This window comes from Pteronotus mesoamericanus, unplaced genomic scaffold, assembly GCF_021234165.1.
Source record: "Pteronotus mesoamericanus isolate MK-2021 breed Mesoamerican mustached bat unplaced genomic scaffold, CSHL_Meso_final contig_169, whole genome shotgun sequence".
NCBI lineage: Eukaryota > Metazoa > Chordata > Mammalia > Chiroptera > Mormoopidae > Pteronotus > Pteronotus mesoamericanus.
Window position 1 is genome coordinate 25,795,179 of NW_026555068.1, and position 72,089 is coordinate 25,867,267.

The 72,089-nt window shown below is 43.7% G+C and overlaps 1 protein-coding gene across 1 annotated transcript; it reads right to left on the reverse strand.

Moving 5' to 3' along the window:
- Positions 1 to 9,381: 9,381 nt before the first annotated feature.
- Positions 9,382 to 41,945, reverse strand: NEIL3 (nei like DNA glycosylase 3). Its single transcript, XM_054565846.1, has 10 exons — positions 41,796 to 41,945; positions 28,190 to 28,317; positions 23,097 to 23,231; positions 22,626 to 22,839; positions 20,343 to 20,417; positions 18,686 to 18,849; positions 17,493 to 17,662; positions 15,642 to 16,062; positions 10,911 to 11,085; positions 9,382 to 9,564 (listed from the first exon to the last, which is right to left on the reverse strand). The coding sequence occupies exons 1-10, from the start codon at positions 41,943 to 41,945 to the stop codon at positions 9,382 to 9,384; spliced, it is 1,815 nt and encodes a 604-aa protein (XP_054421821.1).
- Between the last annotated feature and the right edge of the window lie 30,144 nt (positions 41,946 to 72,089).

Below are 72,089 nucleotides of genomic sequence, written 5' to 3' on the forward strand. Positions count from 1 at the left end.
CAACAGGGCAGCTGAGGGTGACTGGGAGAACGGTGTGAGGTCCCCAGGTGCCCACCTTGAAGGGACTGAGGCATCATTGTCCTATGTACAATGTTTCCTGTATCTCATCTTCTTCAATAAATGTCTCTATTGTTCATATTACATGGCTGGATACCTTCTGGACAGACCTTGTATGTTTATTTTCATCCATCCTCCCTACCTCCCCGTCTATCCACTTCGCCCTTGGTAGGCCTAGAAACAAAACGAAAACTAACTTCTGTCAAAAACCAAAGAACTTATGCTAAATGAAATTCCACATGAAACAAAATCTTCAATGCAAACATTCAGAAAATACCACCCAGAAGTTTAGCACCATCAGTGAGGACACGTGTATTTGTTGCTGACCCATCTCCTTTACAAGTTTAGTTCCTAGTATTTTACCATAGGTGGCCCTTGACTGAAGGTCAGGTCCCTTCTAACTGTACCCACCCTGGAAGAGGCTGGTCACTGAATTTATCCGCCAACACGCCTGGCAGGACCTACACACTGCACAGTGCATCCATTTCAGTTTTAAGAACTCTTAATTTTAGAATTCTGTTTTTAAAATTAAACTTATATCTCTTAATTCAGTTTCTCTAAATCTCTATGAAATAAACATAATTCTTTCTTTTTCCTATCAGCCCCTCAGATTTCCAAGGGTGATCATCATGTTCTGTCCAGCATGATTTCTTTAGGAAAACACGGGATAGGAAAAAAGGAGACTGCGTTTTTTAATTTAAGGAAGAAGTACGTAAGTACATTTACTCATTCAGGCGCAACTATACACTTACTGTATGTACCGTCGTCAAAACACGTGTCTGAGTACAGCCTCATACGGAAGGGATAAACGGGAAATGTGGAAATCAATCCGAACTAAACATACAAACAGGAGTGATACACGCTCATGGAAGGAACTGTATTGATTTCTGTATTATCCTGTTTCATTCAACTTCCAGATTTACAAGAGAGCTTTGTTCATTGGAAATGTCTTCGCTTTCATAGCTGCTGCTCATAGAACCACGCTGAAGTGAACACTAGGAGTATTCTCAGGAAAAACGCATAGTGGCAACGTGTCAACCCATGTTCAGCTCTGTCCTCTGTGCTTCACGGAGACACCCACACCCGGGCCGAGACAGAGCAGACCAACCTCCCTTCCAGCTTGAAGTCTCCATGTCTGATAAAAAATGGGATACTTGAGCTTATGCAGCTGTTCAACAGCTAATTATCCGCAATCATTTCTGATTACTTAATAGGCCATGGTAGGACGTGTGTTTGCGACAACGTTGAGTTTACACATTAGGCTTTAATGTGCTGATACGGTTAATTGTTGTCTCGCTGCTGCCTGCTAATAGGCCATTCCTGAAAATGAGACCATATCTCAACAGGATTCGCTTGTTTATTTTAAATAAGTAATAACTACCCACTCAGATCCTAGATCCAGTGTTTACCATGTGAAGAATGCACTTTTTCATGCTGGATCATTTCTAATGCATTTCAGTGATTCCAGTTTGGAGAAAACGAGTTATTAAGCTAATGAGTCAATAACAAACTTCAATACTAGATCTAACGTATTCCTGCTCTGTACAGTTTCCTAAATTGCTTTCTGCCATGGAGAGCCAAATAAATCCTTTTTTAAATGCTGAATGAAACAACATAATAATGACAGAAATATATGCATGTTGAAAGCAGGCAAATATTTATTAACATGTAAACCAGGGCACCGAAGCTGGCGGCTGGCGTGACGGGGAGGTTCACATGGTGCGTGGACATGGACTTGTCATAGGGAGACTGTGCAGCTGCTTTGCAGGCCTCGGTTTTATGACAACATTTAGTCCAAAAAGCTGGGGTGTGGTTTTAAAAATTTAGAAGACTACTTTTTTGTTGGCTGTCCACGTATTTGTGTTTCTGTTGGCCAAAAATGGATGCGACGTGTTCTAGTAAATTCCGGGGTGTCCCACCTTTTGGAGTCTCTGGGCCACGCTGGGAGAGGAAGAGTTGTCTTGGGCCACACATTCACTACATCGCAACACGGATTCACACACACACACAAAATCTCACGTTTTAAGGAAACTCACGATGTCCTGCTGGGCCGCAGTCACAGCCGTCCTGGGCTGCATGCGGCCCTCGCGCTGCCGGTGGGACGCCCCTGCTTTGTTCCCTTCATCTTCCCTGTCACCAGCTCTATTTTTCCTCCCATCACTTTTTCATTTCTCCATCGCTTTTAAACGTCCGGTCGTTTTCCTTCCTCACCACTCTTTTAACACATTGCGTACCGCTCACGAGTTTTCTCATTTTTCACGCGCCATCTCTTATGGACGTTAGATGTCAACACACTGTCTTGTCCACATCGAATGAAATGATCTCATGGGTGGAAACCGTGCAGGTCAATCTATGAAAAACTATATAATTGCACGAACCCATAGGCATTGCGGTTACATTGTATTTTGGTCATTCGACCCTGGCGTATGTCTTAGAGATTTCTATACGGTACGCAATGTATTAATAGAGAAGCCAACAGGATTCGAAGAGTCCAAAGTACTTCGACCCCCGAGTCCTTGGCTCTCATCCGTCGGCTCCCGAGAACATCGGGTCCCCGCATTGTGTGCCACGGGCCTCGGTTTGCCTTGGAAGGGAGATGGTTTGACTGGGTGGCGAGCACACAGGCGACATACAGATCTTGTATCATAGGAGTGTACGCGTGACATCTGTATGATCCTATTATCCAATGTCAGCCCAATACATTTAATTAAAAAAGCATTAGAAACAAATTACATAGATTTCAATGGCTGGGACCCTGTGGACTGCTTGGCCCGTCACTCTGGTGACACTATGTGACCCTAAGACCGGCTTCCCAGAAACTCTTTGCCATGTTTCCAGTTATTTAAGGCTGTAATCTTATCCGCAGCCCGAGACACACGGAGAGAATGGGATTAGAGGAGCTGCAATTCATAACGATTTATATACTCCCTGGTGGGAGAGACTATTTCTATCTAGAAGGTAATGCACACCTGCCCTAGTCTGAATCTTTGGATCACTCAGCTCTTCATGAATCAGAGCTTGTAGTAGTTTCTCCTATTTCCTGTCTCCCAAGTTTTGATGTGTCCCTGGAAGCATAAAAGTCACCTCAGCATCTTCTTCCTAATACTTTCTTTCTTAACACTCAGGGCTCTCTGTCCCCCCTACACAACATGAACTTCCTCACACCCCACGCTTTCTTCCTCCTGTTCCCTCCACCCAGCGTCCCTTCTGTCAGCAATGAAATTCAAGCCCTTCTTTAAAGCTGCTGCCATTGCCAGCTGCTCTCTGAACCCTCCCACGGTACTGGTGGTAGGAGAAGTGCCATGAATGATAAAGGTGACAACAGGAGCCCAAGTGTTCTAACGGGACGTGCTAATCCTTTCAATGGAAACACTTGTCCTCAGAACAGCGCCACGAGATGGTCCCGCTGTGATCACCAGCAAACCGACAACGCCGTCACTAACACGGAGCACATGGTGGCCAAAGCTTAATAAAATATCAGGTCCAAGGTCGCATGATCAAGATCAAAGAAAGGGGCGGGGCAGGTCCTTGAACCAGCCCTCTGACTCCAGAATTCAATCTCATTCCAGAATCTGAGTAATTAAACCCTACCCAGACCGTCTCCCTGCACGCGGCAGAGTAGGTGTTCAAAGGCCCTCTGCTGGCGTCATTAACCCAGCACGGGCACCGTGCGCTCTGGCTGGCTCCTTGGCCCGCGGGCTCTTGAAGGCGAGAAAGTGACTTCTTTATTTTTATATGCTCACAACTGGCCCTTCTTAAGAACTCCATCTGCAGCAGCGAAATGGAATCAATTCTTTCTTCACCGATTTTTCTTCCTGTATTTCCCTTGAAATACCCTACAACCCACACCTGCCGTGTGCTGGTGCTCAGACATCTTCACTCAGGCTGTGCCTGCTGCCTCAACTGCCCTCTGCGGATGCGAATCTCCCCCGAGGCGGAACGCAGCTGTGGTCTCCTGCCCTAGTCCCCTCTGCTCGTGACTCAGAAGCAAGTCCCCCTTCCCTGTCACCGGCCACCCTTTGTTAATAGGGTTTTGTGCCTTATCATTTTCTACCTCATTGATGTATTGGCAAGATCTTCATTAAAAATACCTATTGTTGAATTTTTCACACAGCAGGTGCTCAACAGAGATGAAATGAATTAAAAATAAGAAGCTGTTTAAACCAGTTGACTTGGTTTCCTATAAAACGAGGAGGTTCAGGCCCCTGGGTGCTTTGAGGAACAGTTATATTATTTCATCTCTGTATATTGTTAAATATAGTGTTGCAAAGTCAGGTGGAGCTATTTTTATACTTTCTCTCCTTTACAATGAATGCCCACTCTTTGATCTGATTAGTTTGGACTTGTCTATTTGTAAGCAAATTTCTATAAAACTCTAAAATGGAGACTTGAATTTAAATTGGAAATATTTAACAGTTTTTAGACATGGAGCATTTTCTTTCTCTGTTATAATACACCAGCAACATTCTTTTCAATGACATTTAAGTGCATTCATGTTTGAACAGTGGTAACAAGATGAAAAATGTTCAACAGGCTGACATTATATTAAACCTTCATCTATTAAATTCAACGAATGTTTACCAAGTTGCCACTGTGTGCAAGGCACAGCACCTCATAAGATTCTGGGAAGAACAGAAAAGGTTGTACACAATACCTTCCGGAGATGAACATCAGGAAACGCAATAGGACAAGCAACACCGCATGGGCAGACTGTAGTGTGTGCTGTAGTTGTAAAGATACAAAGGAGATAGAGGTTATGCCATCTGTTCCTTCATGTCACACAGTTACTTGCTTGTAATGATGGTCCAGAATACACAACGACAAGAACCACCAGAAAGTACACGAAAATAATGGATTAAGAAATTTATTGGAAGTTAAATAAATAAAGTCAATAGAAAATAATGGAAAGGTAAAATAAATTTATAGAAATTTTAACATTGCATAACTATATATGGTGTGAGATGGGTACTAGTCTTTTGGGGGGTTTGCTCGGTAAATTATATAAATGTCTAACCACTACATTGTATACACCTGAAACTAATAGAATATTGCATGTCAACTGAAATTAAAAAGAAAATTTTTAAAAAGTCAGATGTGACAAATTTTAGAGTACAATTTATCATAGTCTTACAAATATACCACAATTATTTTCATTTGCGTATGTCCGAGGTTTCATGTCAAAGATGCAGTGTGGGTACAGAGACGCCCTGTAACGCACGGACAGGGGAGCGGTGTGAGTGTGGCCTCAGAGCCAGGCAGACCGCTCACACCGCAGGCTGTGGGGCACGGGACCAGGCACATCTCTTACCTGCCCCACGTCAGTCAAGCCAGGTGTCCGCAGCTGGGAAATCAGAAACAACAACAACAACACTGCAAAGCCAATTTCACAGGCGCTCATGGGGATTAATAAAAATACTACATAAAAAGTGTGAGCAGTTGCCACAAAATTAGGGCTCAAGAAACAGTGGCTCTTAAAATCATGACCGCCCTGATCCGACCTTCTATCTCATTCTCAGCTTTCCTTCCCACAATTGAAAGCCTCGCCAGATATTCATGCGATATTGGCTGGACATACCAACAAACAGGTAGATAAACTCTAGAGAGCAGAATACCAGCAGACCACGCAGCATCTTCCAGAATTTCAGCACCACGATGAAGACATGATACCCGGGGCCTGGTGCCACTGCTCTGGGCCAATGACAGTCCCTGCTCCCCTCCGCCTGGTGGCAAAAGGAGACACACAGGCACCGTGGCTCCTGCCCACACCATCCTGCACACGGCGGCCTCAGGGACTGGGCAGCCCAGGAAGCAGCTTTGGTACCAGCTGCAGACAGCACCGGGGGCAGGGGGCGACGAGGAGCCACAGCGAGACCCGGACGAAGCGCACAGGACCCCTGGTCAGGGCTCTGAGGGCTAGCCCGCCCGCGGGACTCGTGCCCGCAGTGTAAGTCCGAACCTACGGCTCGGCCGGGCGGGATGGCAACTGCGAGAGAAAAGGTTTCCATAGGATCTGCTGTCTCCTCACACAGTAACCAAAAGTCCGGCAAATAGTAAAAGATCCCTCATCTTGTCCCAAAGCAGGAAAACCACACAGATGAAAAGACGCTCAACTGACCACAAGACTGAGCTCAATGAGACATTAGAATCATCTGACAGGGAAGTGCTTCCGGAATCAACTCTAGATGCTCTCAAAGCCAATGGGGGGAAAAAAAAAATCTCGAGAAAGAAACAGGACGTATAATAAAGAACCAGGTGTTAATTGTAGGACTGAAAAATACAACCATGGAAATAAAGAAAGAAAAAAAAAACTTGCTGGGTGGTCTCAATAGTAGAGTGAAGATGACAGCGAATGCCGTCTGTGACCTGAAAGGCAGATCAGTAAAACTTACTCAACATGAATGAGAGAGAGGGAGAGGGAGGGAGGGAGGGAGGGAGGGAGAGAGAGAGGGGAAAATGAATAGAGCCTGACTAGAGCCCAGGGGTCTATGGAGCAGTAACAGTCTGATGATTCGACGCTGTATCCCTGAAACGCCGGCAGGTGCAGAGGAACAGTGCAGGACTGAGGAAGTGTCAGAATGGTGGGCGACAAGCTCCCAGATCTGGCAGTAGGCATTGCATTCACATGCTTAACTTTTTACAAGCGCTGTTACGGTGCCCCTTCCACAGAACGTGGAAACGGGCAATCGACCTCGGACCTCTCTGTCCCTGGGCAGTAGTTACCATAGGCACTGTATCTCCGTGCATTGTATTAGACGATGTTAGAATGGTTTTAAACAGCCTCATGTGTTTTAAAGGCGGGGGGCAACAATACTAGTTTCTATTTCTTTAGATCTTTTCCATTTCAGACTTTCTGATTGCTTCTTGAAGACCTGACTTCCCTCACTTCCTGTAACATTTATTCAGGGACCATACTTAACAAGAGCTGCTATAAATCCTTACTTGCGAATGCCAACATCTCTGTCATCTTGGGTCGGCTGGCTGTTTGTCTTCTCTCCGAAACTGGGTCATGTCATTTTGAGCCCACGTTGCGTAATTCGAGGTGACTTCTGCACGCTGCCAATGTCATGCGGTGGAGACCGTATTTGGTATATTCCTCTGCAGAGACGGTGGCTGTTTCTCTGTCAGCAGGCACTTACTTTTGGTGGATTCAAACTGCGAATTGCCTTGGGCGGCAGGACGAATCGGGGTCCAGTTCTTTCATCTGTAGCCTCCCTGTGATTTGTCCGCCCCACCCATGAGTGTGTGGCTCGGGGGTGCGTTGAGGACACAGGCAGGGCTGACACGCAGACCTCGGGGCTCCCCTCTCGGGGCGTCTCCTGCTAGCGGCCGCGGTTGCTCAAACCGCCTGCTGGCTCTTCAGGCCCGAAAGACTGCGGGCTGTCTGCCCCGGTTTTGGCCAGCCCGCTTATGCTGACTTCCTGCCGCCCTCAGGATTCAAACTGTAAGATGCGGGCCATCTCCCCCAGCGGCTCCTTTCTCCCACATCTTGTACTCCTCCCGAATCGGCCTGCTTCTCTTCACTCTCCAGTACTGTTTTTGATTTCATCCAGAATCTAGAGTTGGGTTCAGCCTGAGCTTCCTCCGTAAGGGAAGCAGAAACCTCCTTGAGATTTTGATGTTAAATTTTGTTAAAACTCAAAATTGAGTTTGGAAGAATGCCACTCTTAGGCCATCTATCCTTGCCCTGGATAGGTAGCTCAGCTGGTTAGAGCATTGTCAAGGTTGCAGGTTTGATCCCCGGTCAGGGTACAAACAAGAAGCAACCCGCGAATGCATAAATAAATGTAACAACAAATCAATGTTTCTCTCTCTCCTTTCCTCTCTCTAAAATCAATTAAAAACAAACAAACGAGCAAACAAAAACACTCATCCCTTCTAAGCCAGATCCTATTTTGTCTATCCATCTGGTTCTTTGAGGCTTCTCAGTAAAAGTTTCTTCATATAAACCATGTGTATTTCTTATTAGATAAGCATCTAGGTTTATCATATTGAAATTGAGTGGGCTCATTTGCCTATTATTTCCTTGTAATGACTTTGGCGACTGGAATTCATGGTGGCCCGGCTTGCCATTGGCCTTTCCCCTCCTTGTCACAATTAATGTGCAGTTTCCTTCTGAAAGCACAAGGCAATGTCACCTCCTGTCAGCGAGATCGTCAATGGTCCCGTCTGGTTCCTGGTCTGTCCCGTAGAGTCACTGCCCTGGCGAGCTCTTTGGGTTGAGATCGCCCATCTCAGGCTGGTGCTACCTGTCTCCTCGCTGCAGAGTTCAAACACATGTAGACTGCAAAGCAGGCCCTGTCCTGGCTGGTAACCTCATGCGCTGCGAACTTCTAGGCTGTGTAAGACTGTCCAGGGACAGGAGGAAGGGGGGGGGCGGGTCAAGCCATCCCCCGTATTCTTTGCTTTGCTTTGCTTTTCTTAAACAGGTTGAACCACTGTGAATGGAATTTTCCACAAATATGCAGAAATACCTTAGGACGGAGGCTCTTCTTTTCTCTTGGAAAATAATCATATAGCTACCTGAACCAAATTGGAAAGGAAAAAAAGAGGCAAGTTAAAGCTAGAAATAAAATAGAGCACATTGTTGAGCTTTTGAAACTGACTTCGTTTTAAAAAATAATTAAGACATTAAAATCAAGATCATAAAAATCTAAATCAACTTCACCTCTAAAGATATAGATAATTTCTGTTCTTCAATGTCAGTTGTATATTCTGAGTCACCACAGGTTTCCACAAAAATGCATTTGAAATAAGATAAGTGTTTGGCATGTCTATAGCATGTAATGGGAACTTGATGTTTGTTGAATAAAATAAAGAAAAAGAAAATACTCTTTTCCGTTAAGGAGATCTCATTTCTTAAATCTTTTTAAAGAAAACAAAAAGTACCTTTAATCACATATTATGAGTAGGGGCAATACCTGACAAAATTATTTATTTCGGACAGAATAGCTTATTATTTTATTGTACTGCATAATCCTCTCCTAAAAGAAATAATTTCTTCCTCAAAGAAGTTACAAGAGATCAAGTGCATACTAAAAATATTTTATTGTCATTAATAAATACATTAAACATACATACTAACTGTAATAAACTATACATTTGATAAAACACAAACAGCATTCATCAAAGTTAAAATTAAAAAACCAGCCATAGAATGGAAAGGTGGCATACATTAAAAAAAAAAAAAAACACCATTTTTCAAACACTGCAGTAACTTTACAATGCGCCATAGATATTCTTCAACCTTTATATTACACAAAAAGGGACTAAACATATGTAGTTTCAAGAGATTAAATATCATACATTTTACAGAAGGGGAAAATATTAGCATCCTGGAGTGCTGTTCGTTCCTGGTCCATTTTCTACCCACTGGAAAAAATTGCACTGTTTTTCCTTACCAAGAGGACACGCAAAAAAATTCTTCCCGTTGTTAGGCCCCATCTTCCACACCGTCCTCAGGACGGAGCGCTTGCCGTGCTCGCAGAGCGGGAAGGACAGGTCTGCCCACTGCGGGGACAAACAGAGAGATCGAAGGGTCGAGAGGAAGGTGAGAGCAGCGTGGGGCTGAGCCCGGGCGCCTGTGGTCACTGCCGTCCTATCGTCATTGCTGTGACTATTACTCTGACATCGTGAAACCAATAGAAGCCATTAGCCGTTACGCTTTAAAAAGCTTAGATCCTATAAGAAGTACCCCTCACAATTTTTCTGGAATCACACAGAAAATTGCCATAATTCAGAGCTTCCCTTTATCTGGCTGTGAAGCAAACACCCATGTTCCTGCTATAGATCTGTTTCAGTTAAAACCATTCAGATCAAAGAATTGTCATGATTCTAATACTAAACCTCCTTAGTCTCTTATGAAAAGAACGAATCAAGTACAGAGTCACTTGAACTAATTTAGGAAGATTCTACTGTATTACTCTTATTCTTACTACTTTTGACCTCAAGACAGGTGTGAAGCAGGCTGTGATATTATTAATATTGCTAATAACATTTCTTCCATTGCCTCTACAAAAGCTTCCCCAGAAGGCAATTTGTACAGTAGGATGGAGTCAGTCCTGCGCAGGGGTTAAGATCTGATATTATATCAAATTTTCCCTAGGAAGATATCACATGGAAGACATTTTCTCTCTCGATAAGGCCAACCAGGAAACTGCTCCAGCACCACATCAGGTCCGTATTTTCTTTTTTTTCCAGTTAAGCACCCAATGAAGCAGTTGAGAAGCATGTATCTATACCCATGAGAGCCACACTCTGCATAGCGGGAGGCCCACACTGAGGGACGCAGACAGTGGAAAGGACTAGAAGGACCCGACTCTTGCCTCCATAGCATGTTCATTTTCAGGGGTGTGTGCACAGATCAAAAAGGCGTGAGGAATCGCCTGGGTCCACATCGCTATTGTGCCTTTGCCTTTGTTGGGTCAAGCTCGAGTAGGAGGCGTCACTAAGTTTATTGTAAATTCAAGGCCTGCAAATGATTTTTCACATGTACCTCTATCCAGGGCGTATGCCGAAGGCTTTGCTAACAGCACTGAACTGAGGAAGAGCAAACCCGTCTCTTGATTTAGCCTCCTGGAAAATTTTCTCAATACCTTTCTATCTTTATAAACCAAGGACAACGCTTCTATACTGTGGTTACAAACACGAGACACTCTACTAATACAATAGCCACTATTTGATTAATTTTTTTGAAAAACCTCCTTGAATTTTAACTTAGTTCAACATTCAGTCTTTAGACTGACTGCCAAAAGCGCTACTTAAGGGTAAAGCCAGCAAAGGGCTGCTACTCGCTCCATTCCAGTAAACTAAGTATTCAACTACACCATAGTAAGCTTGATAAATCTTACACTTACTTCAAAAAATCCACACTGCGCTTCTCTAGGCAGAGCACATGCGTAAAACCGCCTGCCCTTGTTCTCGCCGTCCTTCCTCACCACGCGGAGGACGCAGGGGCGCTGGTGTCCACGGCAGCGAGGGCCGCGAGCGGCGCACGCCCAAGCATCGAGCGTCTTGTCGGTCGGAAGTCCGCTGTAACAACAGGTTACAAAGTGTGTGCAGCACAACGGCGCCGAGGCGATCGCGCGCAGCTCCTGCCCCGTGTTAGAACCCTGTCTGTGCAAGGAAGCCCTGCGAAAAGCGGGCCGCGGTGCACTCAGCGTAACCACATGACCCGCGGTCTTAATTCTTGGTTTTTCCCAGGCAAGACTAATTCACCTCTAAAGCGACCTGTGGGCGTAAAGCGCGTCATTTAGATTTGTGGAGCATGAACACACAGCTGAATTATGCATGCAAGATGTCCAGCTTTGTAAGTTTTCCTTTGTGGTCACCGGTTCTTCTCTTACCCGACATCAGTGTGGTCACTTTTATTTCTTCTAAAATATTCTCAAGGCCGGCGGCCCCCTTCCCCCACAAAGTAACTAGACTTACAATCTTCTCTGTTTTCTCATTGTCGGCAAACTCTCAGCGAGGCTCTGATGAGGCTAAAGTCACTCTTTCTACTCTCCACTTGGCAAACAATTTTGCATGCTTTCCTTTGATCGGGTGACTATGATAGTTGCAGTCCTGTTTTATCAAGAAACAGGCAGCCGGGCAGAGCAGAACCTAGTGTGATGTGAAGCAAGTCGGGAAGCTTCCTTCCCCCCAACAATCAGGACCAAGAGCACCTGAAGGTTCTTCCTGCATAGAAGGTCAAGGCCAGCCCCCTGCCCCGCAGCGGTGTGTGTGAACTTACTCTTTGAAAAGGAGCTTCATGATTACTTTTAACCTTTTAAAATATGTTGTGTATTTTTAATAATGCCCTTATAAGAGTCTTTTTAATAAACTAGTTGAAGAGAAAGAGAGCTCACATGAATTAAAACCAGGGGTCCTTCACCTTAATACCCCTACTTTGTACCTTTTTAATGACAAAAAGGTTCATCCTTTCTTATTCTTTAATTACTAAGGAACAAAATATCATTTGTAAACAATTTTCAAAAAGCCCACATGCAAAATGTTTGCTATGTTCTTTTGAAGGCGGCTGTCTGAGACAGCAATTCGTGACACACTTTCTAATCCATTTGCACCATCCTAGAACTCTCCAGGGTCCCCGCAGGTGGAGGCTGAAGGTGGAAAGGAAAGGCCCAGTGTCGTCTGTAGGCTTGTCACCTCTGCATTCCGCTCCATTTCTTCCTTGGCACAAAGTTTAGGAGAAAAACAGCCGCATGCCGTCTTATCTTGTTTCAGAGTGTGGTCCGTGGACTGGAAGCACCAGCATCAGGAGGGAAGCCCTGGGACCCACAGGATTATCAGCCCTGGCAGAGCCGCAATCTCCATGGTAACAACACTCCGGAGTAATTCCCAGGCCCGTCAAGCCGCACTGACCTGAGTTGATGTAGACAAGATACTGATGCCCCCTGTGATCACACGGGCCCCAAAGGTGCTCAGCTCATCTTAATCGTATGATAGGAAACAGTATCCAAAATACTTAAACGTTCTGATTGAGGGCATCTTGGTCCCTCTTTGTGTCAATCATAATTTAAAAATTTCCCAAGCTGTAGCAGAGCATTTACTTAGGTAAGCTCTTATTTAGATAATTAGGCTTATAAATGGTCTAGTAATATAATCGATCAGGGGTGGGCCCATCTTTTCACATAACACATACTTTAGGGTCGTGGGTCTCGTGGCTTGCGGTGTTGCAGCACGACAAGCAGCCACAGTGAACAAGGCAACCCAGGGGCAAAGGATGTGTTCCAATAAAACTTTATTTACAGGAACAGGCGGCATGCTGGCTTCGGCCCTGCAGCTGTCGTTTGCTTGGCGAGAGGTCATTAGAACCCAGGGCAATGCTTGATACACCAGAGATTCTCCATCAATACTTGTTGATTAATAAACAAGTAACATTGAACAGAGATCAGATTAAAACTATTATAAGGAAGAAGGACATTATCAAGCCCAGGTTCGTAATTTCAAAATGGATATTATTTTTTTCAGTGATCAACTTATTATCATGGTTTAACTGGTTTTACAAGGTCCACTTTTTTTTGTCAATGAATCAATCTCATTGGGTATAGATTTTGTAGTGTAGTGGTGTTACAAGAATTAAAACAAAACACCAGAGGTTAAATGACTCATCCTGGATGGACCCAGGTGGCTCTGAAATCCTTGGGGACGGAAAATTCTCAAACGTGACCCAGAGACAGGTACAGTGTCAGCACCTCTCTGGTGATTAGAGGTAGAACATGGGCAAGCAACCCAGGCGGCAGCAGACGTGAGGAAAGCAGGGGCTTCTGTGTCACACGCCTACGTGAGCCTTTGCATCAGTCCAGGAAAAAGTTTCGCCTAAAACACATCTGTTCTTTGAAAAAACGTATTTCTGTGTTTTGCTCTGTATTTACAATAAGCAGAACAAAGACTTCAAACTGCATCTGGCATTTATTCTTTGCTGCTTAAAACCGGGTTTAACCATCTGATTTATAATCCAGTTAGCTGGATAAAATTCAAGTACATCTAAAGATCAGTCCGAAAATATGCCTCATCAACATGTGTTGATGAGATCAGTAATTAAAAGAACAAAAGGCAAATTAATTACCCTGTAATTATTAAAGAAAAACTACGCTGGCTATAAATTCTCTGAGTGGACCACCTGCTCCAATCGTATTATGTTGTGAGCCTCTGCTGGGCATGTTGTCCATAAGATGAACACTGTAGCTGCCAGACAAGGAGAAAAATGAAATAAATGACAGTAATTTGCAATTTATCCCTGGTAAAGTAGCTGGGTGCAGAAGGGCTGCTGGGTAAGCATATTTCATCACTTGACATTTATTTTGCTAGTTGATCTTGACCGATTTTAGAGGCTCGGTCCTGGGCTGCTTGCGCCGACGCAGGCAGGGCTGCAGCTTTCTACGTAACGCCGCGCACTGTGATTCATCAGGTGACCCTATTGCTAATGGCTTGTGGAGAAACTGTGTAAATTTAAGGTCACATTAATTTTTTTTTTTAATCCCTAATTCATTAGTTAAATCGTGTGAGATTTTCTAGAAAACACTAAGGAAATAAAAATATGCCAAGATATTTCATCTGGGTACAGCAAATGCCACAATATGTTAAAATGATCACATCGACTGCTTTCCACTTGAGCTACAGAAGAGAAAAGCCTATTCAAAAATGACTTTCCTATAGGATTGCTCCCGACTCAGACACCCTTATCCAGCTCCTATGCACTTGCATCATGAGACACTAATTAGGGTTAGAATGAGAAGGAGGCATCCTGACTGACCCAGTCAAGGTCTGGTCCCCACGGTTTAGTTCAAATGTCTATCACTTGAGAGTATTATGGGCCAAAGTTAAACCGGTTATTATAAATGATTACAAACAAAAAATTTTTTAAAGATCAGTCAAGGATAAATCATCGGGATTAATTGATAGTGAATTTAGAGTTGGGATGGGAAACTTGCCATAAAAACATCTATTGACCAAAACGGTCTCAGAACTCTGTTACACTTGGAGGATTCTCTGCGACTGTTCTAGGGGTGTACACCAGGTGGTCCCTTCCCTCGCTGCCCAAAGGAAGACTCTCTGCGTCAGCCCCGGCAGAACTCATCGGAGATGCCAGCAACCAGCATTCCCCACCCCCTATAACGCCAGATCCCACCCCCTAACTCTCTGCTCGCTTCCCATTGGCAAGAAGGATGCACAGGAAGAAGACTCTTCGCCTTCACTTCACTTACAAATGCTGAATACACAGCATCCTCTTTCTGAAGGAAAAAACCCTCAACACACAGCTTGGAAAAGAAAATCGTGGAGAGATTCTCTCTGACGTAGGCCGCATCGGGGTGGGACAGCCGAGAGGCCCAGATAAAGGACTAAACAAGGCGGGGAAGGCATGTGGACAGGTAGAGTCACCAACTGCCAATCATCACTAAGGAAGAAGAGATGCCATTTTTATTAAATTTTCTCTATCTTGGTGTCAGCAACTGGGGTCTCTTAGATGAGCTAGTAGTCTTATAACACATATCTGCTTGGGCAGTACTTACTGTCTGGAAGTCCAGCTCTTTCCTTTCAGATACACAGGCTCTTTGGGCCTTTTTGGTTGAAACAAAAAACCCCATCTCACATGGCTACTTGACATACAACCACTTTCTTTAGCAGAAATATCACTATAAGAACCTCAGATCCCTCTCTTTAAAATAGAAGACATTTACTAAACTGTTATAAATGGTAGTCTCCCTTTTACAAAAACCTTCTTTCATTGGACGGAGATTTTTTAAAAAAGAAGGAAAACGCTAACAGTGGTGATTGATAACCGGTAAGACTATGGGCAATTTAAACATTTTTCTTTATACTGTCCCAATATTCTGTATTGAGCATGTATATGGTTCCAGTCAGAAAAGAATTAACTTTTTACGGATGTAGGAGATCCGGTTTCCCGTCCCCTTCCCCTCTCTTACATCACAAGCTGGAGAGCCTAAAAGCTCATGGCAGTAACCATCTTTCGGGGTTTGCTCATAGGACCACCACCAACTCAGCTTCCTCAGCCACGGAGGATGTTTCTGCCTTCTTGACACGTAAGGCAAATGCCTTGAAGACCAGGGGTAGAAACGTCATACCTGTTAGAGAGCCCAGGGCTGACACTTGCGAGACTCGGCGATGAGTACTGGGGTGTTCTCAGTTTTTGACGTGCTGGACGAAATAACTTTGGCTGAGAGCAGCTGGTGGGGGAAGCGGTTACTGTGTGAGGCTGGAGAGCTGTATCGTGGGCTCTCTTCTCAGAACGGGAAGGTGTAGCACCAAAACAAACGGTATTGGGAGCTGAGTTTTGAAGTTCCCCATCTGGTATCTGGTTTTGGCTTTTGTTTCTCTCTAAAGGGCTGGATTTATTGCTGAAATCGGTCAAGATGAGAGTTGTAGTTCCAAACGCAGTTTTCCTGTTGATCTTCACTTCGGTACTTGGTTTTCCAAAGCTATTACAGGGGTACTTCACTAAATGGTTAAAGGCAGGAGAATTTTCTTCCCTCTTGAGCATCGAATCTGGAAGGAAAGAGAAGTCATTCTGCAGTATTCCTATAAACATAATACTGACTATGTGAAACATCTTTTTATTTGATTAAAACATTTTGTTCACTTATTACAGTGAACTAATATACAGAACTAATAACACCAAGTTAGCTCAAGCAGTTCATAATTAATCTTCCGGTTAGGAAAGGAAGCATGAAGTACAAAATTTTTAACAACTGGGACTTAGAGTTGGGTTTAACAAAGATGTATATTGGCTTTGTATTATGTTTGAGCATTTAACCATCATTCGGCTCTCACTTTTGTGACTATAGGGCACAGTGTTAAAGCGGGGACCGAGAGGTGACTTCGCTCAGAGCTTAGACCAGCAGGTAGAGGCTGGCATCCAGGCTGCCGGGGATGTTTCTGGGGACAAGACAAAGCGAAAGGCTTATTAAAAATAAGCCAAGATGAATGGCAAAGATGTAACATTTATTCAAAATGTTTCAATGAAGCATTCCAGGATATTAGAATCTGTACTATAATATGTCCTGGATTACAGTTAAGATAGATGTATATCCTACACAGATTAAAAAAAAACAAACCCCACAACAACAACAAGAAAATAGCGAGATGTGTAAAGGCATTTCAGGATGTTGAAGTGTGGAAACCTAAGACTGTGGTTTTCTGAGGGCTCTCTACTGAAGGATTCTGAAGAGGGAGCAACAGAAACTGGAGGTGCGGTCCCCTCGGCTCTGACCCTCCGTGTCCCGGGGAACGAAACACGATATGACAGCTAATACAACGCGGGGGTCCGTATGTTGAGAACATAACTTTCTCATCTCTAATTGGAGACAGAAATAAGACTCTGAGAGCACAATAGAAGCCACAGACTCAAGATGGTTCTTAATCACAGGTCTCCTTGCAGGTTTCACTCTCTCTAAACATATGAAATTGTGAGCCACAAAGAGTTATTTTGAAGTGTGTCAATGAAATCAGTACAATTGTCTAAGTAAAGATTTTAATAACAACGGGTAGGAAGGATAAAGAAGAGAAAAAAAAAATCAGCCTTTTTCTATTCCACCTGCGAAGATATTCTTACAGAAATCTTCCCTTTCAATTTATGAAACACTTGGGCTGAATAACAAACCCAAAAGTTGCTGAAATCTGCATAAAGCAAAGCTTTATTGAATAATTCATCAGCAACAGTAGAGAACAGATGTGATCATGTCAGTTTTTTGAGATACAAGAGGCACATATTTTTTTAGCACAAGCATGTTTTCCCTCCCTCTCAACAGCATATTAGCATGGTTTACACGCAAAAGCTGGCGATTGCGGTACATCTTACAGAAAGAAAGCATTTCCCTTAGTTGGAAAATAGCGAGACAGAACAAGGAATATACCTGACGTGGTAGAATTAAACCTCTTTGCAAAGGAATGAGTTCTAAGCGCAAACTCAGTCTCACCGGGAGGCCAGGCCGTCAGGCGAGCGTCACACGCGTTGGAAGCGGGCTTGCTGGCCAGCAGGCAGACCGCACAGGCCCAGCTCTGCTCGCGTCCCCCCGCCGCAGGGTCCACCGCACCGGCCCGTGTGCTGGCCGGCCGGCCGGCCGCCGAGTTTCTCCCTGGCAGCTTGCTGGAGAGAATTTTTACAGCAAACCATGACCACTGTTGTCATTGCCTTGTTCTTCCACATTCTTAGTATTTTAGAAACTACTTCGGAACCATGCATATACCCAAATGGTACATGTGTATTCTGGCATACAAGTTGGAACTATCTCAACAAAAGGTTTTCACTTGGGCCCTACTGATGGCTGTTGAAGACAGAAATACCACATTGAAGATTTTATTCAAAGACTTGAGGTGCTGTTATTATTTTAAACCAACTACAAATACCGACTTCATCACTAGGAAGCATGTCTCAAATAACTTTTTAATTAAGCGATACTCTTCCCAAAGCAAAACTACAATATCTTGATTCAGCCAAATTAGGGGAAAGAAAGAGGCACAGGGAAATTTGAGCAGAAGAGTAACGTGAGCAAAGGTTTGCACTTACGTCACACACCTCAGGGGTTTCCCAACAGTGCCTGCGAAGCACCACGTCAGCAACCTGTTCGGTGATTTTGGCCAGGATACGGGCACTCCTGCTCTCTCTCATCAGGTAAAACTGTTTCATGTCGAGTATCTCATGAAGAGATTAGTGAGGAAACAGTAAAGGCAACCCTGACTTGGGGCCACAAATGTAAATCATGAGTCTCTACCTGGAATTCTTCCCTGAGTTTTCATTGTAACACTCAACGCCTTCCTCGGTGAGGCTCTGTGTGATCCTAATGTCCAATACACAGCCCCAGGTCTATGGGCACGTTTTCCCAGTTATTGATATATCCACACCTCCTTATAATCACTTTGTAGATGTGATTAAAGCCAAAGGCTGAATATTACCAGCTGAGCTAGAGATTTTCTACTGAATTCAGAAGTGGTCCAAAAATGACCTTCGGCTCATTCTGGTTCTTTGATGCTAGCCTTTGCTATTTCCTTCCAAGGGTTCAAACACTTCAGTTGTGTCTTCTTATTAATAACCTGACAGCTATTCTCTTGTGCATAGCCATTTAGTCAGCAAGCTGGGGCAACGGGTATACCTTAATATTCGACATCTCACCATATGTCAACGTGTTGTGGATCTTCTTTCTGACAGCGAGGACAGAAGTGTGTCATTCTGTTATTGTCTCCTAAGCGACACACAGTTCTGCCACAGCAGTGACCACAATAAGGACGCTTGTAAACCTTAAAGTGTTTAGAAACAGCAAATCCTGCTTTATGGCACTAAAAAACAAATAAATAACATTGTAATGATTTCTATAAAGCAGGGTTGCTAAAAGCCAGAAAATAAATTCTTGAAAGTAATTTCTGAAAATAATTCTTAAAAAATTTTTGTATATATGTCCATATAATCTTTTCTGTCATCTGAGAAAAAGGTATTGGCAAGATTCAGCAATATTTGTCAAATAAGATTTGTGTGAAATTATTAAGTCATTATTTTATTACTTGTTAGTGTTCAAAATTGTTCTTTGAAAAGCTTTACCCTCTTATCTAAATGGGATATGAGTTCTGTAATTTAAAATGTCTTTCATGCTTCTAAGGTTTTTTTTTTTTAAATTAAGCATAATTATGTAGTTAAAAGAAAAAGACTACATTAGCTTTAAATCTGATTATTTTTAGAACACTGGAGCTGCACTTTGTTTCAACAGCCAACAGAAAATTGAACAAGATTGTCTTCTTTGTTGCCCTGACCAAGGAGAGTGTTTAGTTTTTCATCTTGCAGATTCACTTAACAAAGAAGATGAAAATTCAAAGGCCATCCTAGCAAAGCACATGTTCCATTTTGGTGTAAGCTCTATTTCAAAAGACATTGGATATTCCCTGTCACAGTTTTATTCTGCTCACATACATTTAAAGCTCCTCCAAAAGAATATTCTGGGTTTACATCAGCAGCGTGAACATTTTAAAGCCCAGAAATATGGCTCAGTATAAAGAAGCTTAAAATTACGCAAACTACTTACAATAATGTAAGCAAAGTGTTGAAATGACCAAATTAAGCTGGGCAGAAAATGGGCAGTTGTCTACAATTATCTTTCCTTGGAAGAATAAGTGACCATATATATTACGAAAATAGCCGTAGATACTCAAGGCAGATATGTAAAGCAAGAGGTTCATTAACATGTTGAGGCAACTAATGAAGAATTCCACAATGCCTGCCTTTCTGAACACAGTAAAAAATAAAACTTTTGAACACAGAAACCAGATTGCAGAGAACAAAATTTTGATACTTGGTTTAAAAGATAAAATGTGTTTATTGAACTCTGTATATATGCATATTCATGTATGTGTATATATATAACTTGCAAAATCTATAGTTTAGCAAATATTTCATCCTCAAAACAGTCTTTGTGGTAATCAATATTGTTCCATTTTATAGATGAAGAAACTAAACTTAAAGCTGTCTAAATAATCTCAACCACACAGAACATAGTGGCAAAATCTGAACTGAAGTCCATTTAAAGAAAGTACATCAAGTCAAATGCTAACAGAGTGGCTCCCCAACTTAGCATAAAGATGCTTTAACGTAATAACAGACAGGGTTGGACCGACCCACGGCCTAAATTTCAAGATGTTAATCAGGCCCCGAACGGGGCGCTCCTCGTTATTGCACTTCTATGCTCTCGCCACTAGATGGCTATCCACTGCTTGGACGTTGCTGGTGTAATTGAAAGGGAAACAATTGACATTTTACATAATTGAAAACTAGTTGCTCTTACCCGGTAAAAAAGAACGCTGAAATCCCGTATCATTTTCACGAGGTGATGGATCTGTTCATCTGTTAACTGAGAAACCTTAAAATAGAAAAACGACTGAGGAGAGTTTCCTCATGTGTTCACTAGAGAAAAACAATACCATTTGCAGTTCTAAGAGAACTGTAAACAGATTTAAAATACATACCTATCCTTTAAAATTCCATTTCTCATATCCCTACTGAGTGTCATTAACAGCAGTTTTAGTTTTAGGTGACAGTACTACAAATAAAAAAGTTATTTATACACTTAATTCTAAATTCAAGCATTTATTGACTATCCCTTCTGTAGAAGACATCTTCAAAGTCCCAGCCCTGCCTGTCAGTCGCCTTAAAAAGTTTTGCTGGGTTTGCAAAAATATTAGAGAAAAAGGATAGAAAAGAGAAAGAAGGAAAGCGGAGCAAAATAGGCACAAAAGTAGATGCCCTCCCCCGTCGCTATCGGGATTTAAAAAGACAGAGTTCATTTACACGCATGAACATCCAAGTCCTCATTAACACGCGGAAGGACTCGCAGACCGGCCCCGCCGCCACGCGGCCCCGTGGTGCAACGCCCCGCCGCGCCGCGCGTGTCAGTCTGCCCCTGGGAGAAATTAACGCCCGCGGGGCCCAGGCGGGTTCCCGGGGGACCTCCGAGGACACTCCGCTGATGGCGCACCCTGGTGGTACGACGGACAGGAGGAGTGTCTCTGCAGGTACATGCAGCAGGAACTCATTTGTCAATGACGCTAATATCGAAAGTCATCTCATCCACAAAGTCATTCCAAAAGGATTCTATACATTTTCAATTATTTTCTGAAGTTTAAAACTTTGGTGCTTCTCCCACGCATTTTTTTGTTTTTTTCCCTTACCGTATCTCGTATACTATATTCAGTTATGCCTTGAAATGTTCAACTGCTTGTTCAGTAATTCTATGTGCGATTTTACGGGGCTAATAGCTAAGCTTCAGAAATGTCATTAATTTTTAAGCCCTTACGCATTTTAGGCCAATGAGCTGTTCCTAGATGAACAGTTGGGTGGCTCTACAGATAAAAAGTAAATGATCAGTTTATCATGGATAACACTACTAGTCTAGGTAACAATATTCGGGGGTGTTTTTTTTTCCTCCCAGAAACATTTCCCATAGAGGTCTAGGTGACTTTTAAAAGCCTGTTGTTAAAATTCTGTTTCATTACTCTCATATTACAGAAATGTGACTAGTTTGTTTCAAGTGTCACAAAGCAGAACCTAATATAGAACTATCATTAACTGGTTTCTTTTAAAACTTATTTCCCACTGATGTGGATTTTATGAAAACTGTCCAGGAAATAATTCCACAAAATAAAAAGGTGTTTTTGGATTCATGCAGAAAATAAGACTCAGTAATAGCCACCATTTGGGTCTGGACCCAAGTTGTAATGGACAGACCTTCCCTGGAAATGAAAATATCCCTCCACCTGGCTTAAGGTCTAACCTCTCTGACCTTTCCACAACTTTGTCCTGTTTCTGCAATTTTAATCTCTCACTTTTTACCACTATTTTTCTCTCAGCACATAAATAACCACATCTCTCCAGTTGGAGAACAAGGGGAAAAAAAAAAAACCCAAACAGTTCTTATCCTCACATCTTCCCCTGGAAGTCTAGTATTTTCCCGTCACTCCAGACTAAGCTATTTTCACGAGTACTCCTAATTTCGTGTCCAGTTTTTCACTAATTGCTCATTCCGTTCCCTGACTTCCATTCTTATCATTTCACTGAAACTGCATTTTCTAATACATAGGAATTGGGGGTGGGGGGCGGGGGTGTTGGATGTGAATAGAATATACCAGATACAAAAAGAGAGTTGGGAGCTGAGTTCATTCATACATTCAACAAACATGTCTTTCATGCCAACCCCGTGCCAGACACGGCATCCTACATGCCCGGACACATGGATGAACGGAGACACCGCGTCCTCCTAAGAGACTGCGTTCTCGCAGAGGAGGTAGATTTCTGAACAGTAAATACAGCAAGTAAAGATTAGACAACGTTTAAAAGCGATCCATGGCGTGGGGAAAAGAAAAAGCAAAGCGGGTTAGGGAGGGCAGGGCGTCCGCATTGGGAGGCGGGGAGGCAACAGCGATTTTGGCAGCGGGGTCAGGGCTGGCCTCACAGAGAGACGGGAGAGAGCCAAGACCCCTGAGGCCTGTGCCGGGAGAACAGAGTGAGCTGGGGGGGTCCCTTAGCAGTATTTAAAAATACAGGCACCCCTTAAACAATGCGTGTGACCTACCTGCGCAGCGGGGTGGAGACCGCTGTGGAAGAGGCCTTCGTTTTTGATGATGTTGCCCACGCCGGGCAGCACTCTCTGATCCAGCAACACTTCGCAGAGCATCCGACCCGCCTGCTGTCTCACTTCCCTCGCAGCTCGGGAGCAGCGGAATTTAGGTGAGCACACATCTAATTCCTCCATCATTCGTACCCTCCGTTGGCTCTCGGTTGTGTTTCTGTAGGAAGGGATACAAGACACATTAATCGTACATCTGGTTATGACGTCACAAAGTGCCACTGAGAAGGAGCTTTGATAGAAATGTAACCCCACGACCTATATTATTTGAAGGCTCTCTTAAAATGAGGTTTTATCCATTATAAGCCTTTTTAAAAAAATTTCATTTATCTCCACCTGTGGGACCCCAGACCAAACTATAGCTCCAACTCTTAAAGATTTGTAGCTGACACGCTTTTATTTCATTTTATTTTTCACCTGAGTTCCACCGACGAGTCAAAGAAACAAATCAAATCTTGGGTGAGCTGGACTTCCAACACAGGAGAAACTCCATTTTTATTTTTATACTCAAGCGAATTAATTGTGATGGAGCCTTTCATTCCAAAATGAATCCTGAAACAAAATCAAACCCATTTTTGAGTGGCAGAAAGTATACCATGTATCAAATTTTTGTTCCTTCTCTTCACTTTCTGGATTATAAGCAAACAAATGTTAGTCAGGATAGGCGCTTTGAAAGGGCAAACAATGGTAGCTAACATCATATATTTTGCTGATATGGCTTTGTACATTTATAAAAACTAGAAGATATGACAATCAGTTTTTCAATCCACAAATACAATAAATTCTTAGAGAAAGAATAAGGCCTCAAAAAATAAGCCCAAGAAAACATACCTTTTTCTACTCTTGTCAAATGAAACATCTTTTATTCACACAACAGTCTAGCATCTCTCAAGCTTTTTCTCAGATTCAAAGGCTTGGGATGAGATGAGGCTAAATTTAAATTGACTACAGTTTGTGTTTTTATAAATTCTACAAAGCCACTAACATTCAAAGTTCTTATTTCTAGCCACAATGGATTGGAAATGTTTACCCACTCCAGAATGATATCTACAGTTTAAGACACATAAACTCTTTTCATCCCCTCTGCTTTGGGATGCGTAATAAAATGATGTTTTGCAAAATCTTACACATCAAAAAAAAAAAAAAAAGAAAACTCAAAATGGTATTGTCTTCAATTCTCCTAGTTTTCTTCTACCTTTATATGTATTGCGAAGAGGGGATTTATAAATGTTTATGGTTAACTTGATAGCCACAATGCGGTTATAAAAAATTCATAACCTTTCAGTTTTTATAGGATGGATTAGCATGTCCACTAAAAAAAGAGAAAGAAAAAAATGAAAATGGTTTTATGAGACCTCTGATGAAGATCAAAAATGATTCTTGAGATGAAATACTGTGTTCTGCCTTTCAAATCCTTCTCCTTATGGCTTCGTTGAGTTAATAAATATGGCTCTTTTGGCAGCAAATGTTACTGCTCTGTGCTTCTAATTCCAAAGCACCGTGTTATAGTATAGTACAAGGTTAACCCGTCTAACTTTAAAAATGTGGGTTTTAAACTCTGTGTGCCCCACTATCAATCATAAATGCATTTTACATGCCCACAGTTCTTGACAGGGAAAATGTGTGCCTATAAGTACTCCATAATTTAGTTTATGGAGGTTCGACCCCAGTGAAAAGTGTACAATGGTCATGCCCAGAAGCCAGCATATCTAGAATCTTCTCAGCCCACATGGCTCATACAGTGGATTCTAAATCACTTCCATAATGAAACTGCATCCACATAAAAGCATCTCAAAGGTTAAGACCCAACTGAAATGCAGGAGTAGCCCCAGGAAGAGCCCTGACTCAGGGAGTCCGCCTTCTGCGGTCTTCTACCTAAATCTGTTCCATTTAGGGTGAAGTACGCATGAAAGGAGACTATTTTTTATTTTATTTTTGTTAAATAACGAAAGGTTGTCATAATTGAGCCCCAGCAAACCCACAAATTGTGTGCGTTTATTGTTGGGTCCCTTTTAACGTAAACAGAGGAAACGAAGCATCGTGAAAAATTCTGAGGCGCCTCGCGCGTGTCGCGTTCGTCGCCAGCCTGGAGTTTTGCAGACCCGGGCCGCGGCTCACAGGCAGGAATTCGGTTTGCTTCTCGGCGTTCCGCATTCTAAGAAGCTAGTTTAGGAAAGTTTAAAAATTGTTTTATTGATTGATTTTAGAGACAGAGGAAGGTAAAGGGCAGTAGAGAGGGAGAGGGAGGGCGCGCGCACCATTTTGGCGTTCTGCTTATTTACGTGGTCACTGCTTGATTTCTGCATGTGCCCCGGCCGGATATTGAGCCCGCAACCTTGATGTATCTAGACAACGCTCTAACCAACTGAGGAGCTCGGCCAGGGCAGGAAAATTTTATTAGAATCTTATTTCTACCTGCCCATCCTCTCCAGATCCCTCCACCCGCCACCCCCCGGCCAGTGGGCCCCCAGAGATCATTCCATCCGCCTGACCATGGGGAGGGTTAGGCCCGGCCGGACGTGTTCTCTGCCCCTTGCCCAGACACAAGTGGCTCCGGAAAGGACACCTGAGTCACACGGGATTCGTCAGCGTTCTCCTGATGATCTTACGGATTTCGGACACAGAGAGATCTGCTTCTTTGCAGTCTGGGGGGCCCTGACACGGGCGCGATGGGTGGCTGTGATTCCCAGCGTGGACACCAGAGAAGGCCGGAGGCCTGTGTGCAGAGGGGAGGACCGCGGCAGGTGGCTGCTGCGGCCGGACGACCAGTTGCCCGAACAAGTAATGTCCCCAAAAGACAAGTCGGCCTGCTGTGCAGACTACAGTAGGTATTCACTACTATAAAATACTGAATATAGTTAGAATCTTTATCACACTTCTTTCCTGGCCAACATGTGAAATGACAGATTACAAAAACCTATGTCTAAACAGTAAAACGCTTTTGTAAGCAGCGTCTGATGGATTCCATAAAGACTTTCTTTAGCACGCTAAAAAGAATTGTCACATTATCTCTTGCATATCTGTCTAGAGGATCATATCACTTAAACTGCAATAAATTGCAAAATCGATAAGGTATAAAGCTCCTCTAGAATGGCACAGCCTCTAAAATATTTCAGACATAGTTTCTGAGCATGTATGGTAATTGCTAACATTCAGAGTCATACACATCACGAACTGGAAATAGCAAAGTGTTTTGGAAAGAGAGGTTCATTAAAAATATATATCTTTTAAATGTTGGTGCAAGATGTAACAGCTGTGTTCATCTTAACCGCCAACAGCAGCTTGGGGCGTGGGGGTGTCAGGGCGAAGAGCTGTATGGTGCGCCCCCCGCCCCCGCGGCCCATGCGGGCAATACGTGCAACCGCAGCTCACAGGGATGGCGCTGGGTAGTGGGATGGCGAATGTGCACATTTATTCTTGTTTGTTCTGTATTTCTCAGTTTGCTCTAATGAGTATTCATTACATGTGGAAAAAAATTAAAAATGCTTTGTTTGTTATACCTGAAGAGCTTCTGGACAGCGTTCTGAAGAAGTATAGGTATTGATCACACACACCACAACTGTACGTCTAAAACCAGTGTATATCAGATAATTTGTGGTCCTCTATGGTGCTATTACGCGCACTCAAGCGCTGTGATACATCTTTCCGGAAGACCAATAGTCACTGTCTAATTTGTATCTTTGGATATTTACGTGGCACAGTCTCTGACCGAGGGCTATGCCTGATTTCTAGTTTCACATCCAAAGCCCCCCAGGGGAAGATTCACAGCCTGCCCTGGAAGAAGCACTCAAACCCCAGAGCAATTTTAATTGTGCAAAGCCGCGCCTTCAGGGAAAACTGCGAGCTATTAACTGAAGCACAAGCACATTTCCGGGAATACACTCTCTACAGGGCGGCTGGCCCGGCGGGCAGAAAACAAGAGTCAAAAGCAAAGACTGCATTTCTATCTCCCGCTCACAGGCGCGCCAGCTCACACGACAGTCCCATTTCTGTGACAGAGGCCTCGCTCTCCCGCAAAGCGCCAGTCGGAGCGCAGTTTTTTAACTTCATTGTGAAACGGGCTACACTTGAGTTTGGGATGCTCGGTTCATATTCCAACAGCTGATCTGCCATTGACGTGAATTGTTATATTGGATAGTCGCTGAGGCTATAGGGGATTGAAAGGAGGCAGCCCTGGACTCCCCACCCCCCCCGCCCCCGGCACACACCCAGAGGTACGCCCCCTTCTGGGAGTGGCACCATGTCCTTAGTGTAAAGAGCCACTGCCCCTTGTCCCCTTCCTGACAGCCCTGTACCGAGAAGCGCGGCCCCTTCTCAGTCTGGCGGGGGAACCCCGGACGAAAACCACAAATGAATCTGCACCTAAGACCAGAGAACCAGGAACGCATCAAGGTCTGAACCGCTCTCGCACGGGTCTCGTGGTGTCCCGCTCGGTGCAGCCCACCACCAGGTCACCGTCTGCAGCAGTGTGTGAACCGGAGGCATGCGCTGATGTTGTCACCTCCAGACGGGAGGCCACAATGCTGTCCACGGACAGCCGCTGCTGACAGTGGAGAACACCTCCAAAGACAAGCAATGATGTAAACCGCTAAAGTCCTCTAAACACGTGGCAAATGAGATGCAATAAATAACAATCCTATTGTCTCTCTGTCATAATATAGTCGCATATCATCTCCTTATGACCATTATTACCTTCAGTTAAAAGCATGGAGTCTAGTCATGGGACTTTTCTGTTAAGATTAAAACTGTTAAACATCTTAAGGGAACATTCAAAACACTCAAGGAAGCAGCGCCAGTCTTTAGGCTAAACTCTGGGAAGACCGAGACTGGATAGGCATATTTCATCCTGGGGCCTTTCTCATTTTTCTGCAGAAATTAATAGGTGATCACACTCTGGCAATGGCATAGATTTCAACATTTTCATTATTAAGTCAACCGAGCCAGTAGATTGCGCGGCCTTCCTTGCCCACAACTTAGCAGTGAGTTTCCGTAAGCACTGTGGATACTGGGGAACCTGGTCCTTCCGAGGAAAGTGTTTGAACTCTGTAAATAAGTTCCCAGTTCCGCCCAAGCCTTCAGAGAAAGAACGCAAGCAGAAAAATATAAAAATCTAGCGAAACATTTAAACCCAGGAACTGTGATAACTATCAAGAAACGGATGGTGCTGATGCCACGAACATTTGGAGCCACGAGAGGGGAGAAGAGCCGTCGGGGAGTCCAGAGGAGAGCAGAGCCGAGCTGTGCTGCTGCGCTATCTCCTAGGAAGCCCTCCGCGCCAACCCATTTTTTAAAAAAAGAAATACATTGACTAGCGCTCCAAATCACAATGGCATCACAATTTATTCTTCTGCTTATTGCTTTCCAAGATAGAAGCTCAACCGCTTCCATTACAGAGCTCTGAAAAGCAGAGGATTTCTGCATGATTCACTGTGACACCCGGCAAACTGCAAGCACAGCCTCCACCCAACGTTCCACAGAGAGGCGATGAGTCTTGTACGCGTTTATCTCACCGTAAAGCCACGGGGCCAAAGTACATGAAGAGCTCCTTTCCCAACGTCTCCACGCCGCTGTACACGGATCCGCTCAACAGGCTTGCGGCGAGCTGGCTGGAACCTGCCCTCTCGTTCATTGGGGCGGCCTGGAAGAAAACACATAGACACGTGGGCACACACACAGAATCTCCACCCAAAATTACAATTTAATTCTTAAATGTGTTTCTGTTCCTCCTGCCCAGGTGCATCCCAACGATGACAATTATCTCCAGCAAGTCAAGGTAATCAGCTGTTTGCAAACACTTTGTCCAATCACTACACAGTCCTTTAAAAAAAAAGAAAGGCCGAAGAAATTAGGTGACAAGAAAGTAATCGGCACACAATCAAAATGAGATTCTTCCAGGACAACATAGCTCTGCATAGATGAAATGGAAACATAGAAAAATGATGTGAATGTCTTAAAACTAACTGTTAAAATACAGTCTTCCATGTCCAGATGTAGAGCCAAGGTTCTCCAAGGAACATTCAGATCAAGGCAATTAAAAAGGGTGGATAACATATGACAAAACACAGGGTCCAGCACAAATAACGCCTTTTTTTTTTTTTTTTTTACAAAATCTTAAGCATGTCATTCTGTAACATAACAATGTCACACGCAAGCACACCATAGGACACTGTAGGTGAGATGTGCAAATTAAAACTATCAATTATTACACCCGTATTATGACCCTACCATCCCCACTCGAGCAGGCGTTGCTTCTGCCGGACCCTGCATTCTGACCCGCAATGGTGAACTCATAAGCCAGCAAAAGCAGCAGCACTGTGAAGCCAGCTCTCCTCAGAGAGGCCTTTACAGGCCCTAAGGAACGAGAGCGTCCGTGGGCAGCGGCGTGTGGGCCTCAGGGAATCAGAGATAAACCGTGGTCCCCGGACAGAGGACTCTAAGAGGAGGCTGCCCCTCTCTCCCTCCCCAACAATGTTAATGATAAAGGAAAATGAAACCCACTCTCCCTTCCCCTCGCCCCCACGTGGAACCAAAGTGCACCTGTTAGGGTCACAGTCAATGCACGGGACACCGAAGGCGACCTCAGAAACTGTAAACATCAGGCGCCAGCCCTTCTACGGGTGAGGGAGAAGGGTGGGTGGGGTTTAGACACTGGTCATGTCCTCCTCAAGCTGGGCAGTAGGTACACGGGTGTTGTTTATATCATTTTTAATTCTTGAGAGATGTATGGTAAGTATTACTTAACTTGTACTCAAAATGTAAGAGAAATTATATACTGTCACAAATGCATGACTGTTATATTAGACACAATAGGTAATATCCACACTTACTTCCAACTTCTATTTTTCTCAAACAGACCAAAGGATTCTCACGAGATCCCAGTGAAATCTTGGTGGGCGCAGAGTGGGGTGGGGGGTGTTAGGGGATAATTAGAAAACAGTTTTGGATACAGTCCAAGGGCAAATCACAACTTTCCCTTCATTCACGCGAGGATGGTATTGTCCAGCGATTCTCAGACTTTTGGTCTACAGGCACCTGTCAATCTAAATATTTAAGAAAATGTGCCCACTCTAGTCTCTAGTTTACTAAATCAGCCCTTTTTTAGAAAGGCGCACTGCAGTGTTCAGTTCAAGGGGACAAAGGGATAAAAGGTGGATTTCTTTTTAAATGTCAGGGACTGAATGGTGTCCCCTCAAATATTGCCGCGTTGACCCCCTCACCCCTGTATGGCTGTCTTTGAAACAGGGCCTTTAGGAAATAATTGAGGTTCAATGAGATCACAGGGTGGGGCTCTGACCCAATGGGACTGGTCTCCTCACAAGAGGAGTCACCAAGGAGCTAGCTCTCTTCTTCCTGGCTACTCAGAGGAAAGGCCACATGAGAAGCAACGGCCTTCCGCCAACCCCGGGGGAGCGTGCTCACCAGACACCAAAGGAGCCGGAACCTTGATCTTGGACTCACAGTTTCCAGAACTGTGAGAAAAACAAATTTGTGTTTAAGCCACCCAGTCTATGGTCTTCTGTTGTGCGAGCCCAGGCAGACTAAGACAAGGACAGATGCTATCCTTCTACGAACGCCATTCCCCATCGGCACGGCTGCAGCCGATGCCAGAACTCGCCGACGGCCTGCAGGTCAGGCGGCTGGGGTCCTGCCCCTCCTGTCCGCAGGGGGGACTGGGGAATCCATCACAGGCTCATAGTGACCAATGAACAAACACACAGGAGGGCTTCAAAGCGGAGCCTTCCTCTTCAGCACAAACCACAGGAAGAACCGCTGGGAGACTCTAGCATCAGGGACTCCAGGTACACACGTTACCATGGGCTCAGAACACCTGCGCCTGGGGGCTCGGCTCTTCCTCGGAGGAGCCCTACGACCTGTCCCTGATCACCAAGCACCGGTGTGGCACCGCTGAGGCCTCAGTGGGGGAAACACATGCCTTGACATTTGCCTTGTTTTTATCAAGGGATCAGGTAGAGCCCTGCACTGAGAAGCACAAAGAGTCTAGATGTGTTTCCGCCTCACAAAAGACCTTACGCTGCCACTTCTGTACGCGTCAAGCCAAGTGCAGATTAAGATGGTAGGTGTCAATGCAGGTTTCCATGACAACCAACGAGCAGGTGAAAAGTTCTCATAAACTAGTCAGGGCACTTTTAAGATGATGATGTACAGACCAGAGATGGAGCTGTTCTGGGTGAACTTTGCCCCAACATAGCCTGGGTCTTACATTTTTAGATTCTCGAATAGAAGGTGTCTGTGGCGTTGGACCCCTCCATTTCCTAACTGGTGGCTCACAGCCTTGTCCCCGCACCCCACTCCAATGTCAACGAGCTCTGATCCTCTCCCAGCATTCTTTCCAAACGACCCTTTGACCATGTCCTCTGGCTTCTGTTAGGGTTCCCAGCAGAGGCTGGGTGGGGAGCAGGATCCCACCCTGTACAGCCCGCCCCAGGCTCCACAGCGGCTGCCCCTGCTTCTTGCTCGGGAGGATATTTGTGACTATGGTCATTCTGGTTAATCTCCCTTCAATTTTTAATTTCGCGAGTTAAATCTGAAACTTAACACCAACGCAAGATGTTGGAAAAGGCCACCCTGTGCGGTCTGTCACATCCGTCCACCCCTGCACCTGAGCCTCACTTTCAGGGAGACAAACAGCCATTGCGGCTCACGCTGGCTGTCTTGCCTTGTGAGGCATGTTCCTATGTCCTGTTTAAGCATGTACATGTCGATGGCCCTGAGGTATGCCCTCCACTTTCCTTATTTCAGACCCCGGGGGTGGGGGGCGGTCCTTCCACGACAGCACAAAGTGGGGTGCCTGCCATCATTGGGGACCGATGCGTGGCGAGGGCCTGGATCTTGTGTGCTCTCTTTCCTTCGGCTGTAAACATGCAGCCCTGGAGTGTGTGGAATCTCTTCTCAGCAACGTGGAATCAGGCCCTGGTTTCTTCCAGTGGCACTTACCTGACCTTTAACCTTATAATATATAACATAACATAACATAATATATAACACTCACGTTATAGTCTATTTTCTTTGGCACAGTCCGACCGCGCAGTCAACAGTGAAACGCAGTACCTGATTGGCCAACTGACAACCTCCCTGTCGGTGGCCACTCGCTGTTGCTCATCGTACTGCCTTGCATCCGATCGCCCTGCTCTGCTCCTTCCCAAAATGGGAAGCCACACGACGGCTGCTCTCCGTCCACGACTGTGCCCTGCGCAGCCCTCTCCCCGCCCTGAACTCTGACTTCGCCGTGTTTTCCCTTGGCTCCTGGCAAAGAGTCAGACAAGGTAACCTTGAAGTAGATGCTGCTGTCACAACACCTAGCCAAACAGTAAATGAGGCCCAACTGTCTCATGTGAAGTCGGCTCACGTCGCTAAATGAACAGCTTTGACAGGAACTTACACCAGTGAGTCGAAAGCTCTCCCAATCAACAACGATCATCGTTCATGTCATTCACTTGGCTGTGTCTACAGCTTTGACATTCTGAGAACGAGGTGCTGTGCGCCATGTGGAAAGACACCCTGCTCGTTAAAAATGCACCATGCCTCGCATCCGCCCTTGTTAGAAAGGGCTATTGACCTTCCCCCAGGTCTGAGGCCTTACTCTAGATGCTGGGGATGTGTCAATGGAGAGAAAAAAAACAACAATAAATTTGCCTTCAGAAAGTTTATATTCCACTGGGGGAGAGAGTAAACAATAAATAGAATAACAATGTATTAGGACATCTGGAAAAGGAATTGAGATGAGAAAGAGATCAGGACTAGGGGAGGGCGTAGCAGGCTGCAGTGTTAAATGGGGCGGGTGGTCAAAATCTCACTGGGAAGATGGTACTTGGGCACATCTTAAAGGAACTGGGAGTGAGCCACATGTAGGCACCAGGAATGGTGATTGATACACATGTCCTACGGCAGAGTGTTCCTGTGGACCAAGAAACAGCCAGCAGGCGGGTGGCCAGGACACAGAGGACAGAGAAGACAGTAGAGAGATGGAGGCAGACATAATTAGAAACAGGTCATGTGCTCTGCGAGGTCCGTAGTAAAGGACTGGCTTTTTCTCTGACAGAAGTAAGGTGGAGAAAAGATAGTTTCTCCATTACTTTTTGGATGGCCCTTCTGACTGCTGGGTAGAATCATGGCTAAGGGATCAAGGGCAGGAGCAGAAAAGGCACTTGGGAGGCTGCCGTGACAACCCAGACAAGACATAAAGGCGACCTGGGCCAGTATCCGGATGCATTTAGGAACTGGAACAAGGAAGGTTCGCTAGTGCTGGACTATGGGAGGTGTTTGCTCTGAACAACCAAAAGACAGGAGTGCTGTCAAACGGGGTGAAGAGGATTCGGGTGGAACAGGATGGGAGAGGAAGGTCCGGGATTTGGTTTCAGACAAGTTAACGTTGAGATGTCTGTAGACACGTAAGTGGAGAGGTTGCATAGGCAGCTGAATGTGAGCCTGGACTTCAGGAGGGAAGTCTAGGATGGAGATACAAACTTGTCTAATGATCAGCATGCCAATAGCTTCTAAACCTTTAAAACTGGATGAAATCAGCAAGAGTTACTAGGACATAATATTGTGATACTGGGGAGAAGAGGAGGAGGAACCAGAAAAGGAGACTCAGAAGGCAGCCAGCAGGGCAGGAGAAAATCCAAGGAAGAGTGGTGTCCTAGAAGCCAAGAGAAACACATTTCAAGGAAGAGACGTGGCAAGTACTACGCATGCATCGCATAAGACGAAGGCTGAGCCTGACCGCTGGATTTAGCAATGAGAAGGTGACTAGTGACATGAGTTAAGGGGAAGTGATAGGAGGCAACAGCCTCTTTGGAGATTGGAGCTGATGAGGCAGGGTGAACACGTGATGCTGTGAAGGACAACACAGAAGCGGGGTGACAGCCTGGGAAGTAGAGTCAAGAGTGCTTCTGTCTGTTTTAAGATGGGATATGTTTCTGTGTTGATGGGAAAGGTTCAGTCGACGGGAAAGCACTAATCATGCAGGAGGGAGGACAGCTGGAGCGGAGTCTCTACTAGGCAAAAAGAGGTGGTTCTGGGACCCGTGGGCTCTGCTGGTCTTGCGGGGAACATGGGCAGTTCACCTCGCAGGGGCGTCCAAGCCGCGGTCCGTGGCCGCACGCGGCCCGGGATGGCCGTGAGTGCGGCCAGACACAAAATCATTACTTAAAACATGAGATTTTTTTGTGATTACGTGTTACAATGTATTTAACGTGTGGCCCACGGCAACGCTTCTTCCAGTGCAGCCCAGAGACGCAAGAAGGCTGGATACCCCTGACCGGGAGGAAGGGAGGTGACGTGGGAACAGAGGCTGGTAGGCAGGTGGGCAGGCAGGGGAGGTTGCACAAATTGCCTTGTGGTTGATTAAATTTTCTCAGTCGAGTAGAAATGAAGGTCATCAACTAAGAGAAAGGCCGCCTTATGACCCTAGCTTATCTGAGGTCACACGGAGCATATAATACTGTCACTCCTCACATCTAACAACGCCATCACGTCTCCAGACTCATCATTGGCAGGTAGAGGCCAATGGCCTCACGGCAGCGGTGTCACCGGTTCCGTGCTAGAGGCGTCTATGAAAAAACGTCATGAACTCTCACCACATCCCAGGCGAAGAGCCGCCTTAGGTCTCCTCGGCCACTTTCATCGGGGAAACCCTCATCGGTTTGCAGTGTCAACCTCACTGAAAGGAGGGGCCCCGGTGCGCATTTGCCTGCCTAACCTTGTGTCACCGGCATCATAATTGTCCCCAATATTTATGTTATTCTAGGTGTTCTGAAACCCAGGTCGTTTTGGGGGGAAGTGTCCCACTCTGTAAGGACTACAACTGACTGTTCAATAACTGGATGGGACCATTTAAACCTACCCTGTTATCAAAACACCCAAATCTAACCCAGCAGTGAGACATCATTGGATTTTGTAACTGGCTACATAAAATATGTGAGAGTACAATTCATACCAAAATTTTGAGTGCTACTCATTCCTAAATCAATATATAAGATGCCTTTCAGGTGAGAAAAATGAAAAGAAATAGTAAAAACCTGGTAAACGACAACAAAAAAATGAGTTCTTAATGAAACCCTCTACCTTTCCTTGTCCAAATGGTTACATGCTCTGGGCTCCTAATAATGTCTATTGGGAAGACATGCAAACCCAGCTGACCCTGATGTCCAGCCTGAGTCTTCCCAGCGGAATTTCTGCGCGCGGAACACCTACGGTGGGAACTTCGGTTCCATGTTTGGCGAGCAGAGCGGAAACAGCCTCTATAACCAATGCTGGGGGGTAGGTTAAAAAAAAGCCTTTCTACCCAGGATTACTTCCTCAAGGCATCAACGTCGCCTGAAGCATGCGTCTATCGACTGGCCAAATGACTGTCAGTGGCCAGAGATTTCTGAGAGTCGAGTGGATCGACCCGTGGGAAGTTTGGCTACTTAGAAAAAGCGAGTCCCAGAGGCCGGGCCTCCACAACTTTCCGGTTGCTGGGCCGTACATTAACAGGACAAAGCACAGCGTGCGCCCTTGTAAATAAATTCTGTTGTGCATAGCAGGATGAATCCAAAAATACAAAGGGCCGTATACTTAAAATGCATGAGGCCCTCACACCTCTTCACACACCTGTCAGCGAAAAATGAAACGCGTTGTCCCGGCTGACAGAGCCTCAGAGGGAACCGAAAACCAAAGCCTGCAAGGTATGACATCTTCCTCCTCTTGCTCCTGTTTTACCCTCTTCACCATAATTGAAAATAACATGCAATATGCCATCAAAACAAGACAAGGGAAGCAGCCATGAAATAAAAGGCTCCACGATTACTGAAAAGAGACCTTTGTGGCCGGATGAAGGTGACTCTTGCCTTCAGCACAGGTGTCGGCAGAAGGGTAAGTAGAGGAAGCATCACAGGTAGAGACGCGGTCCCTGGAAACTTGCAGACCTGTCGTTATCCGTCACTTCAGTGCAGCAGAACCTGTTCCAGCTACAGATGCTGTGTGACCTTGGCGTGGATGAGTTGTTTAATACTTGATGAGGTGTTGGGGAATTAAAATGAAATGTTAGCATAACCTCTTCCTCGCTCACATACAGAGCCTGTCATTTTCTTGGTACTAGAATGTTCCCCCCTGGGAAGCCAAACGATCTCGAGGATTTCTATCGGGCGTAGGGTTTGCCGTAAGCGGTGTCATCGGACTTACCATATTGTCTGTGACTGTTTGTCTAGCGGCTCCTTGGGGACAGGGACGATGCTGTCTAAAATCTCTGACAGCCCCACGCAGCGTCTGGAGGTTAGCGAGCATTCTGGGGGTTAATCAGACGCCTCTTCCTTTCCCTCCTAAACCGGAGTGTGGCTTTGAAGCAGAGGCCCAGTGTCTCCTCACCCACCACCCTCGCCTCGCTTCGCTATCCCGAGATTTCTTGGCAAGAACCTCTACTCTACCATCTGTTTCATCTGCTTCGAAAATTATTAACACTCCAGTCTCTCATTTTCTAATTATCTGCAATGGAGTGTGGTTTAAATAGAAGACCAAAGTCTTGCAACTAACAAAGCTAGGTGGAAATAAAATACTATATTGACCAGAATTTCCCATTGAGTGAAAAGAACTTTATAAGGGATTTAGGGAGGGACGGATGTACTTTCAGCACCCAATCCTAACATGCCCTGGTTTTTATCTGAGGTTTACTTAGCCTTTAAACGATTGCTTGGAAAACATCTATTCTGATACTTCATTTTGGTGTTGAGGAACATGATACATAAATATCCTTTCTTCAGTTGTCTGTCACGCTGACACTGGACCCAAGTCCCCCGATTCCCAGTACACTGCCATTTCTAAAATCCTCAGCTCTGGACAATAGACTTGGGGCAAAATAAAATTCTCAATGTATGATTGACCATCTCAAGCACCTGCATATATTTTAACCGTAGGGGAAAACTCTGGTATACGGGGCTGGCGTGTCCCACTTATTCTGAGCTGTTGTGTACGAACTAGACAAGCCCTTTGCATTACACCTAAGATTCACAACTGGCCCTGCTGTAGAATCACCTCTTTGTATAAGCTTCGGCTGCCCCAAATTCAAAAACTATTTTCCACAAGCCTATTGTCTTTGCTATAGCTGTATGCAGTAGCCCGATATACACTTGACTTTCTCATGTTGACCCTTATAATCCTATTACTGTATTATTTGAACATCACATCTTTTTTTCCCCTGAAATAGAGACGGAAATCTCCTTAGCTACAATTTTAAGTATGATTGAGAGGGGTTCACCTTCCCATTTTCAAGTGGCTTAATAATACAAAATTGTCAAAACAACATGGATCTTCAGAGACAGCCTGCGACTTACTGTGCTGATAACCATTTATCCCGCCTATCCACGGATGAAAGGGAAGATGAACTCTTCAGAACAGAATAAGGGTTTTCCATAGATAAATGTTTCAATGCCAGTGCAGTTACATAGTTTCTCAACAGGAGGAAAAAAAATTGCCAGATTTACTTTCACAGTTCCTTCTCCTTTTTTCCTATATTTTTAAAAATTTCCAAATACAGCACTTGAGAATTTTTTTTTTTTTTTGCCCCGAGTCTATTTCCTAATAAGGCACCTTAATCAAAGGTGCCCTATCTACCCATTGAAACCATCAAAGAGTCTAATTTTAAAATAGAGGTCTTAGTTCTACGTACCAAACCATAGTCTACAATTCTGTATGAGCAGAACCTTCGTGCGCTTACCCGGAGGCCAAATGCTTTGCCCAAATTTGAGGGCACAAGTGATTACAAACCCCTCGTGAGGAAATAGGGTGATCCTCAGACAAACAGGTCTGATGAGAGAGCCCTGACCTGGGAGAAAAGATAACAATTACCAGGATGTATGCTTTACTAGGCACTAAGCTAAGAGTTTGGGATGTCCTCTAATCCGGCTCAGAGCGAATAAGCAAACGTGTGAGGGTAAGCATCTCCCCACAAGGAAGTAGCCAAGGGGTTGGGATTCAAAACCAAGATGGTCAGATGTCCTTTTCTCTACATCATAGGGAATGTGTCCGCGCTAGATTAAAGCTGCAATGGCCACCGGAAGTCACGTCCCTTGGTTTCCTGGTCTGGAAGAGTCACCTGTGGTCAGTTAGCTTGGTTCCAGGACTCTGCATAATACCACATGTTGGTAATAACGATCAGAGTCATGAAGGGGCAACTATGATCAGTAACCATTTAAGAAGGTAAGGAAGTCCATAATGCATGTTCTGAAAATGTTAAAACCCCTTTGGTGTTAAAGGGATATGCTTCTTTTAGCTAGAGAATGAATGTCTGTCGATTAGCCCATTCCTTCATACGATGGCAGTAATGTGAACTATAATTGTTTTTTTCCACTACAAAGAACGGGAGGGAAGGAGGAAAGCTTACATACACTATGTGGCTCCCGTATTTTCTTGTGGTAGGAACGTCCATATAACACCCGTGAAAAAATGCATACGCATAATGACATTCCAAACTGAATTTATTTCTAGCTCCTCAATCATTTTGCACTATTCAAGCCTTTGCTCATCTCCATCCATTCAAATGTGTATTAAATGCCTACTCTGCTCATGATACTGTGAAGGACGTATAAAGATAAATATGAGTAACTCGCACATTAAATATAGGTATCAACTCTTAAGGAGTGACAACAGCCAGAGGATCATGTGTCAAACGAAATGAGTACCTACAAATAAATAAATGCTGTTTTATATCCTGAGCTGTGCTGTGAGATTGAAAACATATGCAGATTACACACTGATTTCACTAGAATATTGTATCCACCCACAATTAAAAGGGGAGGATTGACTCTGCACAGCTTATTAAGCCGACGTGTTCATTTATATTCCAACAGTGCTTCTTACCACAAGGATCGCGGGCTCCAGCAGAGCTCAATGCAATGTGCTTACACAATAGCATCATTTTATACAGAAAAGACAGTGGCTCAAACTCAGAAACCATGTCATGTACACTCGACTAGCAGAGGCTGGGGTTCTCTATGGCTGGGCTTTCTTCTTCAAAAGGAGGATCAGTTGCCCCAAAAAGACACACATTAAAGCGTGTGCTCTGCGGATTTCAAACTGGAGCAGAGGGGACACAGCAAAGAGATAGTAATTGTGGGGTTTGTTTGGTTTTTCTTGGTACAATGATTATCTGAAGTATAACTAATTTATTTTAAATGCCTCACTAACATTTCTTTAACTCTTCTTTGTATTTTTATGTTTACAGTAATGTAAAAGGATATATAGCATGCAGTTATAAATTTATTTTTAAATGCTATCATGTGAAAACTAAAGATTATAAGCCAGTAGCAGAAATATTTCAGTAGCTTTAACTCTCGGATATAAACACCTAGGAAATACAGGATCGCTCTCTCGTGAGGATCATATCAGAGGCTGGTGCCAGCCCACCATATTTTGATCAAATTTGCTATGAATCCAACACTCAAAAATGCAAAAGACCCTTCATGTTTACAAAAATTATCAGCTCTTTAAACCAAAGACCCAGAAAGTGAAGCCATAGAAAATTATTTAGAACTTTCCCAATAACCACAAAGAGACCATTAATTCCATATGATTTTCAGATTCAGTTCCCACACAACTGGTATACAATAGGCCTATGGTTGTAATACACTTATTCCAATGTTTATCTCTTTATGTCAAGGTATGAAACATACTAGCTTCAAGTGCAGGGCTTTTTACTTAAGGGGTATAGCTCCTTTAGTATTGCTTCCAAGTGATGTTAATAATTGCCCAGCCATCAATGAAGCGTCTGTGTTATATTACTAGGCTGCGCTCTTCTGCGCAATTTGAAGATAGGACTGAAAGCCATCAGAAGAGAATCAGCAGAGTAGGTAAGAGAATTGACTAAATGGAAGAAAACTAAATACAGGGGCAGACGCAGCCCAAGGCCCAAGGTCTCATTTCTCTAGTTAATAAATAATCGTAGTTCCAGATTGAGCCATGTGGTGTTCCTGCCGTTGGATTAGCCACTTTCCTATTGAATCCCTTATAACTGAGAGAAGCTACAGTTAAGAGTGTAGGCTTTGGAGCACAAAGAATGGAAGATCAAACCCTGGTCAGCCCCCTACTAGTCATGTGATCTTGGGCGACTTATTTAAATTCACGGAGAGCTTCACTTTCCGCGTCTGCACAATCAGGTGAATCCTTTATCACAGGGTTACTATTTCTCATCAACCAAAGAAAATACGAGTTCTTCAAATGCACCTTAAGCCTTCCCACTAGAGAGGGTCACGACAAACTTAAAGAAAACGTTCGTGTTTCTTTGGCTTAAATACCAATGAGATAGAATCTATTTAACACATTAAGTTGGATTCTCCCTGCAGAAGGTTTAACTCATCTTTGTATCCCCAGGAAGTAACATAAAACCTTACACAAAATACATTCCTGCTGAAAGATGTAAATCATAACGTCCACAAATATATTCATGGTACGCCCACGGCGGCCTCACTGCCTCTACCTCGGACGCGGTGGCTCTGTTCCCCTCTCGCCATCTCTGCCACCGGCACCGTCCACCAAAGGCCCCTGCAGGCCTCTCCTTCCTGAGAGCAGCACCCAGGGCTTCCCTCCGGTCTTTTGTCTTTTCTTCTCACGGTAGAGTGATTTCAAAGCATCAGTGGATCTTAGCACACTTCTAAGACTCCTACCACTCCTAAGAAAAATACAAAATCCCTAGCCGGGTCTACAGAGGTTTCTGGCTCCAGCCACCCGTCCCAGTCCTGTCTTGTTTCACATCCCCTTGCTTCCATCTCAGCCTCACTGTATTCCAAGCCCTCTCTGCCTTTGCTGCCGTCCTGCCCGAACATTCTGCTGCCGGGGGCTGCACATCCGCCCTCACCGGCCACACCTCACCGTGGCTTGTGACTATCCCAGCAACGCCTTTCCTGACCCTGTTATAACTCCTTACAGAACGTTTCTGTCCTTCGGAGAACTTACCAAGTTATACTTCTGTTCTCATTTAATGTATGTCTGTGCACCTTCCCAACCAAAGCACAGACTTCACAAGAGGAAGAGTTCATTTCTGTCCCCCAGGTGCCTTTACATTCAAAATTTTGTTGAATGAGTAATTTTTATAAGAATATTTTAACATTCTTAAGATATCACAAAAGGTCCATCTCTGTGACTGTGAAAAAGATTTTGAGAAGTACTATAATAAGAAACTAGGTGCAGACTACTATTTGACACATAAAGTCAGAATAAATATGCAAGGGCAATTGGAAGGAGACGCAAAACACATTATTTTTCTAAGTTTGAAAATGTATTTTCTCAGACGTAGAACCTCATTTCTTTCAAGTTGTAAGCATATGCTAATTTCATAGCAGACAACTTTTTCTTACAGGACCAAAGGCTATGAGGACGTTTTGCAAGAGAAATTGAAGTCCAGCACAGTATCTCATGCATCCATGAAATACGATCATCTGTGCACCTACAGGTGTATACAGGGCTTTTAAAGCGTGATGGCTTAATCAGAATTTTTTAGAACACGTTCTAAAGTCAGCACGTGAACATCGCCCCAGCTGCAATGAGTGCCTGCATGGCGGGAAGCTGTGCTACAATTTACTTCAAAAAGAAATAAATGCACTTAAGGGAACGGCAACTGGGTTTCACTGCCCCTTCACTAGATGACAATACTAAGTGCGTGGCAAGGTTAGCGCTAAATTTTCTATGTGCCGTTTTATAATTATAAATTAGCTGTGGTACACTTATCAATTGCGGCATGTTAGGCAGTCGAGAAGCTACAATTTCATGCTGAAAGCATGATGAAAAAAAGTCAAAGGCTGCAGAGATTTGATATTGGTAAAGGCAGAAAAGGCAGCTGCAGCTATAAGAAAGCCATCTTTCGCTGGGTTGTAAAGAAGTAAAGCAAGGCGACAAGGAGGGACTCCTGCCTGGGCATCTCTGGCAGCCTTAGCCCCGGACAGTGCGCCACTATGCAAGTGCGCTGGCACGTACTAGCCCTCCCTTAACTCAAGAGCAACTTTGGGAAACGCGAGGTCCAGGAAACCAGGACCAGGATGAAGGGATGACACTTTGGACCCTGGAAACCTGACGGGGTCTTTATTCCATTTTCCCCTGCTGATCCCATTGCAAGTTATAGGAACGGCTCACCTGGGAAGACACTGCAGCCCCCGGGGGAGGCAAGCCCGGGCCTCCCAGGCTCTGCAGGGCGCTCCCCCGCACGTCCGTCACCGCCTGGCCCGGGCGCACTCGCGCCCGAATTTTCTCTCCGTTCAGAGTACAGCCTGGTCCTTCCACCATCTCCCAAGCCGACACTGGGGCCTCTAGTTTCAAGACTCTGGGGGAAAGTTGCTGCGCAACTTAACCTGCGCGCGGATATTAAGTCGGCAGAGAGGAAGTTCAAATCTCCCGCGCCGCAGGCCCCGCCCAGCAGGGCCCTTGCTGCGCCCAGGCCCCGCCAGCCCCGCCCAACCGCGCCCGACCCCGCCCAATGCCCGCTCGGCTCCCGCCCCAGGCCACGCCCCGCCCCGCCCCGGCCACGCCCCAGGTTCCGCCGAGGCCCCAGCCCTGCCGGCCCCATTCTGGGTGCATGACCGGACCCCTACAGCGAAAGCGCAGTTCCTCACCCCCGGCTTCTGTGGGATTATTAGGGTTGAAACGCGAGAGCCAGATGAGTGGAGCCCAACCAAAGGGGCTAAACCGCAGAAGCGTGAACTTTCTTTTCTTTGTTCTGAGGTTTCGCACTTGTCCTTGAACTACTCGGTGTATGCACGTTTTGTGACCTCATCCTCTTACTGTGTCCCCAAATCCCAGGTTGTGCAGCCTGGCAGGCCTCAGGTGTTTTCATGCCCCATTAGGGCCTGGGAGGGAGGAGAGGGACTCAGAAGAGGGTTTTTAAGACAAGCTGCTTTCATTTTTTCCCTGTAAGTTTAACACATCTTAGAAAATGTGGCTGTATGTAACATATACTTTAGTGTCTATATTAGAACCCCTTCATTTTTACATACCTGAGTGAGCCCTACCCATGTGCATGCAAGCCTCCTGTTATGGGATGCTCCAAGATGAATGCTGTTTGAATTTGCTTTGGGAGACGCAGGGCTCTGTGTAAATTTGAGGGGAATGCATAGCTTTTCAAGTCTTCACAAAGATGCATACATATAAATTTATGAAGCTAGTAACTCCATGCAACTTTGTAAGTAGTGAAAAATATATTCCTTTTGCAAAACTAAAACATAGCACACCAGAACTCCCATTTATCACTGATTTAATGAGCATATCACAGTGCTGTAGTTAGTTCAGCCAGAAAACCCTGCATACTAGAGACTTGAATTAGAATATACTAAAGACTTGAATTCAAAAATCTGAAAAGTATTGAATCTCCCCCTTTGTGGCAAGAAGTTAGTGGCTGAAACGATAACTGGATGGGATTCAGGAATCTTTGTACTTTATTCCCTTGTTTAATTGTCATTTACTCTTCGAGGTCAAGTTACTAAATAATCAAGAAACAACCCTCCCTACAACTGAAATTTAGTCATAGTCTCTGTGCTTTGATGGAAAAAGTCCTTCCTACCGTGCTCACTTCTACTTTCTCGTTACAGTTTGCTACTTGACAGATGATCTCCTTTGCTATTTCTAAGCGCCTGCAGGTCAGGAACTTGGCAGTGGCCTAGCTGGGGGGGGTTCGGGCTGGGGTTCTGGCCCAGAGTTTCTCAGGCAGCTGCGGTCAAGATGCTGGCCAGGCTGCAGCCATCTAAGGGCTTGATTGTAGCTACACGATCCACTCGTAAGGTGGCCCACCTGCGCGGCCTTTGGCAGGAGGCCCTGCTTTCTCATCTCAGGGTCTGTCTATAGGATACCTTTTGGTGTCTCTGGGCCACAATGGAAGAAGAGTTGTCTTGGGCCGCACATTAAATACACAAACACTAAGGAAAACTGATGAGCAAAAAAAAAACCAAGGTTTTAAGTAAACTTACGATTTTAGGTTGGGCTGCATAACCAACATGAAGAGCCAGCCTGGACTGCATGCGGCCCGAGGGGCGCGGGTCGGACACCCCGGCATCTACAGGGTTGCCTGGCTGTTGTCATGATGTGGCTGCTGACTTCCCCGAGAGTGTATGATTCAAGAGAGAAGACCAGGCGAAAGTTGTAATCTTTTTTTTTTTAATTACCTCCTCTCTGAAGCGACACACCCTCACCTTCACTGGTCCCATTCATAGAATCCAGTCGTCCAGTACAGCCCATAAAGGGGTAGGAAGGGGGTAGGGGAAGAAGCTTCATCCCTTGAGGGGAGGAGTATTAAATAACTTGTGAACATATATTAAAACCACCACAGTCTTCACGAATCGGATTCACCGCAGACTTCTCACTTCTCTTCAGGTGCTGTGTAGTGGTGCACGTTTGGAGCAAATGTGATCTCTGAGGAGAATTAGGTTTACCATTCCCCAGAGAGCTCAGGAAAAGTTGAGGAGTAAGATCGAAGACACTAAGAGCCTCCACTGCTGTGCGCAAGGCCAAGCCACATTTTGTTTATATGGAATTAGCCTCTGAGTCTTGTGATACTTCTCTTTCATCCAATCAAGAGCAAAATCACATGCAGTGTCTATAAAAAGAGCTGCCTCGCCATCGCAAGCAATCCTACCATGGGGTGAACTCTGGGTACTTTTCAACTAGGCATATGCCAGGAAACAAAAATTACCACCTTTTTTAAACTTCCTCTTCATCCCAGTTTACTGAAATTCTCCCAGGGTTTAAGTCCTACTTGAAAGTGGAGGCTCTAGGAAACGTTTCAGATACGGTCAGAGTTAATCTCATCGTCTGAAGTGGGTTCTTCCATAGATTTTACCAAACCAACCTTGCGTAAGAGTTAATTGGTACGTACTGGTCTCCTGCTAGACCGGACTCTCATTCCTCGAAGACAAAAGAGTGATCGAGAGCAGGGGGACAGCTGTCCAGGGGGGCGAGGGGGTGTTGGGGGGCTGGGCGGGGAGGGCTGGAGGAGAAAGAACAGAAAGAAAAAACTTACGGTCGTGGGCAATATTGTGGTGATTGGGGGGGTGGGGGTAGGGGAGGTAGAAGAGGGTGAAGGAGGGATAAAGGCTGATGGAAGGAGACTTGATTTGGGATGGTGAACACACAACGCAGTGTACAATGTACAGATGATGCGTTGTGGAATCGTGTACCTGAAATGTAGAATTGTGTTAGCCAGTGTAACCCTAATACAGGCAATGAAAAAAAGAGAAGAGTGTCCTGTTCCTCTTTACACTTCCCACAGCAGTGAGAAAACTGCACAGAATAGATGTTCCCCAAATTATTTGTTGAATTATGATTATTGACTTAAGATTTTAAAAAGTGGGCCTTTCTGTCTCATATCATTACCTCATACCTTTCTCATATCATTAATGCTGTTCTCAGGAACTGGGAGGCTCCGAGAAGAGATGGGAATTGAGCGGATCCTTTAAGAAGTGGGGGGCCTAGGCAAGGAGAGAGGGCAGTTAAGGAGATTCGAAGCCAGAGGAAAGTATGTGCTGTGCCTGGATGGGGTGTTAAAGCGGAGGCGTCAGGCAGGGCAGCAGTGCTAGGTAACACTGGAAAGGTGCCCCGGGGCCACGTGGCGGAGAACACGGGATGAGGAAGAGTAGGGTGTGTTCTCCTGGGATCATAGGCAGCCAGTGAAACTTCTTAGCAGGTGGGGGGAGCCCAAGCCCCAGAATTCACAGTACTCATTTCCTAAAACTGAAATCCGAGACTTCATTCAAACTATGAAACTGCTCTGCAGTTGGGATCTGTTCTTTGCTCCTTCTTCGTTAAGAAATATAAGGATCACAGTTCCTCCTGGTGGGTGGGCGGAGCTTCTTACACACTGCTGCATTCATAACATTTTGAAGAGTCCTTAGTTTAACATTTCTCTGTTTTCACTAATAATAATCCCAGATATTTGTTTAGTGCTTCCTTGTGCCAGGCGGAGTTCCAAGTGTTTTGAAATACGAACTCTGTTAATACTCAAAACAATCCTCTGAGGTTAGTACTGTTTCTATCTTCATTTTACAATGGAAGGAACTGGGGCACAGAGAGGTCCAGTACCTTGCTCAAGGGCCAAGAGGCGGGATTCAACCAGGCTCTGGTCTTCGCCAAATACTTTCAGCAACTTCAATGATGTTACACTGGCTCTCCCCCAAATATTTTTAGCAACAACTTAAGAAATTTCAGTCAGCCTTATATGGGAATTCAAGATGTTCTAAAAGTTTCCCTTTAGCATATTAAGTTTTGACATTTTAGGTAATGAAACTTTGTTTTTACCCTTCCCCTTATAAGGTCTATAGACAGATTTTTAGCTAGAATGATAAAAATGTAGCATGGGGTAAGTTCTTTAATTTCTGTGTTTTGCATAAATTACCCAAATATATTTAACACGTAGACAGATAACATACATCATCTCTCAACGTCGTCTTAATGTGAGCTCTGAGTAGAGGAAGCAGTCGTTAGTGAGTGTTATATGCAGGTGTTTTTAGTGGTATTTCCTAAAGAGTCTCCAGTTTCTACCCATTAGGAGAAACTTTTAACAGTAGACTACCAGAAGAATAATAAACTGCACAGCAGCAGATTCCATTTTGACACTTTTATTGTTTGGAGCCCGTACCAAATGTCGAGACTCTGCAAAGCAGTAGAATCCGTTCCAGGGTGAAGGCTGGAAGAGCCAGGTGACGGTTTCCTGCCTGCAAAGCCAGACTCTAAATGGACGCGTCACCCCAGGCCTTTAGGTGACCCGCGGTGGCTCTGACACCCCGGCCTTTTCAGAGAGCCGTGACATAGGATCGCAAGGCTTCCATTCCGACTGTGTTCTGCCAAATTCTTCATGGAAGAGAGTATTGTAATTCATTTTTTAAACTTAAGCATGTTAAGTAAGTACAGGTAATATCTGAGCATGAACTAAATTTGGGGGGAAATAATAATCAAATGGTTATTAGATGCTTACTAAAGATCCAGATTCTGAGGGGTTCTCTCCATGAGTGAGGATGAAAGAATTCACTGATTGTCCATTTTGAAAGAGAAAAGCAAGTGGTTTTTGGCTAATATCTTGGAGCAACAGTTTTCTTCCTTCAACTCAAGGCACAAAATCCACCATTGCTCATTCATTCAAAAAGCAATACGAGCAACTGGTACTTTGTAGGAAGAGTGCAGAGAAAAGAGATAAAATAACTCACAGGAAAGAGACAACGCCCACCAGGGCTGAATCATGGCCCCTGGACACATGGTCACGTTTTAATCCCAGGAACTTGTGAACACGTTACCTTGCATGGTCAAAGGGACACCACTAGGGTAAGGAAGTCAAAGGTTACGAGAGGAGGGCATCATCCTAGGTTGTCCAGGTGGGCCTGGTGGAATCACAAGGGACCTGATAAGAGTTGGCAGGAGGGTCAGAGACAGAAAACTGAAGGCAAGTCACGAAGCAGGGGTGAGGAAGCCTCACTGACATCTGTAACAAGGGAGAGAGCCACGGGCCAAGGGATGCAAGCGGCTCAGAAGCCAGAAGAGGCAAGGAAACGCCGGCCCCCGGAGCTCCAGAAGGAGCCAGCCTCACGGGTACCTCGACTTCGGGCCAGTAGGCCGGATTTTGGGCTTTGACCTCCAGAACAGTTAGAGCATCAATTTAAGCCACTAAATGTGTGGTAATTTGTTACAGCAGCAATAGGAACTTAGTATATCTGTTTTGGAGGATGGGATAGATGGGAAGCAAAGCTTAAGGCAGAATAACCAGTAAGGAGGTGTTCCTGTTCCCAGGTACTTACCTGAGGATTGGAGATACAACAGCGATGACATGGGGAAAAAAAATCCTGTTCTCTTGAAATTGACATTCTAGGGATTTGTGTGATTTCTTGTTGTGTTCCAGAAACTAAGCCCTTGTATAATGTGATTTCCTTTCCCAACCTGTCATAGATAACTTTTTCTATCTTGAAAGTTTTACTCTTGATGTATTTAAATTTATGCATATTTTGCATTATGATTTGTATTCCTTGCCTCGATCCAAGGTTATCTCAATGTCATAAAAATCTTTCTACATTTTTTTCTGTTAACTTATTTATTAACCAGTAGATTGGGTTGAAGTTTTGAGTAGCATTTCATCTTCTATGGTATTTTTAGTTATTTTTTACTGAGTAAGGTGCTGGACTCCAGTGTGAAATGTGTACACCCAGTTGGGGAAGAGAAGAAAATATTAGCACATCTACATATGCTTCTTTCAATTTTAGGCAGATAACACCTACTGTATTAATATATCAATATTAGTTCTAGAATAATAAGATTAGCTGCTAATTTTTATGAGACACCAACTTGGGGCTAGATGCTATTCAGGCACTTTCCAAATATTAATTCCCTTAAACCTTACATAATCATAAGTGGGATCACCATCACCATCAACATCATTCTTGTCTTCCAGGTAGGAAACATGAGGCAGAGAGAGTGGTAATATGACCTACCTGAGTTCGCACAGATATTAAGAGAACCAAGATTTGGATCCAGACCATCTTGTACCATGTTGTATCTGATGTTCATTATTGCACTTTATAAATAAATATCAGGGTCATGCTGGGCTCCTAAAATAAGTTGGCTTGCTTTTTAACAGTAAGGATTATGGGCCTTTTAATTTTTATTTATCAATTTTGAGAGGAACTAATATTTTGAGACTAATAGTATAGAAAATGCTGTTAATCTTTAAAGTTTATCTGTATCTGGCAATTTCCCTTAACCCTTTTATTAGATACACTAATTTACACTAATTTGTTCATTCTCTTGGGTTTTCTATGGAGATAATCTTATCATTTGCAAATAGTGACAGTTTTATTTCTTCTAAATGTCATCATTGCTAATTATTTTCCTTTTCTTATAGTGTTGCCTAGGGCCTTTGGTTCTACAATAAATAGGAGTGCGTTAAAGGATTGCCTTACCTTGTTGAGTTGAAAATTTCTTCAGTAAGTACTATCTAGCTGAGCCTTTTAAGTAAATACTTTTTATCAACTTAAAGACACCATATTTGCTCTGTTTTCTTAGTGTTTCTTTTGTTTCAACATTATATAAGTGTAAAATTTATTAAGTGCTTTTTCTCCATTGACTCAGATAATAATTTAATTTTCTTTTTTAGTCCACTCTTATGGCGAATTGCATTGATGGACCTTTGATCCATAAACCATTGTGGCAATTCCTGAGATAACCCCTACCAATTCACACAGGATTATTTTAGTAGATTTTGAATTTATTTAGTTAATATTTTATTAGCATTTTATCACCTGTTAGAAATGGACTGAAATGATTTATATCCCCTTTCCTTATCCAGTTTTAACATCACAATATTAAGTTCCTAAAATGGCTTGTACCTCCTGTTTTCCCTGGAAAAGTTTTTATAAGATGAAGTTACCTGCTTTTTAAAGTTTCACTTATCAGCTTCTGAAGGGCCCTAGTTTGGCAAACTCTGAGGATGTGGCCAGCGAGGAAGAAGAGGGCAGACACCCAAGCTGTGTGCCAGCATTTTCTGGAGGAAGCCGCTTGAGTCTTTAAATTGCTTCTGCAGTTCATCATAAGATAGGCAAGCTCTAACGTTTCATGGCAGAATTCTGAAATGTATAGTATTTGGCAGTTTTGGAAAGGATTAAGAACATGTGCATTTTTTTCTATTTGCTTTTCTCTATTTTCTTATTTTGGTTGCCAACCATTTCAAAGACAGTTTCCCTCACAAGTCTATCAGCTTATGAATGGAAAGAATCTAAATACATCAACATAGAGTACACCTTATTGGGAAAATCAAAAGACGAAAAGGAATCAGGTCTCAGAAGCAATTACTATAAACATTAGATGCTGGTGAGGGCCACATTCATTCCTGCAAGAAATAACCCTCCTTCAAAAATGCAGAATCCCCACCTGTGGCAAAGGGGCAACTATTACCTGCCTTGGTTGGGTCAGAATGTGGAGGGCAGGTTAGTGAGGAACCCCTCTTAAGAAATAAAAGTTGAAAGCAGAAATCTTAGCTTTCAGCCAGCATCAAGGACCAAGACTGGAAGAAATTTGAAATCTTTTTACTTGCAGACTCATTATTTTTATTACTTCTTTTTCAATCCTCACCTGGGGATATGTTTATTGATTTTAGAGAGAGGAAACGTTGACGTGAGAGAGAAACACCTACTGGTTGCCTCCCATATGTGCCGCACCTGGGGAGTTTACCCGCAACCTAGGTATGTGCTTTGACTGGGTACCAAACCCGCAACCTTTTGGTGTATGGGCTGATATGCCAACCAATGGCACCACTCAGCCAACGCCAGACTTGTTATTTTTAATGATTGCTGGTTTCACATAATGAGTAACTGGAAAAACTCTTAACATACTAACAGCCTGTGTGCTTGTGTTCAGGGACAGCAAAGCAATTAGAAGCGGAAGTGAGGGACAGAGTGCGAGGTGGCAGGTGACCAGAGCAGAGACTAAGCCAGTTCCTTCTGCACTACAGAAAAGGAAAAGAACTCACAGGACAGGTCTCGAGCCTGAGAATGAGCCTGGAGATTAAAACAGAAATGTGTGAATTATGTCATTATGCCACGTCACCTACGTTGTGGACATGCCGAGCTCGGCTTGGCTCTGTCCAGGGATGATCTGAAGTAAGGTCACCCTGGAATTTATGGCCGTGGAATGACAGCAACAGATGGACCTTGCTAGCCGAAGCAACCAAAGGTATGCAAAGTTTAAGCAAAAATACTCCATCCTGAGCTCGACAGACCATAAAGAAGCAGGTTACATCATTAACTAAAGGTCAGATATAAATATAGCGAGCTTGTTTAAGACAGCTGGGCAAGGCCTGGCCTTCTCAGTCATGTTTAAGTACCTGAGAGAGAGCTTGGTGGCCCAACACCATGTAAAGGACCAGTAGAAATCAAGGAGGTAATTGAGTCCAGTCTATTGTATTTGATGTCTTAATGACAACACAATGGTTATACTGCACTAAAGTGGATTTACTAACAGAATGGAAGGGCTTGTTTCAGCAGCCAAATATAAGTTTGCTTCTTGCCCAAACTCTTAGCCCATAATTTAATCAGCTGCTGAAGTCAACAGAAAAATCTCAGTCTTATGTAATTTGTAGATGTCTTGAAACCCATGAATAAAAGCAAGAATAATATTTTGATATTGTCCATTTATACAGACAAGGTTCAGAGTTTATCTGCTAAGCCTCAAGAAGGATTCTTTGGCATTTCTGATCTAATTATTATTGGCTTGGACCCAGTTAGGACTGACTAGTGATTATGCCATAATAGGCACTATTTTCTATTATTAATCTCTTGGACTTGAAAGGTTTATCAGACTCAAAGTTATTAAACTTTTAAAATGCTGGACTTTTTGCTGACTTGCCAAATACTGAAATCTGGGGGCTTTTTGTTTCACTGATTTCATTTGTGAAGCAATTGGCCAATGCTAAGGGTGGGGTGTGTGTATACACACAACCATGTCACACACACCCCTGTGTACTCACATGTACACGTTCTATAGTCTTTCTGGGACGAGCACTCCCCTTTACAGAGTGTTCTAAGTTAGGTTAGCAAAGCTGAGAGCCACTGCGTTCTGTTCCCGTGTCAGCTCAGCGAGGGCGTCCAGAGCTGTGTCCCAAGCGCCCACTGGAATTTGTCTGTTTCCGAGGTGGACTTCAGCTTCGTAGACAGTTATGTGACTGCCTGATTAGAAATGGTTTCAATTCTTCAGCACATGTGTTGGGACTTGCTTCTGGGCTGGACGCGAACTCGAAAGGGATCAGCATGGCACGTTGGGAACAAAAGTCCCCCAAAGAAAAGGGTGTGCAGGACCTTGACTCAGATGGAGAAGGCCAAGGCGGTTACAGAAACACGTTGGCGGGGATTCCAGGTATGAAAATAATTTTGCACACATTTCATCGGGTAACGGCTTTCAAACCGTGTGGGAAGTTGAACTGCTTTACAGAAAGTCAATGATCTTCCTCAGTAGAGGCTGGACTTCAGGTTTCATTTTAGGAAAAGCAGAGATATTTCAAGGACAGAAAGACACGGGTTGGAGGACTTCTGATTACCAAAATGGTATACAAAGGGGGGAAGTCCACACTGAGTTCTTGGCATGATAACAGAGAGTTTTAAACTGTTTTCTTTATAGGAACTATCCTAGAAGAATAGAAAATGGAGGAGCGTTAACTCTCAGGCAGAAGTTTGAACTTGGCTTCGGGGACAGCCATGGGATTCTTAAGCATTTCTCTTTAGTATGAGTCAGGGGTTGCGTTCAGCGGCAAACACAGAAACACAATCCTGGGGGCTTCCCCAAACGGGTTTCTTTGTTTCTACATTAAATCTCGGCATAAGCAGGCAAAGTGGGCTTCATACTGTCGTCAATACCCTGGACTGACTCGATCTTTTTGTTCCTTCATGCGCAGGGCGGCGGACGGGATCCTCAGCCGTGACTCCCCTTCTACGCTCCAGGCAAGAGGAGTCGGCAGCCGCGGGAGGCAGGGCTGGTGCCCGCTCCCGGGTCACAAGGCCGCGTGGGGATTCCAGGGGGGTTTCCGCGCATCCTACGGGCCCCGCCGTGTTGTCTGATCAGCCTTGGCCTTGGTAGAGTCCGAGAAATGGCCTTTTTGCTGTTCTTGCTGTTGTGTTTCTTTCACTTTCTTGCCAGTAAAAGTTAAGTGAGGGTTCTTTTAGTGACATCAGAGTGGAGGTGGGTATCGGAGCAGCAGGTCCCAGCGCGTGTCGCTCCAAGGAGGCGTCTCCGAGTCTGCCCCGGTTTGGCAGTGCCGCGCGCTATTCTGCTGCCTGCAACACCGCGCCTTCCTCTCCGTTGGCTTGAGTCAAAGTAGGTTCGTTCAAAATAGAGTGGATGTTCGCCAGGAGGAATGACGCTCTGAGAGCTCGTTGCTCCAGTGTTCACTTCTCCACGCAGCCCCCGAACAACGGCGACCACCCCACCCCGCACCCTGCCATTCCTGCGCACAGAAGCGCAGGCGCGCTGGGCGGGCAGCTCTGGGTGCGAAATCGAACGCCAATGTGACAGCGCTCTTTGCACGGCGGCCCGGAGAGTGGAAACCTAAGGGTAAACCATGTTGATACCAAAAAGCCCAGAGCCAGCCCTGGTGGAACACTCAGGAGAAACAGCCAAATCCAATGGAGACTTTAACTTCCTTATCCGGTGTACTTATCAAGTACATAGAGTAAAATATACGTTGGTAAATGAAACATATTTAACATATTTTTTAAAAGGCTTGATGTTTTAAAGTGAAACATAATCACGGACCTAAGCTAGAAATCGGTAACATATCTAGACAAGCCCAAACACTTGAAAATTTAAAAATGCCTTTCTGCATATGGAAGAGGTCAAAGGAAAAAAAATCACAAATAAACAAAAACTTAGTTTCAGTAAAATTATAATGAAAATATAGCCTATGAAAATTTGTGGGATGTTGCTAAAGCAGTACTTAAAGGAAAATTCTTAAATTAGGAAAGATAAGATGGTTTAAGATTTTTCTAAATTTACACCTTAAGAAACTAGAAAAAAACAGGGAATGTAAAGCCAACAATATAAAGGAAAAAATAAATATGAGTGGAAATCAAGAAAGAAAAAGCAAACGATGAAGAAAAATCAACAAAACCAAAAGTTCCTTGAAAGGATTAATAAAATTGATCAAACTATAGCTATATTGAAATTAAAATAAAACCAAGAACACTTTCAGCAATAAAATGAGAGTTTGTATTTTTTAAATTACACAGTATGGATATTAAAGAGATAATGAGGGAATGTCATGAACAACTTCGTGCAAATATATATGACCATTTACAGGATATGTACAAATTCCTTGAAAAGCACAAGTTACCACAGTTGACGTGACAGAAAATCTGAGTTGTCCCACGCTAATGAAGTTGAACTCATCATTAAAATCTCCCCACAAGTAAAATTTGAATCTCAAGTCGCTTTCTTGCTGAATTCTCTCAAACATTTACCAAAGAAATAGTGTAAATGCTTCTGACATTTTTACTGAAAATACAAGAAGAGGTAGCAATGGCCCGTTTCTCCTGTGAGGGTTATATCAGGCTTTGGATCTGACTTCACGCCACCGCCAAGCTGATTATAGGTCGTCTGTTGCAGTTTCGTAGATTCTGGCAGGCGACACGAGACCCTCCAATAGGAGACAAATGACTTCAGGACTCACGAGAGCAGGCTGCCCGAGCATCATCGTGTGTGTGCCTGTTCCCCTTGTTCTCTTGAGATCCCACTCACATGACACAGAGGCCCCCCCCCCCGCCCCCGCCAGATGCTGCACATGCAGTGACCTGCAGTACGGCCCAGGGGGCCAGGGGGGAGAACCCGCCCACCTGTGTCTGCCTGGCAACGTGGAACCCTGGTGCAAAATCGGGAAAACGGGCTTCGATTTAGCTTAGCTGTGGATAATTCCCAGTACAGGACACATGTACCTGTATTTTGAGATCTCAGTTTCATGATCCATAAAATCAGACGATGAGGACAAAGTGATTTCTCAGTCTCCTTCCAACTCTATGATTTTAAGTGTCTCTGACCATGAATTAAAGAGGTTTGAAAAGTGTAGCCTTAAATTATTTTATGTAATGGAACTAAGAGCATGAAGTTAAAGACAGAGGGAACTCCTCTGGACATTTTTTTGGCCTGAAAAATGTCCCCTCTCCCTATGATTAATTCATTAGGGATCTTCAACTTCCTGACATTTCTATTTAAGATTTCAGATTTCAATTGTTCATAATATAGTATTCTTTTCATCTCCATTTAAAAAACTCTTGATAGTGAGAACAAATCAAATAAATATACATAGGTATTTATATGAATATGCAATTGCCTATCAAACTCCTAAATATATGAATATATAGTGATACATACATATAAATGTGTGTGCATGTTGTTCAATAATAATATTATAATGATGTGACATTTTCTTATAATCATAGGGAGTAGCTTCAGTCCTTAAAAATCTACCTTTTTTCTACCTCCTTTTGCTACTTTCAGAGTAGTATCATAACTTTACAGAGGAGTATTGAACATATGCACCAAATTGCTAGTCATTGTGTGTATTTCCTCTAAAATTCCTATTTTTTAACCAGAGATTTTCTAAACCCTGAAATTAAGAAATAAGATTTAACTACCTAGAATTAAATGCTATCAAATAACTATTTTGTGTTGAAACTTTAAACTTTAATTACCTAGAATTAAATGGTATCAAGTAAATACTGTCTGTTGAAACTTTAATTTTTTTAGTAAAGTCTAACTAAACAAATGCCTATTGTCTAATTCAGGATCTTTCTTACTAATTTTGAATTTCTTTGATCTAGTAGTTAAGACATTGTTTTCTTTTTAAAATTTTACTTTTCAATTACAATTTACACTCGATATTGTTTTGTGTACAGCATAGTGGTTAGACAGCCACATACTTTACTCAGTGACCCCTCTATATTTTTCAGTACCCACCGGGCACCATGCATAGCTATTATAATATTATTGATTGTACTCCCTATGCCGTACTCTACTTCCTCTTGACTATTTTGAAGCTGCCAATTAGTACTTCTTAATGCCTTTACCTTTCCTACCCAGTCCACAAGCCTCCTCTGCTCTGGCAAACATCAGTCTGTTCTCTACATCTATGAGTCTGTTTCTATTTTGTTTATTTATTTTGTTCTTTAGATTCCACTTATAAGTGAAATTATATGGGATTTGTCTTTCTCAGCTTTACTCATTTCACTTAACACAATACCCTGTAGGTCCATCCATGCTGTTGCAAATGGTAAGATCTTATTCTTTTTTATGGCTGAGTAACATTCTATTGTATATATTTACCACAACTTTTTCATCCACTCATCTTTTGATGGGTACTTAGGTTGCATCCATAGTTTGGCTATTGTAAATAATGCTGCAGTGAACAGAGGGGTGATTAATTCTTTTGAATTAGTATTTTGGGTTTCTTTGGATACATACTAAGAAGTAGAATTGCTGGGTCATAAGGCTGTTTCATTTTTAATTTTTTGAGGAAACTCTATACTATATTCCACAGTGGCTGGACCAATCTGCATTCCAACCAACAGTGCACAAGGGTTCCCTTTCCTTCAGTCCTCTCCAGTACTTTCTGTTTGTTGATTTATTGATGACGGCCATTCTGACAGATGTGAGACGTTACCTCATTGTGGTTTGAATTTGCGTTTCTCTGATGGTTAGTGACATTGAACATCTTTTCACATGTCGATTGGCATCTGTGTGTCCTCTTTGGAGAACTATCTATTCAGGTCCCCTGCCCACTTTTTTAGTGTTGAGTTATATCAGTTCTTTATACATTTTGAATATTAACCCCTTATCAGATATATCATTAGTGAATGTTCTCTCTTTCAGTAGATTGTCTATTTGTTTTGTTTTGTTTTTTGATGATTTCTTTGCTGTGCAAAAACATTTTAGTTTAATGTAATCCCATTTGTTTGTTTGTTTGTTTGTTTGTTTCCCTTGCCCAAGGAGGTAAGACATGATTTACTGAAAATACGGTAGAGCTAAGTCATCTTGACTCCTGCCTGAAATCAACAGATCTTCTCCCTCCAATTTTTTTAAAATTTGACCTCATTCTTTAGTTAACATTTTCCAAATTAGGCTGCTCTTTGAAAAAAAAAATCACAAAAACAATGAAGTCTTGGGAAACATTGGGTTAAATAAAGGTAAAGGTGACTTTTGTCTCACTGGCCCGAAATGGGTCACAGAGCTGCAAAGCCATAGGGGAAGTGAAGACGTTGACATAAAAAGCCAGGAACACTGAAGATCGTCTGCAACAAAACTGGAGCTGTGGGTGCAAGAGGGAAAAGGAGACTCGGGAGTAGCTGGTGCCAGCGGTTTCTGCCACGTGCCTCCCCTACACAACTTAGAAGACACAGAGAAGCATTTCTCAGTTCTTTTGGTTCCATTTATTTATCCATTTAGTTAGCTTCTCTCTCTCTCTCCTGATCAATACCTAACTCGAAAATAGAGACTTCCTTGGCCTTATTTCATTTGGATAAAACAACTCCCAAGCTACATTCTTAAGTTGATAGCTTTCTGGTACAAATAACTTAGAGAAAACATTTTTTTTCCCCCTGAGAGAATGTAGTGTCCTTAAGATAGAGCCTTCAGCAACAACAGCAGCAAAAAAGCATGTAAATAAGTTTTTAGAGCAGACATTGAAAATGGTTTCATGACCGCTTGTCAGCATTTTATTCGGGTCACCAAACAGGTTGTTTCCTGTCTTCTCAGAGCCTTTCACATCTTTTGCTGTGGCCTTGTAACCCAGGGAGTGGAATTGGAGTCCAGCAAGGCCGCCCAGGCAGCAGGCTCCCCTCCCAAGTGCGCGACATTTTGCTGATGGCTCTAGACACTGATTGCGGGGTCTGGTCCTGTTTATCATGGTCATTATCGCCATGGATTATAGTGTTGGGCGCCCACGGGGCATGATGCTAAGCTGCGCATAATGCTTACTGTCCTGTTGCTGCTCTGAATTGTAGGTGCATTGGTCGCCCTGAGCTCACCTGGATTGCATGCGGTGCCGGGCGCTGCCGTCACTTGGCCAAAGTGAAAGCTTCCCATGCAGTGCACGTTCCCACAGGAACCTCATGAAGCTCAGCCACCGCTCTTCAGCTAAGCTCTTATGCCAGGAATGGATTTTCTCAACGTGCCTGTTAAATCGTACATAACGTGGTCTGTCATGGAGCTCAACAATGGCACCGCTGACTTGTAGGTTTGCCAGAAACTTCAGGATTTGGAGGAAAAGAGAGAGACCTGGGAAGAGTATTAAGTGCTTGATAGTCCATTCTGAAGTTATCCTTCGGTAGCATAATTAGTACATGTGTTCTGCAGATGAAACAGCTGATGAAAAGGAGGTTAGATTAGCCATCCAAAGTTACAGAAGATGGGGAAGGTCAAAACTGAACTTGAACCTGGGTCCTCATTTAATGATCTTTCAAGTACAGGATGTTAGCCTTGAAGAAATGTCCCATTTCACCAGGAGGTCACACAAATCCAACCCCCACTACTGCACATCCTTTAACCTGAGGGACCCGTAGCTCTTACCATCGGTGGTTCCGGCGAAGAATCTGTCTTTCACGAGCTAACTGAAGTACTTAAAAAGTCTACCAGGATTCAGGAATAAGGTATATTATTTCCTTCAAATTATGTTATGCGCTATGTTTTTTTGCAGAGTGGAACTACAAACGCTGTGTTCTTGTTGAATGTGGTTTATTTCCCCTGGACATAATTACATCTTTGTGCTGCTTACTTACTCTATATGCACGTCCTCCATCATCATGACAGTTTTTCTAAACTTCTTCTTTGCTCTGAACTCTTCTCTGCTTTAGCAGCTCTTGCTAGTGAGGTGCTGTTTTTGACACTTGTGTCTCACCATCGTTCCAGGGCTTCCCTGGTGTTCACGACCGTTCACATCAGTCTCGTTCTCCCGCGTTGTCTCAGAGCAGCGCAAACCGCACCTTGAGTTCCCGAGTATATTTCCGCATCCTGTGTCTCCCCTCTGTATTTTACATGTGCAGATGGCTTTTTCTGGAGCGTGCTTATTTTCTCAGAGTCTGTTTGTTAAAGCGGATGTCCCTGCTCCCTTCAGTAATGACTCAGCAAGAGCCTGGACGCTTGCTGGTTGTGACTGCCAGTGACTCCAACTGCACCTTCAGTTGCATAGGTGTCGCAATTCTCCCTACTTCTAATTATTCCATCTGTAATGATTTTAGACTGTGTATAACTCTAAAGAGGAATCCTGAAGATCGTTTGTGCATATTTCCTCCTTTATGGAATTTATGGTAAAGGGGCTGATCTTTCCTTTCACTGTACTCGGTAATGGCAAGTGTTTCTATCCGAGGCTGGAACCCAGAGGGTAACACGGATCTCTCCTGCTTCTTATCCCACGCTCTCTGGCCTTTAGCCCACTTTTCCTACGTGGTCACATGAGATGCACCACATGTTCGCAACTTTTCAAAGCATTTTTTATTATCCTTGTACTCCCTTGATAAGCAGGCATTGACTTTGACAAGGACAGTTCCTTAATGTAGTGTTTCAGCATGTGGGCTTTCCCAAAATGATGTGGCTAGAAGAAAAAATGGTCAGGATGTAATATAACCTGAGAGGGACTAAAACAAAATTTAAAAGCATATCTAAATGTACCTTTGAAATGAATAGACCAAGTAAAGGCAAACAGGCTTGCATTAAAAACAAAACAAAACAAAAAACCCATAAAATTAAATATAAAGGAATAGTAAAATAGCAGCACCTATCTAAAAAATAGATGAAAATTAAAACTCAGGTGATGTTGATATCTTTATCACAGAATCATGACACAGTTTTTACACATTTGAAAGAAACCCAGCAAACTGAATTATCTACAGTGAAGGGCTGAGTCAAGACTGAACAAGTTAGCCTGAGGCGTCCCTCCTGCCCACATGCAAATGAGCGGCCAGCCCGGACCCAGGTGTGTTGGGGGCTGAGGGGGACAAGGACGCAGGCCGCACAGGGGGCGGCTTTTGGGAGGAGACCAGTAGAGTCACAAGAAGATACGAGAAGCAGGGGTCACAGTTGGGGATGAGTGTGTAAATCTGAGCCTGAGTGTTTAAGAGATTCTGGGGTAAAGCAGGCCTGTCCTGTGAGCCATTGATTCTGATCATGGGAAGGAAACTATGTAATAAAGTACATAGTTGGGAATTGCCTTATATCACATTCTCTTATTACCAGACACCACGTATGTAAATCACATGACACGGTAACGGAGGTTGCAGAGAAGATAGTTTATGAATCGACACATGTGAGTGAAGACGCTCAATCTGCATCACTTTGAAATTTTGGAAATCCTTGCCCTGACATTAGGAAGGTTTATTTTTCCTTATAATGTCAATTCTGTGATTGAACTTATTTACTTTTGTACTATTTCTCCATTAATATGAGCATCTAGTCACTACTTCTGATTCTCCTACATTTAAACACTCAAGAGACAATGAAAATCCCCACTCCTTTCACATTTGGATTCATTAATCCCCCTTTTAGTATCTTCTTTTTCAAAAAAAGAAGGAAAGCAAGCCTCCCCTCAGACCAGGGCCTGACAGTGGGGCTGTGGGGGGGGGCGGGGGGGGGGGGGACCGTGCTCTGACTAAGCAAGAAACACCCCAGGGGGCGGGGCCCTGTTTGGAAGTAGATCCCTGGCATCGGCTCCCTGTTGGGCTCCTGTTGTGCACAAACACCTCCCACTTTAAAACAAAACAAAACAAACAAACCTCTTCAAAGATGAGATTATTTTTGCACTTAGTATCAACTCCGTTAATCGGAACCCTCCTGGTCTGCCCCCTCCCACAGTGTTCTTCTGCATCTTCCCCGTAATGGCCCCAGGTGACCAGCACAGGTCACCTCACCTGAGGGGAGATGCTTCTGAAGCCCTTCCGAGAGAATTAGCCCCTGCGCCCTCCCTTTCCCTGGGCACCCCCTCCTGCCTTTCAACAGCTCCCTCCAAGACTCCGCACCTCAGATCTTGTCGCTTTATTGTTCATGGCTCCCTGGCTCATGAATAGTTGTTCATTCAGTTTTTAAGAATATACGATACAGTATCGATGGATTTGCTCACACAGTCCGAGAGCTTCCTTCGGAGATTAGAACAGTTGGGTGCGGGGGCAGGTAAGACCCTGCCGGCACAGCACGCGTAGACTCCAGGACGGCCAAACCCTCAAAACTCAGATCGCCACAGTCAGGAAGAGAGACAGGGAAATGGGGAGTCCGAAGAGAGGCTCGGTGGGCGGAGGACAATCCAAGTCCTGGGAATCTGGGAGGCGGTCTGGGCAGGAGGCAGGAGGACATAGGTCAACCACAGGCGGAGGGCTTTCAGAAAGAGAGAGGAAGTTCGTTAAAAAAACAACAAATTTTTCATACCCTGAAATTTTTACCTAAAGCCTTCGGAGATTAAGTGTGACAGGGAATTGCTGTCTAGGTAAAGCCATTCGGCAGGCAACTTTGGAAGAGAAATTATACGACACAAAGCTTTGTTGGAATTGGAAGAGGGATCAGCAAACTTTTTCTGTCAAGAAGGGACTGATCATAAATACTTTAGGCTTTGCAGGCTCTGGGGCAAAATCGAGGCTGCAATGAAGAAGGTATTTAAATGACAAGAGAGAAAAAAAATTTTCCACAAAATTTTTGTCGATGAAATTCCAAATGATAATTAAGTTCATTTTTCAAAATATAGGTCTACTCATGAAAAGGAAGCAAAAGAGAATCATGGGAATCATGAGATTCTCTTTTGGGGGGTAACATTTTGTTTAATTGCGGTTCAAACTTAGTTTTCACTATCATCAAAATCAATTGCATATGCATTGGTTACGGTTAATCCAAAATGAGATTTTAAGAATTTCATCTTTTCACACAGATAGCTGTTGCCCAACAGTGAAGTCAATATAGGACTATGTGGTTGTAACTGAGCGTATCATCGATTGGAAGGCATATATAATTCTATCATATTTTTCTCTTGATATTTGATTTTAACATGTCATTATATTGCAGATTAGTAACTTCCAAAGGGAGATGAGGTGGGAGCTCATCAATTGCACAGTTAATTGGATTTTGAAATATGGAGTTATTTTTTTTCCCCCCTAGCACTTTGATTAAGGTCTGAAAAATGCAGCTATGGCTCTACAGTCTGCACTTGGAAAATATATCTACTGCAAGTTTGGGTGGGAGTGAAGATCTTGTTTTTCTGTTTTTACTTTTAATAGTGTATGACATGTATAAAGTTTTCATTACTCTGTTTCAAATAGACTTAGTTGTCATAAAAATGAATTCACCGCAGCGTGTTTTGCATATAAGCACTCCTTTGCCTTGTAATTTTATGTTGAATTCATTAAGAAACATTATCAAGTAGGCACTAAAAGCCAATTTCCAGCCATTAGTGCATGATAATAGTAGTTGAGGGGTGTACTTCCAACCACTTAAAAATGGGAAAGCTATTCTCAGCTGTACAAAAATAGACCGTGGGCAGGGTTCGGCCTATGGTCCCTGGTTCGCCACCCTCTCAACGTGACAGAAAGGGGCACCGGAGGCAGCCCCCTGGGGTTGAACCTGGCCACCCTCATTTATACACTTGGTACTTGGGCCTAATTTCTTAACCTCTCTAAGCCCCCTACGGCGGATAAAAAGTTCTCCCCCTCTTAGAACTGGGCGGGTTCAGCGAAGGGAGGGCACGGACGAATATAAATAGTAAATAGTTTTCAGTGGTAAACTCATAAACCCACCATACAGCTGTAAGTCGATCAAAACGTTCGAATACGTGCAATGAGGTTGGGGTGGGAGTCAAGGAGCGGTGGCGTTCGTATCACAGCCGGGCTGGGAGCGCGAGCGTGGGGAGCCGGCGGGCCGTGGAGGCTGCCCGCCGCCCCACGCTCACCTCCGCCGGCTCCGCGCGTGGGGGCCCTTCTCTGTCCAGGAGGACCGTACTGTACCCATAGTGCCCTCATGGCGCTCTCCTCCGGCTCTTGAGACCCACCCTTTGAGAGAGGCGTGAACGCCGTTTCAGAAACGAGGAAATCAAGGCGGCCAGCCTCCAGGGCACTCGGCCCCGCTGCCGTCCAGGGAACCCAGCCCGGCCTGGCCAGCGCCCCGGGCGCTCCAGGCGGCTCTCGGGCCGCCCTTCCCCGGAGCCCCTGCAGGGGCAGGGCTGCCCGCGTGGGCTGAGTGTGCGCCCTCTCCTTCCTCAGGGGGCGCCCCCACGCCCCGCGATGGCAGCGGTGTCTGATTTATTTGCGTGTGCAGCGATGACAGCTGAGTGCTTTTCCAGAAAAAAAGTTATTGAGTCAAGGACTGAATGAAAAGAAGGTTGTTATAGAAATAAAGTACTATTTTATTATGATTCCTCCAGAATGACAATGCTCGTCAGTCATGCGTTTCATTGCACTCACTATTTTCATCTTTTTATATTATTTATTTAAGAAGCGAAACCTTTCGTGGAAGGAACACATAGATTAACATGTGTTCACGTTCGCATCCCAAGTTTGCCAGTGAAAATCTGTAGGAACCCATATGCAAAAACTGTCCTTCGCCATTCTTTTCTCTCCTTTTCTCTAAGCTATCTCTAAGATCAAACTCACCTCTGAGATTCTGTGACCCTTTCTGAAGCATACATTTCAGTTTTGAGAATAGATGCTCTATTACTTACCCATCTTTTTTGAAAAATAATGTATAAAATATACAGTAGGACTTAAAAATATCTTGACTCCACATGCTTTAGAAGATGGGTAATCTCCCATTATTATTTTTTTTTTTTGCTAGAAATACTTAAAAAAACCATATTTGGCCCATGATCACTAAGTTTTGCTAAATTGTTTCCTTGAGTATTTAATAATATATCCCATCAGCAATCTCACCTGATGCAGAATTGAAATTTGGCATTGGGCTTTGGGAGCTGTATTTAGTCTTCGCTGCCGGTAAGACCGGGGTCCTAACTGTGCCGTCCTGTGGACGGAGCCAGGAAGCCGAACCGAAAGCGGCTCACCAGACTCTGCCAGGAGGAACTGAGTCAATTTCTCTCTTACCTCTGAGAAACTCGCTTCATCCGAGTGGCCTCGTGTAATAAAGAAAAACTCTAGTCTGGTCTGCATAAGCATTTTTCTTTAAATCAACTCAACATTGCATAACGATTTTTGTCATTTATGATCAGAAGGGGCGTTGGTTATTACTCCAACCTCCAACTCATGGCATGGCTCTTGTTGCAACAGCAGCCAGGACGCGTCAATTGCTTTCCAGCTTCCCAGACCCTTCTGCTTGTCCAAGGCAGGACTAACTCAGGCTGCCTTCTTCCCCTGTGTCTCCACCCACGAGCGGAGAGCCGGACTCAAATACACTCACCGCAGAGGAGAGTGAATGAAAGCGTTGTCACGTTTGACGCCTGTGATGTTATCCCCATTAGACAGATGAGGAAAGGCAGGGTCAGACAGGTTAATTAAGGAATGTTTTACAAGGCCGCAGAAATGATAAGTGATAGCACTAAGACTTAAACCGATCTTCAGGCTCGAGAGCCATTATTTTTTCAATTACTCTAGGCCGATTCCACTGGCAAATCATTAACGCGTTACAGTATTTAGAGCTGACCCTCAGAAGACACGTTCTTTCCAGGAGATTGTATTATGAATACTTCATACTTCGTCTCTGGCACTTTTATGAGGTTCAGACTCATAAAACAGCCTTAAACTTTCTCAGCACAAAAGCACCAGGAAGGCTGATGGAGAAACTTGCCACACACTTTTCCTGTGCGTCTGGAGAGGAGGAAGGTGCGCCCAAACGTGTCGGGGTGCTCTGTGGGAAGTGCTGTGGGGCTCCCGTTTCGGAGTGTTCCCAGGTTCCCTGAAGCTAGGATTCATTTTCTTGCTGCTGGGCCAGGGCAGCCTCTGCAGCCTCTGTTGCCTAAGGTCCGGGGGGACAGTGTGGGCAAGAGGAGCTTTCTCTGGGGAAGGCCTCTGCAGAAAGTGGGTACACTTATCGCTAGCAAACCGCTTCTGGGAGAGCAGCAAATTTGTTGACTTCGTTTACAGACAATGCGGGCAGTCCCCAAATGCAATTTCAGTTTTCGAAAGGACAGTTGTGTTCTCTTTCAGAAATGCCTGGGTGATTGTTTTTGTTATTTTGTTTTTGCTTAGAAGGGCTGCTTTGTGTGCTTCTTTAGTCAATATGAAAAAGAAAGAAAAGAACAAGTAACTGAATGATCCTCTGATGGCTTCAAGGCAGGACTGAGGGTGTCTCTTAAATACAAACAGAGACTCCAGGTGATTCCGGCAGAGGCTTTGAAAATCAGGATAAAATACTCTTCAAACACTGACCCAGTCTGACTGATTCAGATGAAATGTTTTCTTTTGCTCCTAGAGAATGTCTGTTTTCCACAGTGTCTTAAAAAAATCCCTTTAAAAGTTCTGAGATATTGGTAATAAGATGTTAATCTGTGACATTAAGAGTTGGATTAAAATTACTTACAGTGACCAGTCTTGGCTTTTATTACATTCAGCTTATGAATTATTTTGTTTGGACAATTACTGTTATTAAACTTGCTAACTCTATGTTTTCTAAATTTGTGCTATTAGGCCTTAGTGCATATACAAGTGTATGTATGTATGGGTTTTTTTGTTTTGTTTTGTTTTGTTTTTTTAAAGAGAAAATGAATAAGAATTCAGCGCCGGGACCAGCAATTGCATCAATATTTTATTACATTTGTATACTGTGTTGGCTATGTAGGAGAGGAAAAATAATTTTCCCTCTACCCTTCTGAGTTCTTAGCTGGGAACCATGTATTAAAAGATGTATTTGTACGAGTAGAACAAACAGATGTTTGATAAGCATGATACTTCATGTATACCTGGGTGCTTGCAGGAAAAATGAGTAACTCAAAGAGGTGGCTTAGAATTCAGGCTTAAATACATCTTAATAGGTAAAGGGGAGGGGAATGCAGCCCCTTGGGAAAGAGGAAATGATATTTAGGAAAAACGAGTGGGACTTAACAGAACACGTTGATGGAAGGTATAAAAGTTGCAGTAAAATGTGTCTGAGTGCAGTGTCAGCTTCTAGCCTCCTCTCCCGTGACAGAGTCAACCTTCCCTGGTTGGTGTAACTCTGGGAACTGATTTATGACAACTGGTGTTTTTTAGCGGCTTACCCTTGAGACAGATAAGGGAGTTCTGAGAAAGCCTCTCCTTGTATTTGCTGTTTTTCAAGTACCCAGAGTGCAAAATAACCGAGATGCCAAAGCAGTACATTTTAGGGTGGTGTATTCTGCTATCCTTCCCTTGCTTTGCATCTTTCATATGTTCCTTGTAGGCAGGACCTAAATGCACGTATACTTCCTCAGAAACTGTGATTTTTTCCATGTGAAGTCAGTAAGTTTTTAAGTAACTTTGAGACTATTTTAATCTATAACTGTATTCCAAGTTGCAAAAAATCCTTTCAGGGTATTCACTTTGGGAAGATGGAGGGTGGGCTTAAATATGGAGTTGGTTTATTTTGAGCATTTTACTTGACTATGAGCTTTTCTAGGGAATATATTATGTATCACGCATGGCTGTATCCTCAACACTTAGTTATGAAACACTCAATACAGTTTTGTTAACCAAGTGAATGAAAGACAATTGAACAATTCTTGTCATGGCCAAGGGCTGAAGCCCTAGAGTCAAATCTGGCTTTGGCCCATTTTTGTGTTCCTGAAAGCTAAGAATGTGTTTTATATTTTTAAAGGTTGTCAACATAACAAAGGAGAGTATGTGACAAAGGAATATATGGACCAAAAAGCCTAAAATATTTACCATCTGTCCCTTTACATACAGAAAAACGTTTGCAGACCCAGTTCCATTTTTAAGTATGCACCTATTTTTTTGTATAGTCGTCCCTGTTACCTGTGATTTTGCTTTCCACAGTTTTAGTTGCCCACAGTCACCTGAGTCTGAAAACATTACATAGAAAACTCCAGAAGTAACAATTCATGCATACTTTAGTGAGAACTCAGGCCAACTTGTGGAGTGAGGCCCTACCAGGGAGGTGGACCCTCATAATCAGCTAGGCCGAGTCACTCTCCTTCTCTTTTATGAACAGTACTCCTGTTTCCTTTGCTTTACAGGGTGAATACTTCTAGGGATGACGTGTGGCCAGTCAAAGCCAGTCTTGGTAAATCCCATTCACCTTTACTATTGGTGCATCTGGGGTAAACATGTGACACCCTGAAGATGAAACAGAGAGGGAAACACCCAGGGAGATACCTGGAAAGGCTTTCCCTGTGAAAAGCAAAGTTTTCACCTCTGTGAAAAAACAGAGAGGGTTATACCTGTTCGCCCTCCCTCCCTTCTTTCTTCCCTGGGACCTCGCTACGTGCTGACACATTTTGGATCTTTGATGGTCATCTTTGATTGTGAAGGAAGGTGTCAACAATTTATAGTGACGCTGACCTAACATTCCATGACTGTTGGGCTGCCTGGCCTCAGTTCTGTGGTTACATGGCATTATGATTTAGGCTGCTATGGATTGTGTATTCTGATACTTGCTGCCAAAATATCCCAACTGAGACATTCAGGTTTTAAATCTGTCCTACTAATGAGCTAGATTAAATTATTAAAAGTGTTTTGGAAATGAGCTTTCTCAAACACTTGGAGTCATGGATGGATCTCCAGTGTTATCTAGACAGGGATTAATGTAAGCTGGTGTTGAATAATCACAGAAATACCATTTGGGCTTAAACTTGCATGAGAAGTAGCCACTTGGAGAGCAGAGTGGAACCAACCATGAGAAATCAATTTCAATTTCCTATCTGATTAAGAAGTGAGTATGTGTGTGTGTGTTTGTGTGTGTTGATGTGCATGTCCTATATGGACATAGAATGCATAGTCCACACTTAACTAGATATTATTCAGAATATATTAGACTAGGAATTAAGGGGAAATTGCCTTTGACTTCTCAATAAAGATTTACAAATCTATGCTTTAAACTTCATGCTCTTGAATTTCATTAAGAACTCCCAAATTCCTTGTTTCAGAATGGATGAAAACATGGTGTTATTGCAATACTACTTTAGCCTAGTTCTTTACTTTGCAATTCCACAGGAAACTTCTCAGGTCTCATAAGTGCAAAACAACACTTTTCAGACTTCTGCTGACTCTACTTTAGCTACAAACCAACATTCATTTAGTTTGCCTACCTTTCTGGAAACCTTTTGAGTCACTTTATGATTGAGGTGATGTTTCTCTCTTACCTCTGTACATGTGGCACAAAAAGCACTTTGGACGGACGCTCCATGTACTCACCCACCTCTGACATGTGTTGCCTTCTATTATTGGTGAGTCTAGGGAATTTCAGGTACTGGTCTATTTCTGTCTGTCCTTGAGAACTGTTAACTATCTAGCCAGGGCCTATACTTTCTGAATCTGTGAAGAGACAACTCCCTGCCCCACTCCAAGCTGCTTTCATATAGCAAATTAAGAATAGAAAACTCCTTTGTTTAAAGGAGAAAAGGGTTACATTTTCTATAATGGAATTCTGACATGTACATAGTGCTTTACAGTATAATGTGCATTCATCTTTCCTCTTTTATCCTCATAGAAACTCCATAAAATCATTAAGGTACTGCTTTTTGTATCCAGTTCTTGTTTTAAAAAAATAGAGGCTCCAGAAGTTTAAGAGGCTCATTCAAATCGCTTTCCTTTGAAGCAATGGATTTTGTCTCTTAACACAGGTCTCCTAATTCTAATTTCTCCCAGAAATAAGTCATTGTATTGCTTTTTGTTTTGTTTTGTTTTTGTTGGGGTTGTTATTGTCACCATCTTTTTTGCATGACTTTTGGAAATAATTTTTCTCAGAAGTAGCCAACTAATTAAGCTGGCTGACATCTGCCATTTTCACTGAAATCAGTGAATCTATTTACACATCTTCCCATCAACTTTCGTTTTAAAAACATGTAGGAAAATGTGTTTGCCACCTGTTAGGAATAAATAAAACTATTTTGGAAATGTCCGAGCGCTGTGCATGAAGTTGGGGTGGTCAACAACTACAAATTCTGCTGGTGTAAGGTGCCGGGTGCCCGGCCAGTGGGTGTCTGCCATCAGGAATCTAAGCGGGAAGGTCCCCAGCCATTTACAATGTTTTTTTTTTTTTTTCACTTGTATTCTCAACCGATGACAGAATTCTGTGTACCTGCCCGTCTGACTTTCTTGGTGGTCACGCATGTGCAGTGTCTACTCCATTTTAATCAACCTCAAGACTCTGGCCTCCAGGCCAGAGCCAGGCTCCCTAATTATTTTCAGGAAACTAGTGATCTGCCCAGGAACAAAAGAGAGAGACGGTACGAGACCCCAGAGCCATTGCTAAATCTACACAGATAGGCAAGGATGCTAGAAAACATAACAAACTTTTTAAAAAAGATTTTCTTTCGTATTATTTAACTTTTGTTGAGTGGAGTTACGGTTACCTCTAGAAATGACTCGGGGCTAATTATTTTTCTTTTTGTGTATCTCCCTCTCTCTCCTTCTCTCTCTCTCTCTATATGTATACACATATAAATTTATAAAAAGGGCACATTAAAGAAAACATGCCCTAAGGTAATATTTTCATCTTCATAATGTATATGAAAAGGTATTCTTGTTTTATCCTCTAAAAATAGCTAAGAGCAGAAACTGAACTCACTGTTATTCACATGCTGGCCTTGACTGAGAAAGGCCAGGATTATCTGCAGAATCAAGGCTTCATTATCGAGATAAAATGAAAGAGCCTTTTCCACTCTTTATGTAATTAACTGCAATCATTATGAAAACTTTCCTGTACAGCTGTTAGGGTGAAAAAAAAATTGTATTATCAGTAATCCCTTTATATCTCTGACATGATTCCTAGCTCCTCAGATATTCCCTGTTCTGAAAATGAGGTGGAATTTGAAATCTTCCATAGGAAAGTGTTGCTTATTTGTTGTCTTAGTAGCAATTCTATACCTTGTTTATTTTTTTTCATTCAATGAACTATTCAAATGGTTAAAATGCCACCTCTTGACAATTTATCCACCCCGTGACTCAGAGACAAAGTGTCAAATAGTCAAGCAGGTGCTAACATAGTCAAGTCAGTTGAGCCCCAAACTTTTAGACAACTGAGGTAATTAATAGCAGCCCACCAGGCTGTTAATTAGGCCATGCTAATGTTGTGAGGCATGTGTGAGAATGGAGGTGATGTATTCCAAAATAGGGACCCACATATGTCCATAGTTAGGGACCTGGGGCGGTTCATTTGTTATGTAACCTGCTCGACCAGCTGACAAAAATTCTCCAAGGTATTTGTCAGTATTAATAATGCATGTCTCCCTTTTGTCTAAATGGTCTTGATCTTGGGCAGGGGAGACAGAAGTGCAGTATATTGGGGTCCTTAAAATGCCAGGTACTAGTCCAAGCTCAGTGTGGAAAGGTCTGGGGATTTCCTATTCCAGTCCTACAGTAAGTGGCCCCATGTCCTTCAGGGAACGACTGGGAAGGAGGCTTAGCAACGTCCGGAGGTGCTTCCTGAAGAGAACCTGTCTGGCGCTTTATTTGAGGGACCCTTGGTCTTGGAAAGTGATTTACGCTGAAGACTTAGAAGAAGGGGTGCTCTCGTTCTTGCCCCTGTTTAGTCAGCCTTCTGCGCACAACAGTGGAGTTTCTTTGTTTATTCAGGTCGACCTGGACCCTCGCGGTCTGCCCACCTACTTTAGTCTAAGAGATACCATGGCTAATTAGCAGCTACTAAAGATTCCTATGGGGCAAATTTTTCCGACTGCCTCTCTGCCCCTGCTGGCCGTGTTTGCAACCAGGAGCCCCCGTTTCTAGGAGGAAGCGCTGCTGCTTAGACTCTTCGACTCTGGGATCCGATCGCCTTCTCTGAAATCAGGGTGACGACCTTCACCTTCTACCTGGCCTCCTGGGAGCCGCCACTGTGGCATCTGTCAAGGTGCTGCGTGTGTCACTCACAAAAAACACAGTGAAAAAACCTTTTTGTAATGTGGAAATAATCTCACACTTACAGCAACTGTGCAAAAATAAGCAAATGCAAAGAACAACAGGATACCCTTTACCCAGGTTCCTCCACTATTAACGATGTGCTCCATTTGCTTTATCATTTGGACCCTCTCTTGACACTTGGGAGTAAGATTCATACCACTAAACAGTTTTTTCCTAAGAAAAAAGATGCATGTTCATGTAACAACTGTGTGTTAGTTATCATCTTCACTAAATTCAATATTAATTCCACACCTCCGTTTTACCTGTTATCTGAAACCCACCTTTGTTGATAATAGGTCTTTATTGAATTTGTCCTCTCGTATGACTACAGACTAGGGTTAGGTACTGTACTTAGCTGTCATGACTTTTTAGACTCATTTAATTGGGACTATTTCTAAAGCCTTTTTTTTCTGTTATGACATTAGCATTTATACAGAATAGAATCCTCTCCATTCCACCTTTACAAATAGAATCGCATGGTCCTTGTTTTGAGTTATTTTGCTGGTTCCCCATGATTGCATTTTGGCCATGGGTCCCCAGCCAGACGAGCACACCAAGGACGTGGTGATTTGCCGTCCTTCTCAGGTGTCGAATCAGGAGGCCCGCAATGACCTTTTGCATCTTTATCGCCTGTCCAGGTGTCCTCTGATTTCTCTGCTGAATAGTTACTATGTTTCCCCTTGTATTCAATAAACAATCTGTAGTAGGACAATTCAAGGTCATACACACATTTGCCTCTTATCAAAATGTATGCCCCTAGTTTTAGCATCCATTGACAGCTTTTGCCCAAATCAATATTCACTGTAATGGTTGCAAAATGATCATTTTTCCAACTCTAGTACTATCTTGGAATTGCCAATGAACATTTGGTTTCTTCTAAAGGAAGAGCTCCTGTCCTCCTGGTATGCATTTATTTTGTGTTGTTAAACAACAACAACAACAACAACAACAAACAACAGGCTCAAAACGGAGTCCCTTGCGTGAAGCCCCGCATCGGCAAACCAGGACTTACCACCTGACCAGACCGCAGGCCCAGCCTCTCCCAGGGACATCACCTGCTCAGCGCGGCGAGGTCATCGACCCGGCAGACCCCTGCCATCCGCACAGAAAGTGGCCTCGCCTGGAACGGCGCACACTTTGCTCGAGCGACCTCCTGGCCCTGTCTCGTCTGCCTAGAAGAGTTGCCGCCGGCGCACGGCTCCTCTGAGCTCCCTTCCACCTGCTGAGAGGGCGCTGCCCTGCTCATGAATTGTTAAGTAGAGCCAGTTAGATCTTAAATGTGCTCAGCTGAATTTTATTTTTTAAAAGATTATGTAAGTATATATGTTACATATAACAATATATATTTTCTGTATAAGTTCATACCAATATATATAAGTATACATCTATGAAGGAGAATATATATGTATTATATACCTGTTATATTTTTTGGTACGGACTCATAGTTACCCATTGTCTTCCGTAGTTTGTAACATATTTCTGTCTTTATTTTGTTTACCAATTTCTTCCTAAATGCCGAGGTACATGGAGGATCCTCTGAACCCACTCAGGAGAAATTCTTATATCACGAGTGATGTAGGGGCGCATCGTGCCCTCTGACCAATGCTCTATCAAAGCTAAAAGGGCAGGGAAGTGGACAATGAGCAAGGCAGACAACCTTCAAAGTTTCCTGATCTCATTAGCCAGGGAAACATCCAAAGGGACAAGAAAACAGTTTCAGCCTTGTTTTTGCTGTTCAGATCTCCCTCAAGTGCAGGTGGTCTGAGACATCTAATCTGCATCCAAAACCCTACTTGCAAGGGATAACTGTGGCCATCTTCCCAAGATCTCCAGTAGAGACGGAGTGGAGTCTCAGCTGAACGGGGCATCCACAGCGCTTAACAGGGCCACAGGCAGATGCAGGTGCAATGATACAGGTTCT

What these genes read in the sequence shown, in the direction of transcription:
- NEIL3 (XM_054565846.1), bottom strand. Translation starts at nt 41,945, where the DNA reads ATGGTGGAAGGACCAGGCTGTACTCTGAACGGAGAGAAAATTCGGGCG. An exon ending in GGGCTGCAGTGTCTTCCCAG is followed by an intron (nt 28,318 to 41,795) that starts GTGAGCCGTTCC and finishes GTTTTCTTCCAG; the next exon opens with GCCGCCCCAATGAACGAGAG. An exon ending in GACTCGTCGGTGGAACTCAG is followed by an intron (nt 22,840 to 23,096) that starts GTGAAAAATAAA and finishes CCCTTCCTACAG; the next exon opens with AAACACAACCGAGAGCCAAC.